Source organism: Camelina sativa, chromosome 9, assembly GCF_030686135.1.
Source record: "Camelina sativa cultivar CO46 ecotype springtype chromosome 9, ASM3068613v1".
Lineage (NCBI taxonomy): Eukaryota > Viridiplantae > Streptophyta > Magnoliopsida > Brassicales > Brassicaceae > Camelina > Camelina sativa.
In genome coordinates this window covers 18,592,329-18,650,222 of record NC_141888.1, presented here as the reverse complement: position 1 = coordinate 18,650,222, position 57,894 = coordinate 18,592,329, and the positions used below count along the sequence as shown (strand labels likewise).

General features: G+C 42.9%; 4 protein-coding genes and 1 long non-coding RNA gene across 5 annotated transcripts; all 5 read left to right on the top strand.

Annotated features, from left to right (window-relative positions):
- The first annotated feature begins 27,523 nt into the window (after positions 1-27,523).
- LOC104715263 (uncharacterized) lies at positions 27,524-30,861 on the top strand. The gene is made up of 8 exons (XM_087465561.1): positions 27,524-27,784; positions 27,827-27,994; positions 28,037-28,466; positions 28,570-28,907; positions 28,962-29,336; positions 29,909-30,100; positions 30,562-30,618; positions 30,724-30,861. Exons 1-8 carry the CDS (start codon positions 27,524-27,526, stop codon positions 30,859-30,861), a joined length of 1,959 nt encoding a protein of 652 aa, XP_087321687.1.
- A 3,673-nt stretch (positions 30,862-34,534) lies between these two features.
- Positions 34,535-35,202, top strand: LOC104710965 (uncharacterized). Its single transcript, XR_755159.2, has 2 exons — positions 34,535-34,656; positions 34,782-35,202. It is a non-coding gene; the product is annotated as an uncharacterized LOC104710965 (long non-coding RNA).
- A 7,865-nt stretch (positions 35,203-43,067) lies between these two features.
- On the top strand, positions 43,068-43,733 carry LOC147938284 (defensin-like protein 206). Its single transcript, XM_087464205.1, has 2 exons — positions 43,068-43,212; positions 43,313-43,733. The coding sequence occupies exons 1-2, from the start codon at positions 43,143-43,145 to the stop codon at positions 43,519-43,521; spliced, it is 279 nt and encodes a 92-aa protein (XP_087320331.1). The 5' UTR covers positions 43,068-43,142; the 3' UTR covers positions 43,522-43,733.
- A 3,601-nt stretch (positions 43,734-47,334) lies between these two features.
- LOC147938283 (defensin-like protein 206) lies at positions 47,335-48,000 on the top strand. Its single transcript, XM_087464204.1, has 2 exons — positions 47,335-47,479; positions 47,580-48,000. The coding sequence occupies exons 1-2, from the start codon at positions 47,410-47,412 to the stop codon at positions 47,786-47,788; spliced, it is 279 nt and encodes a 92-aa protein (XP_087320330.1). The 5' UTR covers positions 47,335-47,409; the 3' UTR covers positions 47,789-48,000.
- A 3,532-nt stretch (positions 48,001-51,532) lies between these two features.
- LOC147938282 (defensin-like protein 206) lies at positions 51,533-52,243 on the top strand. Its single transcript, XM_087467666.1, has 2 exons — positions 51,533-51,722; positions 51,823-52,243. The coding sequence occupies exons 1-2, from the start codon at positions 51,653-51,655 to the stop codon at positions 52,029-52,031; spliced, it is 279 nt and encodes a 92-aa protein (XP_087323792.1). The 5' UTR covers positions 51,533-51,652; the 3' UTR covers positions 52,032-52,243.
- Positions 52,244-57,894: the final 5,651 nt, after the last annotated feature.

Below are 57,894 nucleotides of genomic sequence, written 5' to 3'. Positions count from 1 at the left end.
GGGTGAGACTGCAGCAGAGATTGAGGAGGATATCCGGGCACAGTCAGTGGCGGTTAGTCCAGCAGTTCAGCCTAGTAAGGCTCAGCATCATGGAGGTTCTAGCAGGGGCGGCAAGCTTGCGCAGGGAACCAAGAAGAGGTGGGAGGCTATGCAGACGCCGAGTGGTGCGAGTTGCTTCAAGTGTGGGAGCAAGGATCACAAGATTGCTAGCTGTCCCAAGAGGAGCGCTCCGATGACAGCGGCTTGTGTATGCTACCATTGTAGGGAGCCAGGGGACATCAGGCCCTTGTGTCCCAAGTTGCAGCCGGCAGCAGTGGCAGCGTTGCAGCAAGTGCAGCCGGGAGGGCAGCAGGTGGCAAGGATTGAGCAGGCGCCATGGGTGTACACGACTGCAGAGACTGGTGGAACCTGTGCCGGGGCGATCACAACTATAATTTCTGGTACTTAAACTTTGTGAATTTCAGTAGGTTTCAAATTTTATGTTTTTCCTGTGATAAAGTGTTAGGTTTTCAACACATGAGGTTTGTGTAGGGACCTTGTTGGTGGGCGGGTTTAAGTCCCACGTTATGTTTGATTCTAGAGCTTCTCATAGCTTCATTACTCCGGAGTGTGCAGAGAGCGCGAGAATCAGAGGGGATCCCGAGGAGCGTACAGGAGTTGTCAGAGTTGCGGGAGGCAAGTTCCTGAGAGTTATTGGACGAGCTAGAGGAGTTGATATTCAGATCGTAGGAGAGTCGTGGCCAACAGATTTGCTTATCAGTCTAGTGGAGTTGTATGATGTTATTCTCGGGATGGATTGGTTGCATCGGCATATGGTACATTTGGGTATTAGACAGACTTCGGGGAGTCTTGTGATCTCGGCTATTCAGGCTAGGAAGATGATCGAGAAGGACCGTGAGGCTTATCTGGTTACTATATTTATGCCAGAGTCAGTGGGGAAGTCTATGGTTAGTGGTATTCTAGTTGTTGAGGAGTTTGAGGATGTGTTTCAGTCATTGCAGGGATTACCACCATCTCGGTCGGATCCTTTTACTATTGAACTGGAACCGGGGACGACGCCGTTATCCAAGGCTCCTTACAGAATGGCTCCAGTAGAGATGGCAGAGCTGAAGAAGCAGTTAGAGGATTTGTTGAGTAAGGGATTCATCCGTCCTAGTGTATCACCGTGGGGAGCGCCGATGTTATTTGTGAAGAAAAAGGATGGGAGTTTTCAGTTATGTATTGACTATCGGGGTTTTAACCGGGTCACTGTGAAGAACAAGTACCCTCTTCCCAGGATCGATGAGTTGTTGGATCAGTTGAGGGGTGCTACTTGGTTCTCCAAGGTAGATCTGGTGTCGGGTTATCATCAGATACCGATAGATGAGGCAGATGTGAGGAAGATGGCTTTCAGGACGAGGTATGGGCATTATGAGTTTGTGGTGATGCCTTTCGGGTTGACTAACGCGCCAGCAGCGTTTATGAGATTGATGAACAACGTGTTTCAGGAGTTGCTGGACGTGTCTGTCATCATTTTCATCGACAATATTCTGGTATATTCTAAGAGTCATGAGGAGCATGCAGTGCATTTGAGGGTAGTTCTGGAGAAGCTGCGGGAGTAGAAGTTGTTTGCTAAGCTGAGCAAGTTTAGTTTTTGGAAGCGTGAGATGGGTTTTTTGGGTCACATTGTTTCTGCAGAGGGGGTTTCTGTAGATCCAGAGAAGATTCAGGCTATCAGGGATTGGTCTAGACCGAAGAATACCACAAAGATCAGGAGTTTCCTTGGTTAGGCAGGTTATTACAGGAGGTTTATACAGGGTTTAGCGAGTAGGGTACGCCCTATGACTAAGTTGACAGGGAAGGATGTTCCTTTTGTTTGGTCACAGGAGTATGAGGAGGGCTTTGAAAGCCTTAAAGAGATGTTGACTACTACACCAGTGTTGGCTTTGCCTGAGCAGGGAGAACCCTATGTGGTTTATACTGAGTTGATGCATCATGGGAAGGTGATTGCCTATGCTTCGCGAAAGTTGCGGAAGCATGAGCGCAACTATCCTACTAATGATCTGGAGATGGCTGATGTAGTTTTTGCCCTGAAGATTTGGAGATTTTATCTTTATGGTGCAAAGGTACAGATGTTTACAGATCATAAGAGCCTGAAGTATATATTTACTCAGCTCGAGCTGAATTTGAGGCAGAGGCGGTGGATGGAGCTGGTGGCAGATTATGATTTGGAGATAGCCTATCACCCTGGTAAGGCTAACACGGTGGCAGATGCTCTGAGTCGGAAGAGGGTAGCTTCGGCTCAAGAGCAGGAGATGGAGTCTCTGGTAGGAGAGATCAGTGCTTTGAGGTTATGTGCTGTTTCTCAGGAACCGTTGGGTTTGGAGGTGGTTGATAGAGCAGATCTTTTGAGTAGGGTGCGGTTGGCTCAAGAGAAGGATTTTGGGCTGGTGAATGCCTCAAAGGATGTTGATTCTGAGTATCAGGTCTCAGATAATGGAACTATCTTGGTGCACGGTAGGGTTTGTGTGCCCAAGGATGAGGAGTTGAGGCAGGAGATCCTGAGAGAGGCTCATGCGAGCAAGTTTTCTATTCATCCAGGAGCGACTAAGATGTACCATGATCTCAAGAAGTACTATCACTGGGTCGGGATGAAGAAGGATGTAGCAAGTTGGGTCGCGAGGTGCGATGTGTGTCAGCTAGTGAAGGCTGAGCATCAGGTTCCTGGCAGGTTACTGAAGAGCCTACCCATTCCTGAGTGGAAGTGGGATATGATTACGATGGATTTTGTGGTAGGATTGCCAGTGTCTCGGACTTTTGATGCTATATGGGTCATTGTGGACCGGTTGACTAAGTCAGCACATTTTCTGGCCATTAAGAAGACTGATGGAGCAGCGGTCCTGGCTAAGAAGTATGTGAGGGAGATAGTCAGATTGCACGGCATGCCAGCGAGTATCGTGTCTCATAGGGATTCCAAGTTCAGTGGTCTAGAAGGCATTTCAGGCAGAGATGGGCAGTAAGGTGCATATGAGTACATCTTATCATCCCCAGACAGATGGACAGTCAAAGAGGACGATCCAGACGCTAGAGGATTTGCTGATGATGTGTGTGTTGGATTGGGGGGGCCATTGGGCAGATCACCTGAACCTGGTAGAGTTTGCTTACAACAACAGTTATCAGCGAGTATTAAGATGGCTCCTTATGAGGCTTTGTATGGGAGACCATGCCGTACATTTTTATGCTGGACTCAGGTGGGGGAGAGGAGCATGTTCGGGGCAGATTTTGTTCAGGAGACCTCAGAGAAGATTCGGGTGCTCAAGCTGAACATGAAGGAAGCTTAGGATCAGCAGAGGAGTTATGCCGATAGTGATTGAGTTTCAGGTAGGAGACAAAGTGTACCTCAAGATGGCGATATTGCGGGGACCGAACAGGTCATTGATACAGACTAAGTTGAGTCCGAGGTTTATGGGTCCGTTCATAGTGATTGAGCGGTGGGACCGGTGGCATATAGGCTGGAGTTGCCTGAGGTTATGCGTGCGTTCCACAAGGTGTTTCATATTTCTATGCTGCGGAAGTGTCTCCTTGAGGATGATAAATTGTTGGCTAAGATTCCTGAAGATCTTCATCCTAACATGACTTTGGAGGCGAGACCAGTGAGGGTTCTTGAGAGGAGGATCAAGAAACTTCGGAAGAAGAAGTTTCCTTTGATGTGAGTCCTTTGGGACTGTGATGGTGTGGAGGAGCATACTTGGGAGCCTTAGGCGAGGATGAAGGCAAGGTTTAAGAAGTGGTATGAGAAGCAAGCCGCGACTTGAGCTTGTCTAGCCTGGTCCCATCTGTAATCATTGGCTGGAGCGGGAATGGAGTATTCCAGCCCATCTCTCTTGTTTATTTTGTCGCTTTTGGTGGTTGGTTGTGCGACTAAGTAACAAGATTAGGTGGTTTTTGGGGTACGAAACTTCCGTGAAGCAGGGTTTTAGAGGAAAGTTTCCTGAAAAAGAAGTTTCCAAAAGTGGAAAGTGCTAAAAATGGGAAGTTTTATGTGAGTTAAAATTTGTCCATTTTAGTGGTGGAGAGCCTTGGAGGGGCTTGTGTGGCCTTAGTGGCGGACTTTTGAGTCATTGTGCCCGTGTGTGGCAGTCTTTTGAGACATTGTGTGGCCTTAGTGGCGGGCTGTTTAGCCAGTTGTGTGGCCTTTGTGGCGGGCTGTTTAGCCAGATGTGTGGCCTTTGTGGTGGGCTGTTTAGCCAGATGTGTGGCCTTTGTGGCGGGCTGTTTAGCCAGATGTGTGGCCTTTGTGGCGGGCTGTTTAGCCAGTGTGGTCTTTGTGACGGTCCTTCGGGACAAGTGGTCTTTGTGACGGTCCTTCGGGACGAGTGGCCTTGGTGGTGGTCCAGTTTAGGACATTTGTTTGACCTTGGTGGCGGTCCTGTTTAGGACATTTGTTTGGCCTTAGTGGCGGTCCTGTTTAGGACATTTGTTTGGCCTTCGTGGCGGCCCTTGTGGCATGTATATGATCCTTGTGTGGTCATGAGGTATTCCAGTGAGGGGATCTGTGGTTGGTAGGACATTGTGATGTTTTACACGTGCCACAGGAAGGAAACCTGGATAGAGATAGGACTCAGACGTGTTCAGAATTGTTTGCTCACGACTCTTGGGGAACTTTGGTTCTCCTAGTACTGCCATACTTTGAGACTTTGTGGCTTGGGAGTATGGTTGGTATATCGACTTCGGATGACAATCCGGAGGCGCGCTGTAGGGTGGCAACCCAAGAGACGAATATTGGACTTCCTTATATATAATGGCATGGGGGCTTAGGCCCGATGAGGAGCCAACATTATGGCATGCAGACTTAGGTCTGATGAGAAGCCAGCAAAAACTCAAGGCTTAGACCTATGGGTAAAGGAAAGTCCAAAACTCGAGAGCAAATAATGCCAGGAGCGTGAGTCTATCGCCTAGAGGTGACCATCCGTAGATCAGTCGGAGGAGTGCGGGCCGTGGAGACGGTAGCACGGGAGTCCTTGGCTAATGGTTGTTCGAGATTGGAGGACGAATCTAGGTTGGTGGGGGAGAATTGTAACATCCGCGAACCGAAATCCCGGTTTAGGGATTGCATCGGTCGATGCATTGACGAGTTAAGTTAAACGCTGCATTTTAGGTTAGGAAAAGCCCTTAACTCGAGTTTTTGTCTCATTAGGCGAGTTTAGCCATTTTTGAGAGAAAAGAAGAGAGGAAAAGAGTTCTTGAGCGTTTTGGGAGATTCTTGGATGTTGGAGGCGTTTCCTGTAGAGATTGTAGCTGAGATCGTTGTAGGAGCTTCCTAGGAGCGTGTTCTTTCTTGTTTAAGGTTCAGAAACTTCTTGGCAAAGGTAAGTGCATGACCATGGCTTATCTAAGCTGGAGATATCTCTGATTTGCTTGTTATGTGTTGCTAGGCTTGTTAGATTGTTATTTGGGACGTTAGGAAGCTTTCTTATGGCTTGGGATCAAGTTTTGTGGTTGTAGGAACGAAGATCTGGCGAGAAGCTTTGGGGGAAAACGATGCTCAGCATTGCATCGGTTGATGCACTTTGTGCGTTGGCCGATGCAAATGCGAGGACGGCGCGTAAAATCTAAGGTTTTCATGCTACGTCGAGCATGCGTCGGTCGATGCAACGGGAGCATCGGTCGATGCAGATCTTGCGTCGGTCGACGTAACCCCCAACTGGTGTCAGTCGATGCATACTCGGTGTCGGTCGATGCAGAGTCCTGGTTTGTTATTGTTGATTGTTGATTGTTGGTTGATGGTTAGAGATGTCTCTATTGCTTGTGTGTATAGCCTAGTAGGTGAGAGTATTGCCTTACTGAGTGTTTATAAAATACTCATGCATTGCAATTTGTGTTTGTGAAGTAGGTAAAGGCAAAGTGTGATCGTGGAATCAAGGCAATGAAGAGGAGGATGTTCTAGTGGTTCGCTTGGTTGTCTGGCTTCTGTTAGGTTGCTAGAGTTTAGTCCTAGAATGTTGTTTAGGATTTCTGGTTCTCTGATTTATGTTGATTGGAATTAATACTGGTTATTATTTTATTGGTTATTGGATTATTGGATATTTATTGGTATTTGTTATTCCGCTGTTGGTTGTGATTGTGATTAGGTGGCTAGTGGGTATGAGACCACTAGTTGTAGACAATTTATACTTATTATTTATTATTTTTTTTTTAAATGGGTCGGGTCGTTTCAACTTCCTATTCATACCCTTAATCACTAGATGCTCCACTACTTTGTCTAAGAGTTGATGTGAAACATTGCGGCAATCGATGCACGGACAGATAATTTCATTCACATTACCCATCTTCCTTGCTGAAGCAGTAACAAAATTAGTTGCCCCTTCCACATACTCAAGGCTAGCCCTGTATGTTTAATCAGAAAATTGAAAGTAAATATATCAATAATGTTCAGAATCATATCATATGGAATATACAAAAGTTCGTATATATCAACAGATTCATACCTTGGAAGCCAAACCCATGTCTTGTCCATATATCCCCAATACGATCACCAAAATTCTACCACAGTTCAAACGATAAGACACTCAAATAACTAGAACGAAAGTATAGAAATAGAAAAAGTTTGAAAAGAACAGCTTACAATGAAAATCAATCGGACCCAAAACCGTGATGCTTTTACCTAGTAAAATAACCGATAAGTAAAGATCGAGACAAAACCCAAACAATTCTAAAGTCTGAGCATAAAAACACAAAACAATTCTCAAGTTTACTAATTTCTAATTTTACCTTTATCAGACAAAACACAAAACAATTCTCAAGTTTCACTGACCTGTGAGCATAAAAAAACTGGATTAGTGTAGAAATAAAATGCTCAAAAAATACTATAATTGAAAGCTATGAGATCTAAGAGTGAAAGATCGACACATGCATAAACAGATAGATCTGAGAATGAGATATCGACAAATGGATATACAGACAGATCTTAGAGTGAGAGATTGACACAGATATAAATCATAGAGATTGAGAGTGATAGAGAGGAAGAAGTTATACTCACTTTGTCGCGACCAAATCAGAGTGGTTGCGAGAATTTTGATGAGAGTAGGAGATCGAGACAGAGACAAAAACGAAGAAGAAGGAGGAATGATTAAGCGAGACAAATCTTAAGAGACCGAAGAAGAAGACGTTCAGAGAGTAAAAAAAAATTGAGGAAGAAGAAGAAACGATTTTTAATTTTACAATTCCTAGCTTTCAATATTTTCCCCCAAATCAATTTTCAAGTCGCGGGCACTAAAATTTTTATTTCCCGGTTAATATTATTATAGCGTTTATAACCTGAAAATGCTATTACTAATCGATGCAACTAAGCGCGAGACCAAATTATTTTTGCCACTCAAAATAAGATAGCGTTTATTTAAAAGAAACGCTGTTAAATATTAAGAAAGAAGATAACTATAGCATAAGTGAACAAAACGCTATATCTCAGTGCTGTTAATACCCCAATTTCCTGTAGTGGTGATACAATCCCACTAATATAGGAGAAATAACAAAGCAATACCATAATGGTTATGTAATGACCCTCATCAAGGGGTAAAATTGGAAATAAAAAAACCCCTGATGAGAAGGGCTGAGAAGTGTCTCAGAGTGAAGGCAAGGACGAAGGACCAGGATTTGCCGAAGAAGTGTCCGAGGAATTCCCGAAGGATCATGGAATTCCGGACGATGGCCGAGACGTGTGGTCGAGAGATGACCGAGACGAATGGCCAAGGCGTACCGAGCGAGGGTATCGAGAATTGCCGAGGAATATCGAGAATTGCCGAGGCGTGTCGAGGATCACCGAGGAATATCGAAGATTGCCGAGGAGTATCGAGGATAGTCGAGGCGTATCGAGGATCACCGAGAAATGTCGAGAGTTGCCGAGCGGATTGGAGATTACCGAGATGTATCGAGGATTGCCGAGACCTACCGCAGAGTGGTCCGAGGCATGCCGAGAAAATCCGACGAAGACCGAGCCACAACGGGGACCGTCGACGAACAGCAGTAGCGACGTCCGAGCCGACAAGAATTCTGGATTTTAAGGAGTTTGTCTCTTACACTTGGTCCAATCCAAATGCATGCAAGAATGTAGGAGACAAGAGATTCCCTAGCATTTGTGTGTTGGACCAATGGTGTTTGATGCAAGTTTGAGGAGGAAGCATCATCATTTGGAGATGGCCAATGGTGATTCATGCATGAAGATGGAGGGAGACAAAGAGAATACTTGAGGAAGAAGTAGCTTTGTCTCCAAGCTTCCGCAAAAGGTGAGGAAGAGGATCGAACCAAGTACAAGGCATGCATTGGTTGTCCACACCGCCCAAGCTCTCTATATAAAGAGACCTCTCTTCCCATTTCTCATTCACACAATCAAAGAGAAGAAAAAGAGAAGAGGGAAAAGAGAGAAAGAGTGAGGAAGAGAGGAGGAGCGAAGGGAAGAAGAGAGGAAGAAGAAGAGTTGCAAGACAAGACTACCGACCATTGCCGAGTGTTGGATCGAGAAGGAGCTCGATCGCAACAAGAGGAGCACCGAGTTGCTGCCGAGAGAAGAACGAGATCGAGATCAACCCGCCAGAGTTGCCGGTTATCTGTGAGTTCAGACGCATATTACCAAACTAGAGTGGATCCCGATGAACTCCATCTAGTAGACGGTTTTGCATAGTGTTTAGTTGCATTTACTTGATTTATCTTTGTGATTTTTCTTGTGAAATGCATGTGGTGTGAGGTTACACTCGTTACTAGTTCGAGAGGTTCTAGTAATGGAGTTGGTAACATTGTGGAGCGATTCTCTCAATTTTAGATCAGGAGGATCTAAGTATTGGAGATGGAAGCTAGTTGAGATACTTGTAGAGAAGTTATGAGCTTAAAAACCATAAAACACAAGTATCTAATTGATGAGGTCTTAATGTAGGTAGTCCGTGAGAAAGTCCGGCTAATACATTAAGATTTGGGTATTGCTGTCCTCAACTAATTTCCGTACAGCATACATATGCGACATGTGATCCATGGTCGCGGGTTGTAGGGTCTGTGACGAAGAGCTCGGAGGTGACTGGGCTCGCTACCCTGGCCGATGCTGTCTACATGACGGTGTAGCTTTGTGAAGTCCGGTCGTACGCCTTTGTGGTTGCGATGCGGTTGTTCAAGAGTTGATGAGGAGAGGAAGCATACCGAGCCCTTAAGAATTAAAACGTGATTAAAACTTTTTCTTTAGTTTTATTGCAAGTTTTATTTTGTGTTGCATGTTGCATTTGAGTGTTGCATATGCATGTTGTTGTGTTGATTGATTGTTTAGCTTCCGCTTGCTATCTCTGATAGTTGATAGCTTTGTTGTTGCTTTCATGTGTGATTGCTTGCTTTGTTGTTGCTTGCATGTGTGATTGCTTGCTTTGTTGTTGTTGGGGAATTGGGGGGTTGAATTTATATGCTGGAATCCTGAGCTCACTAAGTAATCTTCGCGATTACTTACGGTTTGTGTTTGCTATTCAGGAAACCCTAGAGGGAACTAGTGGGCGTGGTGAACTAGTGTGTGTCTATTGTGGAATAAAGTATGTTCATGTTTATGTGTATTTATGTTATGTGTATTTATAAGTACCAAATGTGACATTTGTGTGTATTTGTCCGGTCATTAATGTGTATTTATGTTGTGTGTATTTATAAGTACCAAATGTCACATGAGGTCTTAATGTAGGTAGTCGGGGGCGTTACAAGTTCACCTCTAGTTTGTGTATTTATAAGTACCAAATGTGACATTTGTGTGTATTTATGTTATGTTCATGTTTCTTTTGCTTCCAAATACAAAATGGAGGGCAAAGCTAAAATTAAATAATGACTATTATTTTAGAATTAAATGTGAACAGATATAGGACTTGGTAATATATTATTTAATTTGTTTTATATCAGTTATCACTTAAGCTTAATTCGTATAATGCATAATATATTAATTTGTAGATATGTTTTGTTTTTGCTAAATAATATAGACATATTTCGAATTTTATAGTAATTTTATCCTTTCATGTTGTAACATCGGCAAACAAAAAATTGTACTTTTGGATGGGGTGTCGATCGACACCAGTGGTGTATCGATTGACACCAGCAATCCTGGTTTCGACCGGTTTGTTTTCATTGCTGTTTGGTTCGGTTTGGTTCAATTAAAATCTCTAAAACCAACATTTATAATGAAAAAGTTGACTATTGTTTTGGGAAAGAGGGTTTTTGTCACCGCTTAAGTGTTCTTAGAGAGAAAAAAGAGACTTGTGAGTGTTCTTGAGTTTTGGAGAGATTGTTGGTGGTTTTTGGAGAGATCTGTTGATGGGATTGCATCAGAAGCTTGCTAGGAGTTTGTGGTTGCTGGTTTTGATTCAGATTCTCCTGCAAAAGAGGTAAGTGCATGACCATTCTTGAGAATTCTATGTTTTTGTGATTTTGAGATGTTTGATTGATTCCTTGCTTCCTTGTGGTTGTTTTGGTGTTTCTACGTCCTTATGTGGCTTATGGATGAGTTTGGGATGATTGGGAAGCGTTGGGAAGCAGAGATCTGCAAGAGAGCGTCGAGGAAGACGATGCTTGGTAGCAGTGTCGATCGACACCATTAGTGTGTCGGTCGACACTAGTGCGAGGACGGCTCGGGAATCTTTGGGAGTGTCGATCGACACCATTTTGAGGTGTCGGTCGACACAACTAGGAGTTTTGGGAGCTTTCGAGCAGGTGTCGGTCGACACCAGTTGGGGTGTCGGTCGACACCAGGTTGTCAGTGTTGATCGACACTGGTATGGTGTCGGTCGACACCAACCTTTGTTGGTCGACGATTGCTTGTTTCCATGTTTGATTGTTATTGTTTGATGATTTCTTGATATTGGATTCTCAAATGCTTGTGTGTATAGCCCAGTAGATGGGAGGATTGCCTCACTAAGTATTTATGATAATACTTACACATCTCAATTGTTGTTTGTGGTATGCAAGTAAAGGAAAAGTGTGATCGTGGAATTAAGGCGATGAGGAGGAGGATGTTCTAGAGGCTTGATTGATTTGTGGTCTAGCTATTGATAGGTTGCTAGAATTGAGTTGATAGAACATTGTAGGATGTTGGAACTTGATTATTTCATTGCTGGTTTTGGTTATTTGACTTTGTTGGTTATTGGATTATTATTGTTGAGATTCTTATAGGTTTAATGGAACTGTTTCGTTATCCACTGTTGTTGATTGTTGCTAGGTTGTTACTGGGTATGGGACCACTAGAGAATTAATATTATCATTATATATATAAAAAAACAGGAAGGGATGTTTCATTTTGGTATCAGAGCCAAACCCAGACGAGTGTGAAATCGAGTGGGCTCACACTGTCAGGGGTGACGGTCTTGGTGCGCAACGAGGACGTTGCGATCTGTTAGTGGGGGTGAATTGTGATACCCCGGTTTCAGATATTTGCGGAGAGGTTTAAAATAATTGAATTGGCCACCTATATCACCAAAGTGCACTTATCTTTTCGATCAAGGGTCCTGAGATAACTCCACAGTTAAGCGTGCTTGAGCTGGAGTAGTCTCAGGATGGGTGACCTTCCGGGAAGTGACTGTCGGAACTGTGCGAGTGAGGACAAAACACATGGAAAGATCATGTGGTGATTTGTAGGGACAGTAACAAGTCTTTAAATCTCCTAGACGTAGCAAACCGGCCATCGGATTTGGATAGGCTCACGGGCCTAGTGAGAGGACATAAGGCCCATTAAGAAAAGTGGGACCATGGACTGGGAGTGGACATTGGGCCTACTGAGAAGTGGCAGTCTAGAGTTCACTGTTGCTTTTGCTGTTGGTGTTTAGGATTTCATGCTAGAGTTGATTATGTGAGTTAGTCAATTCTGTGTGGCATGAGGTCCTAGAACATCCTTTTCCAGTCTGCTTTGTGATTCCACGGTGAGTTGTGTTCTTGTGTTATTAGAACTATTTGTTTGCTTAGCCTTCCGTTCTTGGTGATACAGATGGTTAGAAGTGAGAATGCTGTTGGTCGCGGTCGTGGTCGTGGTCGTGGTCGTGGACGTGGACGGGGATGGGGTCAGGTTCCCGAGGCCAGTGAGAGTGTGATCCAGAGCATGGCCAGTGAGGAGGTGGCGGAGTCACAGGTTCATCCTAGAGTGTTTGGAGACCAGGCTTTTTTGGGTGTCGGTAGGGCGGATGGGCCCGGTGTTGGTCACGGTGTTGCCCCGGGTGTGGGTGTTGGTGCGGCTTCCAGCAGCAGTGGCGCCAGTGGTTGGTGGGCAGGTTCTGGTGGTGCCGCCAGTGGTTGGTGGGTAGGTTCCAGCGGTGCAGCCTATGGCGGGTTTGTAGGAAGGTGTGCAGCCGGGGGCCGAGGTAGTGGACGCTCAGTATGTGCAGATGATGGTGCAGCTGCAGCGAGTGGGAGCGGGGTCTTTCTCGGGAGGCACGGATCCAAGTGTAGCGGATGAGTGGAGAGAGCAGATGGACGATCTTTTCCAGTCGCTTCGGTGTCCCGACCAGTTTAGGGTGGATTTGGCAGTGCACAACTTGTCAGGAGATGCACGTATGTGGTGGAGGTTGGTAACAGCACTGAGGGTCCAGCGGGAGATGACTTGGGCGGATTTTTTGAGGGAGTTTAACTCCAAGTACTTTCCACAGGAGGCACTTGATCGCATGGAGGAACGGTTATTGGGATTGGCTTAGGGGAACCGTACAGTGCAGGAGCTGGATGCAGAGTTCAGTCGGCTTGTGGTGTATGCAGTCCGGGCTTTGGTGCCAGAGTCGGCGCAGGTGCGGAGGTTCTTGTTAGCTCTGCGGGATGATCTACGTACTCGGTGTAGAGTGAGGACTTATGCTACGAGAGCAGAGCTGGTAGAGGTTGCAGCTGGGATAGAGGATGACTTGAGGTCACAGGTGGTGGTGGTCAATCCTTCGGTGCAGCCGAAGCATTCGCAGCCGCATTCTGTTCCTAGCAAGGGCGGCAAGCCTGCATCAGGGCAGAAGCGGAAGTATGATGCTATGCAGAGATCTGGGTCCGATGGCGCTGGCTGCTTTGACTGTCCGCAGAGAGGTGAGCAGCGGTTAGTGACAGAGCAGCAGGCAGTGATAGAGCAGCGGGCAGTGACGGAGAAGCGGGCAGATACTCGAGTGTGTTACCACTGCAGGGAGACGGGGCATATCAAGCCTCGTTGTCCTAAGTTACAGCAGATGGCGGTAGCAGCGGTGAATGCTGGAGGGCAGCTAGGAGTGCAGCTGGGTGTGCAGTCGGTGGGATGGATCGAGCCGATGTCGCGGGTGTACTCGACTGTGGAGCTCGATGGCACCAGTGCAGGAGCGATCACATGTATAACTTATGAGATTTGAACTTGGCCAATTCAATAGTTCATATCTATGTTTGTTTTGCTTGTGATTGAATGTTAGGTTCTCAACACATTAGGTTTGTGTAGGGATGTCGGTGGGCTGGTTTATGTCCCACGTTCTGTTTGACTCTGGAGCAACTCATTGCTTCATTACTCCGGAGTGCGCGGAGAGCGCTAATATCAGAGGAGATCCCGATGAGAGAACGGGTGTTGTCAAGGTTGCAGGAGGGAAGTTCCTGAGAGTCTTTGGTCGAGTGAGTGATATGGATATTCAGATTGCGGGGGAGTCGAGGCCGACAGATTTGATTATCAGTCTCGTGGAGCTGTATGATGTAATTTTGGAGATGGATTGGTTGCATCATCATAGGGTGCATTTGGATTGCTACATTGGCAGGGTGGTCTTTGAGCGTCCAGAAGGGAAGTTGGTATTTGAGAGAGTGAGACCGACTTCAGGGAGTCTCGTGATCTCGGTTGTGCAGGCTGGGAAGATGATCGAGAAGGGGTGTAAGGCCTATTTGGTTACAATTTCGATGCTGGAGTCAGTGGGGCAGTCTTCTGTTGGAGCTATTCTGTTGGAGCTATTCGAGCTACTCGGTTATTGGATATTTATTGGTATTTGTTATTCCGCTGTTGGTTGTGATTGTGGTAGACTATTTATACTTATGGGACCACTAGTTGTAGACTATTTATACTTATTTCTTATTATTTATTAATTTTTTTTTTAAAAATTTGTCGGGTCGTTTCAGTTTGGTATCAGAGGCCTTACGGTTCTAGGTTTGGGTTCACTAGGCTTTGTGCTGTAGATGTTTGGGATTGCATGCTTCGATTGATTATGTGAGTTAGTCGATTGTGTGTGGTATGGAGTCCTATAACATCCTCTTCGAGCCTACTGTGTGATTCCACGGCGAGTTTATGTTTCTGTGTTATAATAGAAAGTGTTTGCTTCGTCTTCTGTCCATGGTAGTGCAGATGGCTAGAGATGGTGCTGTTGCTGGTCGTGGACGCGGATGTGGTCGTGGATGCGGACGTGGTCGTGGTAGGGGCAGAGGCCCAGCAGTGAGTGAGACTGCGGACCATAGTGTGACAGTTGAGGGTGTTGGCGAGTCGTAGGGTGGCCAGGAAGATTCCATGAGTGTGGCTGGAGGGGGCGGTGTTGATGCTCCAGTGGCCGGTGATTCTAGGGTTCCGGGTGTGGGAGTCCCAGCGGATGGAGTCCCTGGTGCTGACTTTACGGTGGTTCTAGCACAGTTGTTAGAGTGGTTGCCAGCAGTGGTACCGGCTCAGGCTCAGGTGGTGCAACCAGTGGTGGCGGAGGAGCAGCAGCCAGTGGCTGCAGTTGCAAGAGCACATGGACGTTATTTGTTCATGCTCAAGGAGATGAAGGGCATCGAGACTGCGCCGTTTTTGGGTGGTACAGATCCTACTGCTGCAGATGCGTGGAGGACGAGTGTGGAACGTAACTTCCATACTCTGAGATGTCCTGAGGAGTTCTGGGTGGACATAGGGGTCCACCACTTGGTTGGTGATGCTCAGGTGTGGTGGAGATCAGTGGCTGCTAGGAGAGTGCAGAGGGAGATGACTTGGGCTGACTTCGTTTTGGAGTTCAACCGCAAGTACTTTCCGAGAGAGGCATTGGACCAGTTGGAGGTAGAGTTTCTTCAGTTATCTCAGGGGACGCGGTCAGTGCGGGAGCTGGACTTGGAGTTCAGTCGACTTTTATGTTATGGGGGTCGGGCTATGGAGCCTGAGGAGGCCCAGATCAGTAGGTTTATGAGGGCTCTTCGTGATGACTTGAGGGCCCATTGTAGAGGACGTAGTTATGCTACGCGTGCAGAGCTGGGTGAGACTGCAGCAGAGATTGAGGAGGATATCCGGGCACAGTCAGTGGCGGTTAGTCCAGCAGTTCAGCCTAGTAAGGCTCAGCATCATGGAGGTTCTAGCAGGGGCGGCAAGCTTGCGCAGGGAACCAAGAAGAGGTGGGAGGCTATGCAGACGCCGAGTGGTGCGAGTTGCTTCAAGTGTGGGAGCAAGGATCACAAGATTGCTAGCTGTCCCAAGAGGAGCGCTCCGATGACAGCGGCTTGTGTATGCTACCATTGTAGGGAGCCAGGGGACATCAGGCCCTTGTGTCCCAAGTTGCAGCCGGCAGCAGTGGCAGCGTTGCAGCAAGTGCAGCCGGGAGGGCAGCAGGTGGCAAGGATTGAGCAGGCGCCATGGGTGTACACGACTGCAGAGACTGGTGGAACCTGTGCCGGGGCGATCACAACTATAATTTCTGGTACTTAAACTTTGTGAATTTCAGTAGGTTTCAAATTTTATGTTTTTCCTGTGATAAAGTGTTAGGTTTTCAACACATGAGGTTTGTGTAGGGACCTTGTTGGTGGGCGGGTTTAAGTCCCACGTTATGTTTGATTCTAGAGCTTCTCATAGCTTCATTACTCCGGAGTGTGCAGAGAGCGCGAGAATCAGAGGGGATCCCGAGGAGCGTACAGGAGTTGTCAGAGTTGCGGGAGGCAAGTTCCTGAGAGTTATTGGACGAGCTAGAGGAGTTGATATTCAGATCGTAGGAGAGTCGTGGCCAACAGATTTGCTTATCAGTCTAGTGGAGTTGTATGATGTTATTCTCGGGATGGATTGGTTGCATCGGCATATGGTACATTTGGGTATTAGACAGACTTCGGGGAGTCTTGTGATCTCGGCTATTCAGGCTAGGAAGATGATCGAGAAGGACCGTGAGGCTTATCTGGTTACTATATTTATGCCAGAGTCAGTGGGGAAGTCTATGGTTAGTGGTATTCTAGTTGTTGAGGAGTTTGAGGATGTGTTTCAGTCATTGCAGGGATTACCACCATCTCGGTCGGATCCTTTTACTATTGAACTGGAACCGGGGACGACGCCGTTATCCAAGGCTCCTTACAGAATGGCTCCAGTAGAGATGGCAGAGCTGAAGAAGCAGTTAGAGGATTTGTTGAGTAAGGGATTCATCCGTCCTAGTGTATCACCGTGGGGAGCGCCGATGTTATTTGTGAAGAAAAAGGATGGGAGTTTTCAGTTATGTATTGACTATCGGGGTTTTAACCGGGTCACTGTGAAGAACAAGTACCCTCTTCCCAGGATCGATGAGTTGTTGGATCAGTTGAGGGGTGCTACTTGGTTCTCCAAGGTAGATCTGGTGTCGGGTTATCATCAGATACCGATAGATGAGGCAGATGTGAGGAAGATGGCTTTCAGGACGAGGTATGGGCATTATGAGTTTGTGGTGATGCCTTTCGGGTTGACTAACGCGCCAGCAGCGTTTATGAGATTGATGAACAACGTGTTTCAGGAGTTGCTGGACGTGTCTGTCATCATTTTCATCGACAATATTCTGGTATATTCTAAGAGTCATGAGGAGCATGCAGTGCATTTGAGGGTAGTTCTGGAGAAGCTGCGGGAGTAGAAGTTGTTTGCTAAGCTGAGCAAGTTTAGTTTTTGGAAGCGTGAGATGGGTTTTTTGGGTCACATTGTTTCTGCAGAGGGGGTTTCTGTAGATCCAGAGAAGATTCAGGCTATCAGGGATTGGTCTAGACCGAAGAATACCACAAAGATCAGGAGTTTCCTTGGTTAGGCAGGTTATTACAGGAGGTTTATACAGGGTTTAGCGAGTAGGGTACGCCCTATGACTAAGTTGACAGGGAAGGATGTTCCTTTTGTTTGGTCACAGGAGTATGAGGAGGGCTTTGAAAGCCTTAAAGAGATGTTGACTACTACACCAGTGTTGGCTTTGCCTGAGCAGGGAGAACCCTATGTGGTTTATACTGAGTTGATGCATCATGGGAAGGTGATTGCCTATGCTTCGCGAAATTTGCGGAAGCATGAGCGCAACTATCCTACTAATGATCTGGAGATGGCTGATGTAGTTTTTGCCCTGAAGATTTGGAGATTTTATCTTTATGGTGCAAAGGTACAGATGTTTACAGATCATAAGAGCCTGAAGTATATATTTACTCAGCTCGAGCTGAATTTGAGGCAGAGGCGGTGGATGGAGCTGGTGGCAGATTATGATTTGGAGATAGCCTATCACCCTGGTAAGGCTAACACGGTGGCAGATGCTCTGAGTCGGAAGAGGGTAGCTTCGGCTCAAGAGCAGGAGATGGAGTCTCTGGTAGGAGAGATCAGTGCTTTGAGGTTATGTGCTGTTTCTCAGGAACCGTTGGGTTTGGAGGTGGTTGATAGAGCAGATCTTTTGAGTAGGGTGCGGTTGGCTCAAGAGAAGGATTTTGGGCTGGTGAATGCCTCAAAGGATGTTGATTCTGAGTATCAGGTCTCAGATAATGGAACTATCTTGGTGCACGGTAGGGTTTGTGTGCCCAAGGATGAGGAGTTGAGGCAGGAGATCCTGAGAGAGGCTCATGCGAGCAAGTTTTCTATTCATCCAGGAGCGACTAAGATGTACCATGATCTCAAGAAGTACTATCACTGGGTCGGGATGAAGAAGGATGTAGCAAGTTGGGTCGCGAGGTGCGATGTGTGTCAGCTAGTGAAGGCTGAGCATCAGGTTCCTGGCAGGTTACTGAAGAGCCTACCCATTCCTGAGTGGAAGTGGGATATGATTACGATGGATTTTGTGGTAGGATTGCCAGTGTCTCGGACTTTTGATGCTATATGGGTCATTGTGGACCGGTTGACTAAGTCAGCACATTTTCTGGCCATTAAGAAGACTGATGGAGCAGCGGTCCTGGCTAAGAAGTATGTGAGGGAGATAGTCAGATTGCACGGCATGCCAGCGAGTATCGTGTCTCATAGGGATTCCAAGTTCAGTGGTCTAGAAGGCATTTCAGGCAGAGATGGGCAGTAAGGTGCATATGAGTACATCTTATCATCCCCAGACAGATGGACAGTCAAAGAGGACGATCCAGACGCTAGAGGATTTGCTGATGATGTGTGTGTTGGATTGGGGGGGCCATTGGGCAGATCACCTGAACCTGGTAGAGTTTGCTTACAACAACAGTTATCAGCGAGTATTAAGATGGCTCCTTATGAGGCTTTGTATGGGAGACCATGCCGTACATTTTTATGCTGGACTCAGGTGGGGGAGAGGAGCATGTTCGGGGCAGATTTTGTTCAGGAGACCTCAGAGAAGATTCGGGTGCTCAAGCTGAACATGAAGGAAGCTTAGGATCAGCAGAGGAGTTATGCCGATAGTGATTGAGTTTCAGGTAGGAGACAAAGTGTACCTCAAGATGGCGATATTGCGGGGACCGAACAGGTCATTGATACAGACTAAGTTGAGTCCGAGGTTTATGGGTCCGTTCATAGTGATTGAGCGGTGGGACCGGTGGCATATAGGCTGGAGTTGCCTGAGGTTATGCGTGCGTTCCACAAGGTGTTTCATATTTCTATGCTGCGGAAGTGTCTCCTTGAGGATGATAAATTGTTGGCTAAGATTCCTGAAGATCTTCATCCTAACATGACTTTGGAGGCGAGACCAGTGAGGGTTCTTGAGAGGAGGATCAAGAAACTTCGGAAGAAGAAGTTTCCTTTGATGTGAGTCCTTTGGGACTGTGATGGTGTGGAGGAGCATACTTGGGAGCCTTAGGCGAGGATGAAGGCAAGGTTTAAGAAGTGGTATGAGAAGCAAGCCGCGACTTGAGCTTGTCTAGCCTGGTCCCATCTGTAATCATTGGCTGGAGCGGGAATGGAGTATTCCAGCCCATCTCTCTTGTTTATTTTGTCGCTTTTGGTGGTTGGTTGTGCGACTAAGTAACAAGATTAGGTGGTTTTTGGGGTACGAAACTTCCGTGAAGCAGGGTTTTAGAGGAAAGTTTCCTGAAAAAGAAGTTTCCAAAAGTGGAAAGTGCTAAAAATGGGAAGTTTTATGTGAGTTAAAATTTGTCCATTTTAGTGGTGGAGAGCCTTGGAGGGGCTTGTGTGGCCTTAGTGGCGGACTTTTGAGTCATTGTGCCCGTGTGTGGCAGTCTTTTGAGACATTGTGTGGCCTTAGTGGCGGGCTGTTTAGCCAGTTGTGTGGCCTTTGTGGCGGGCTGTTTAGCCAGATGTGTGGCCTTTGTGGTGGGCTGTTTAGCCAGATGTGTGGCCTTTGTGGCGGGCTGTTTAGCCAGATGTGTGGCCTTTGTGGCGGGCTGTTTAGCCAGTGTGGTCTTTGTGACGGTCCTTCGGGACAAGTGGTCTTTGTGACGGTCCTTCGGGACGAGTGGCCTTGGTGGTGGTCCAGTTTAGGACATTTGTTTGACCTTGGTGGCGGTCCTGTTTAGGACATTTGTTTGGCCTTAGTGGCGGTCCTGTTTAGGACATTTGTTTGGCCTTCGTGGCGGCCCTTGTGGCATGTATATGATCCTTGTGTGGTCATGAGGTATTCCAGTGAGGGGATCTGTGGTTGGTAGGACATTGTGATGTTTTACACGTGCCACAGGAAGGAAACCTGGATAGAGATAGGACTCAGACGTGTTCAGAATTGTTTGCTCACGACTCTTGGGGAACTTTGGTTCTCCTAGTACTGCCATACTTTGAGACTTTGTGGCTTGGGAGTATGGTTGGTATATCGACTTCGGATGACAATCCGGAGGCGCGCTGTAGGGTGGCAACCCAAGAGACGAATATTGGACTTCCTTATATATAATGGCATGGGGGCTTAGGCCCGATGAGGAGCCAACATTATGGCATGCAGACTTAGGTCTGATGAGAAGCCAGCAAAAACTCAAGGCTTAGACCTATGGGTAAAGGAAAGTCCAAAACTCGAGAGCAAATAATGCCAGGAGCGTGAGTCTATCGCCTAGAGGTGACCATCCGTAGATCAGTCGGAGGAGTGCGGGCCGTGGAGACGGTAGCACGGGAGTCCTTGGCTAATGGTTGTTCGAGATTTGAGGACGAATCTAGGTTGGTGGGGGAGAATTGTAACATCCGCGAACCGAAATCCCGGTTTAGGGATTGCATCGGTCGATGCATTGACGAGTTAAGTTAAACGCTGCATTTTAGGTTAGGAAAAGCCCTTAACTCGAGTTTTTGTCTCATTAGGCGAGTTTAGCCATTTTTGAGAGAAAAGAAGAGAGGAAAAGAGTTCTTGAGCGTTTTGGGAGATTCTTGGATGTTGGAGGCGTTTCCTGTAGAGATTGTAGCTGAGATCGTTGTAGGAGCTTCCTAGGAGCGTGTTCTTTCTTGTTTAAGGTTCAGAAACTTCTTGGCAAAGGTAAGTGCATGACCATGGCTTATCTAAGCTGGAGATATCTCTGATTTGCTTGTTATGTGTTGCTAGGCTTGTTAGATTGTTATTTGGGACGTTAGGAAGCTTTCTTATGGCTTGGGATCAAGTTTTGTGGTTGTAGGAACGAAGATCTGGCGAGAAGCTTTGGGGGAAAACGATGCTCAGCATTGCATCGGTTGATGCACTTTGTGCGTTGGCCGATGCAAATGCGAGGACGGCGCGTAAAATCTAAGGTTTTCATGCTACGTCGAGCATGCGTCGGTCGATGCAACGGGAGCATCGGTCGATGCAGATCTTGCGTCGGTCGACGTAACCCCCAACTGGTGTCAGTCGATGCATACTCGGTGTCGGTCGATGCAGAGTCCTGGTTTGTTATTGTTGATTGTTGATTGTTGGTTGATGGTTAGAGATGTCTCTATTGCTTGTGTGTATAGCCTAGTAGGTGAGAGTATTGCCTTACTGAGTGTTTATAAAATACTCATGCATTGCAATTTGTGTTTGTGAAGTAGGTAAAGGCAAAGTGTGATCGTGGAATCAAGGCAATGAAGAGGAGGATGTTCTAGTGGTTCGCTTGGTTGTCTGGCTTCTGTTAGGTTGCTAGAGTTTAGTCCTAGAATGTTGTTTAGGATTTCTGGTTCTCTGATTTATGTTGATTGGAATTAATACTGGTTATTATTTTATTGGTTATTGGATTATTGGATATTTATTGGTATTTGTTATTCCGCTGTTGGTTGTGATTGTGATTAGGTGGCTAGTGGGTATGAGACCACTAGTTGTAGACAATTTATACTTATTATTTATTATTTTTTTTTTAAATGGGTCGGGTCGTTTCAACTTCCTATTCATACCCTTAATCACTAGATGCTCCACTACTTTGTCTAAGAGTTGATGTGAAACATTGCGGCAATCGATGCACGGACAGATAATTTCATTCACATTACCCATCTTCCTTGCTGAAGCAGTAACAAAATTAGTTGCCCCTTCCACATACTCAAGGCTAGCCCTGTATGTTTAATCAGAAAATTGAAAGTAAATATATCAATAATGTTCAGAATCATATCATATGGAATATACAAAAGTTCGTATATATCAACAGATTCATACCTTGGAAGCCAAACCCATGTCTTGTCCATATATCCCCAATACGATCACCAAAATTCTACCACAGTTCAAACGATAAGACACTCAAATAACTAGAACGAAAGTATAGAAATAGAAAAAGTTTGAAAAGAACAGCTTACAATGAAAATCAATCGGACCCAAAACCGTGATGCTTTTACCTAGTAAAATAACCGATAAGTAAAGATCGAGACAAAACCCAAACAATTCTAAAGTCTGAGCATAAAAACACAAAACAATTCTCAAGTTTACTAATTTCTAATTTTACCTTTATCAGACAAAACACAAAACAATTCTCAAGTTTCACTGACCTGTGAGCATAAAAAAACTGGATTAGTGTAGAAATAAAATGCTCAAAAAATACTATAATTGAAAGCTATGAGATCTAAGAGTGAAAGATCGACACATGCATAAACAGATAGATCTGAGAATGAGATATCGACAAATGGATATACAGACAGATCTTAGAGTGAGAGATTGACACAGATATAAATCATAGAGATTGAGAGTGATAGAGAGGAAGAAGTTATACTCACTTTGTCGCGACCAAATCAGAGTGGTTGCGAGAATTTTGATGAGAGTAGGAGATCGAGACAGAGACAAAAACGAAGAAGAAGGAGGAATGATTAAGCGAGACAAATCTTAAGAGACCGAAGAAGAAGACGTTCAGAGAGTAAAAAAAAAATTGAGGAAGAAGAAGAAACGATTTTTAATTTTACAATTCCTAGCTTTCAATATTTTCCCCCAAATCAATTTTCAAGTCGCGGGCACTAAAATTTTTATTTCCCGGTTAATATTATTATAGCGTTTATAACCTGAAAATGCTATTACTAATCGATGCAACTAAGCGCGAGACCAAATTATTTTTGCCACTCAAAATAAGATAGCGTTTATTTAAAAGAAACGCTGTTAAATATTAAGAAAGAAGATAACTATAGCATAAGTGAACAAAACGCTATATCTCAGTGCTGTTAATACCCCAATTTCCTGTAGTGGTGATACAATCCCACTAATATAGGAGAAATAACAAAGCAATACCATAATGGTTATGTAATGACCCTCATCAAGGGGTAAAATTGGAAATAAAAAAACCCCTGATGAGAAGGGCTGAGAAGTGTCTCAGAGTGAAGGCAAGGACGAAGGACCAGGATTTGCCGAAGAAGTGTCCGAGGAATTCCCGAAGGATCATGGAATTCCGGACGATGGCCGAGACGTGTGGTCGAGAGATGACCGAGACGAATGGCCAAGGCGTACCGAGCGAGGGTATCGAGAATTGCCGAGGAATATCGAGAATTGCCGAGGCGTGTCGAGGATCACCGAGGAATATCGAAGATTGCCGAGGAGTATCGAGGATAGTCGAGGCGTATCGAGGATCACCGAGAAATGTCGAGAGTTGCCGAGCGGATTGGAGATTACCGAGATGTATCGAGGATTGCCGAGACCTACCGCAGAGTGGTCCGAGGCATGCCGAGAAAATCCGACGAAGACCGAGCCACAACGGGGACCGTCGACGAACAGCAGTAGCGACGTCCGAGCCGACAAGAATTCTGGATTTTAAGGAGTTTGTCTCTTACACTTGGTCCAATCCAAATGCATGCAAGAATGTAGGAGACAAGAGATTCCCTAGCATTTGTGTGTTGGACCAATGGTGTTTGATGCAAGTTTGAGGAGGAAGCATCATCATTTGGAGATGGCCAATGGTGATTCATGCATGAAGATGGAGGGAGACAAAGAGAATACTTGAGGAAGAAGTAGCTTTGTCTCCAAGCTTCCGCAAAAGGTGAGGAAGAGGATCGAACCAAGTACAAGGCATGCATTGGTTGTCCACACCGCCCAAGCTCTCTATATAAAGAGACCTCTCTTCCCATTTCTCATTCACACAATCAAAGAGAAGAAAAAGAGAAGAGGGAAAAGAGAGAAAGAGTGAGGAAGAGAGGAGGAGCGAAGGGAAGAAGAGAGGAAGAAGAAGAGTTGCAAGACAAGACTACCGACCATTGCCGAGTGTTGGATCGAGAAGGAGCTCGATCGCAACAAGAGGAGCACCGAGTTGCTGCCGAGAGAAGAACGAGATCGAGATCAACCCGCCAGAGTTGCCGGTTATCTGTGAGTTCAGACGCATATTACCAAACTAGAGTGGATCCCGATGAACTCCATCTAGTAGACGGTTTTGCATAGTGTTTAGTTGCATTTACTTGATTTATCTTTGTGATTTTTCTTGTGAAATGCATGTGGTGTGAGGTTACACTCGTTACTAGTTCGAGAGGTTCTAGTAATGGAGTTGGTAACATTGTGGAGCGATTCTCTCAATTTTAGATCAGGAGGATCTAAGTATTGGAGATGGAAGCTAGTTGAGATACTTGTAGAGAAGTTATGAGCTTAAAAACCATAAAACACAAGTATCTAATTGATGAGGTCTTAATGTAGGTAGTCCGTGAGAAAGTCCGGCTAATACATTAAGATTTGGGTATTGCTGTCCTCAACTAATTTCCGTACAGCATACATATGCGACATGTGATCCATGGTCGCGGGTTGTAGGGTCTGTGACGAAGAGCTCGGAGGTGACTGGGCTCGCTACCCTGGCCGATGCTGTCTACATGACGGTGTAGCTTTGTGAAGTCCGGTCGTACGCCTTTGTGGTTGCGATGCGGTTGTTCAAGAGTTGATGAGGAGAGGAAGCATACCGAGCCCTTAAGAATTAAAACGTGATTAAAACTTTTTCTTTAGTTTTATTGCAAGTTTTATTTTGTGTTGCATGTTGCATTTGAGTGTTGCATATGCATGTTGTTGTGTTGATTGATTGTTTAGCTTCCGCTTGCTATCTCTGATAGTTGATAGCTTTGTTGTTGCTTTCATGTGTGATTGCTTGCTTTGTTGTTGCTTGCATGTGTGATTGCTTGCTTTGTTGTTGTTGGGGAATTGGGGGGTTGAATTTATATGCTGGAATCCTGAGCTCACTAAGTAATCTTCGCGATTACTTACGGTTTGTGTTTGCTATTCAGGAAACCCTAGAGGGAACTAGTGGGCGTGGTGAACTAGTGTGTGTCTATTGTGGAATAAAGTATGTTCATGTTTATGTGTATTTATGTTATGTGTATTTATAAGTACCAAATGTGACATTTGTGTGTATTTGTCCGGTCATTAATGTGTATTTATGTTGTGTGTATTTATAAGTACCAAATGTCACATGAGGTCTTAATGTAGGTAGTCGGGGGCGTTACAAGTTCACCTCTAGTTTGTGTATTTATAAGTACCAAATGTGACATTTGTGTGTATTTATGTTATGTTCATGTTTCTTTTGCTTCCAAATACAAAATGGAGGGCAAAGCTAAAATTAAATAATGACTATTATTTTAGAATTAAATGTGAACAGATATAGGACTTGGTAATATATTATTTAATTTGTTTTATATCAGTTATCACTTAAGCTTAATTCGTATAATGCATAATATATTAATTTGTAGATATGTTTTGTTTTTGCTAAATAATATAGACATATTTCGAATTTTATAGTAATTTTATCCTTTCATGTTGTAACATCGGCAAACAAAAAATTGTACTTTTGGATGGGGTGTCGATCGACACCAGTGGTGTATCGATTGACACCAGCAATCCTGGTTTCGACCGGTTTGTTTTCATTGCTGTTTGGTTCGGTTTGGTTCAATTAAAATCTCTAAAACCAACATTTATAATGAAAAAGTTGACTATTGTTTTGGGAAAGAGGGTTTTTGTCACCGCTTAAGTGTTCTTAGAGAGAAAAAAGAGACTTGTGAGTGTTCTTGAGTTTTGGAGAGATTGTTGGTGGTTTTTGGAGAGATCTGTTGATGGGATTGCATCAGAAGCTTGCTAGGAGTTTGTGGTTGCTGGTTTTGATTCAGATTCTCCTGCAAAAGAGGTAAGTGCATGACCATTCTTGAGAATTCTATGTTTTTGTGATTTTTGAGATGTTTGATTGATTCCTTGCTTCCTTGTGGTTGTTTTGGTGTTTCTACGTCCTTATGTGGCTTATGGATGAGTTTGGGATGATTGGGAAGCGTTGGGAAGCAGAGATCTGCAAGAGAGCGTCGAGGAAGACGATGCTTGGTAGCAGTGTCGATCGACACCATTAGTGTGTCGGTCGACACTAGTGCGAGGACGGCTCGGGAATCTTTGGGAGTGTCGATCGACACCATTTTGAGGTGTCGGTCGACACAACTAGGAGTTTTGGGAGCTTTCGAGCAGGTGTCGGTCGACACCAGTTGGGGTGTCGGTCGACACCAGGTTGTCAGTGTTGATCGACACTGGTATGGTGTCGGTCGACACCAACCTTTGTTGGTCGACGATTGCTTGTTTCCATGTTTGATTGTTATTGTTTGATGATTTCTTGATATTGGATTCTCAAATGCTTGTGTGTATAGCCCAGTAGATGGGAGGATTGCCTCACTAAGTATTTATGATAATACTTACACATCTCAATTGTTGTTTGTGGTATGCAAGTAAAGGAAAAGTGTGATCGTGGAATTAAGGCGATGAGGAGGAGGATGTTCTAGAGGCTTGATTGATTTGTGGTCTAGCTATTGATAGGTTGCTAGAATTGAGTTGATAGAACATTGTAGGATGTTGGAACTTGATTATTTCATTGCTGGTTTTGGTTATTTGACTTTGTTGGTTATTGGATTATTATTGTTGAGATTCTTATAGGTTTAATGGAACTGTTTCGTTATCCACTGTTGTTGATTGTTGCTAGGTTGTTACTGGGTATGGGACCACTAGAGAATTAATATTATCATTATATATATAAAAAAACAGGAAGGGATGTTTCATTTTGGTATCAGAGCCAAACCCAGACGAGTGTGAAATCGAGTGGGCTCACACTGTCAGGGGTGACGGTCTTGGTGCGCAACGAGGACGTTGCGATCTGTTAGTGGGGGTGAATTGTGATACCCCGGTTTCAGATATTTGCGGAGAGGTTTAAAATAATTGAATTGGCCACCTATATCACCAAAGTGCACTTATCTTTTCGATCAAGGGTCCTGAGATAACTCCACAGTTAAGCGTGCTTGAGCTGGAGTAGTCTCAGGATGGGTGACCTTCCGGGAAGTGACTGTCGGAACTGTGCGAGTGAGGACAAAACACATGGAAAGATCATGTGGTGATTTGTAGGGACAGTAACAAGTCTTTAAATCTCCTAGACGTAGCAAACCGGCCATCGGATTTGGATAGGCTCACGGGCCTAGTGAGAGGACATAAGGCCCATTAAGAAAAGTGGGACCATGGACTGGGAGTGGACATTGGGCCTACTGAGAAGTGGCAGTCTAGAGTTCACTGTTGCTTTTGCTGTTGGTGTTTAGGATTTCATGCTAGAGTTGATTATGTGAGTTAGTCAATTCTGTGTGGCATGAGGTCCTAGAACATCCTTTTCCAGTCTGCTTTGTGATTCCACGGTGAGTTGTGTTCTTGTGTTATTAGAACTATTTGTTTGCTTAGCCTTCCGTTCTTGGTGATACAGATGGTTAGAAGTGAGAATGCTGTTGGTCGCGGTCGTGGTCGTGGTCGTGGTCGTGGACGTGGACGGGGATGGGGTCAGGTTCCCGAGGCCAGTGAGAGTGTGATCCAGAGCATGGCCAGTGAGGAGGTGGCGGAGTCACAGGTTCATCCTAGAGTGTTTGGAGACCAGGCTTTTTTGGGTGTCGGTAGGGCGGATGGGCCCGGTGTTGGTCACGGTGTTGCCCCGGGTGTGGGTGTTGGTGCGGCTTCCAGCAGCAGTGGCGCCAGTGGTTGGTGGGCAGGTTCTGGTGGTGCCGCCAGTGGTTGGTGGGTAGGTTCCAGCGGTGCAGCCTATGGCGGGTTTGTAGGAAGGTGTGCAGCCGGGGGCCGAGGTAGTGGACGCTCAGTATGTGCAGATGATGGTGCAGCTGCAGCGAGTGGGAGCGGGGTCTTTCTCGGGAGGCACGGATCCAAGTGTAGCGGATGAGTGGAGAGAGCAGATGGACGATCTTTTCCAGTCGCTTCGGTGTCCCGACCAGTTTAGGGTGGATTTGGCAGTGCACAACTTGTCAGGAGATGCACGTATGTGGTGGAGGTTGGTAACAGCACTGAGGGTCCAGCGGGAGATGACTTGGGCGGATTTTTTGAGGGAGTTTAACTCCAAGTACTTTCCACAGGAGGCACTTGATCGCATGGAGGAACGGTTATTGGGATTGGCTTAGGGGAACCGTACAGTGCAGGAGCTGGATGCAGAGTTCAGTCGGCTTGTGGTGTATGCAGTCCGGGCTTTGGTGCCAGAGTCGGCGCAGGTGCGGAGGTTCTTGTTAGCTCTGCGGGATGATCTACGTACTCGGTGTAGAGTGAGGACTTATGCTACGAGAGCAGAGCTGGTAGAGGTTGCAGCTGGGATAGAGGATGACTTGAGGTCACAGGTGGTGGTGGTCAATCCTTCGGTGCAGCCGAAGCATTCGCAGCCGCATTCTGTTCCTAGCAAGGGCGGCAAGCCTGCATCAGGGCAGAAGCGGAAGTATGATGCTATGCAGAGATCTGGGTCCGATGGCGCTGGCTGCTTTGACTGTCCGCAGAGAGGTGAGCAGCGGTTAGTGACAGAGCAGCAGGCAGTGATAGAGCAGCGGGCAGTGACGGAGAAGCGGGCAGATACTCGAGTGTGTTACCACTGCAGGGAGACGGGGCATATCAAGCCTCGTTGTCCTAAGTTACAGCAGATGGCGGTAGCAGCGGTGAATGCTGGAGGGCAGCTAGGAGTGCAGCTGGGTGTGCAGTCGGTGGGATGGATCGAGCCGACGTCGCGGGTGTACTCGACTGTGGAGCTCGATGGCACCAGTGCAGGAGCGATCACATGTATAACTTATGAGATTTGAACTTGGCCAATTCAATAGTTCATATCTATGTTTGTTTTGCTTGTGATTGAATGTTAGGTTCTCAACACATTAGGTTTGTGTAGGGATGTCGGTGGGCTGGTTTATGTCCCACGTTCTGTTTGACTCTGGAGCAACTCATTGCTTCATTACTCCGGAGTGCGCGGAGAGCGCTAATATCAGAGGAGATCCCGATGAGAGAACGGGTGTTGTCAAGGTTGCAGGAGGGAAGTTCCTGAGAGTCTTTGGTCGAGTGAGTGATATGGATATTCAGATTGCGGGGGAGTCGAGGCCGACAGATTTGATTATCAGTCTCGTGGAGCTGTATGATGTAATTTTGGAGATGGATTGGTTGCATCATCATAGGGTGCATTTGGATTGCTACATTGGCAGGGTGGTCTTTGAGCGTCCAGAAGGGAAGTTGGTATTTGAGAGAGTGAGACCGACTTCAGGGAGTCTCGTGATCTCGGTTGTGCAGGCTGGGAAGATGATCGAGAAGGGGTGTAAGGCCTATTTGGTTACAATTTCGATGCTGGAGTCAGTGGGGCAGTCTTCTGTTGGAGCTATTCGGGTTGTGAAGGAGTTTGAGGATGTGTTCCAATCATTGCAAGGGTTACCACCATCTCGGTCTGATCCCTTCACGATAGAGTTGGAACCATGGACAACGCCGTTGTCTAAGGCGCCCTACAGGATGGCTCCGGCAGAGATGGCAGTGCTGAAGAAGCAGCTTGACGATTTGTTGAGTAAGGGTTTTATCCATCCTAGTTGTTCACAGTGGGGAGCACCGGTGCTGTTTGTTAAAAAGAAGGACGGGAGTTTTCAGTTGTGTATCGACTATCGGGGTTTGAACCGGGTCACTGTGAAGAATAAGTACCCTCTCCCGAGGATTGATGAATTGTTAGATCAGTTGAAGGGTGCTACTTGGTTCCACAAGATTTACTTGGCATAGGGTTATCATCAGATTCTGATACATGAGGCAGATGTGAGGAAGAGTGCCTTCAGGACGAGATACGGGCATTATGAGTTCGTGGTGATGCCTTTCGGTTTGACGAACGCGCCAGCTGTGTTTATGAGATTGATGAACAGCGTGTTTCAGAAGTTTTTGGACGTGCTGTCATCATTTTCATCGACGACATCCTGGTATATTCCAAGAGTCCTGAGGAGCATGCAGTACATCTGAGAGCGGTTTTGGAGAAGCTGCGGGAGCAGAAGTTGTTTGCTAAGCTGAGTAAGTGTAGTTTCTGGCACCGGGAGATAGGGTTCTTGGGTCACATTGTTTCTGCAGAGGGAGTTTCAGTGGATCCCGAGAAGATTCAGGCCATCAGGGAGTGGCTGAGGCCGCAGAGTGCCACAGAGATCAGGAGTTTTCAGGGGTTAGCGGTTTACTACAGGAGGTTTGTGTAGGGATGTGCGAGTATGGCACAGCCGATGACTAAGCTCACAGGGAAGGAGGTTCCATTCGTGTGGTCACCGGAGTGTGAGGCGAGTTTTGCAAGCTTCAAGCAGATATTGACTACCACGCCGGTGTTAGCACTGCCTCAGCAGAACGAGCCTTATGTTGTGTATACAGATGCTTCTGGAGGTTGGTTGGGTTGTGTGCTTATGCAGCAGGGGAAGGTTATAGCCTATGCTTCGCGGCAGTTGAGGAAGCATGAGGCTAATTATCCTACTCATGATTTGGAGATGGCAGCAGTAGTATTTGCTCTGAAGATTTGGAAGTCTTATCTATATGGCGGGAAGGTACATGTATTTACAGATCATAAGAGTTTGAAGTACATTTTTACTCAGCGTGAGCTGAATTTGAGACAGAGGCGTTGGATGGAGTTAGTAGCGGATTATGATCTGGACATAGCTTACATCCTGGTAAAGCTAACCTGGTTGCAGATGTCTTGAGTCGGAAGCGGGCGGCTTCGGCTCATGAGCAGGATATGGAGGTGGTGGTAGGTGAGATTAGTGCATTGAGGTTGTGTGCTATCTGACAGGAACCTTTGGGTTTGGAGACAGCTGTTTGAGCGGATTTGTTGAGTAGAGTGCAGTTAGCTCAGGAGAGTGATGAGGGGCTGGTGAATGCCTCTAAGGCTGCGGGTTTGGAGTATCAGGTCTATGGTAATGGGACTATCCTTGTGCATGGTCGGGTCTGTGGGCCCAAGGGTGAGGATCTCAGGCAGGAGATATTGAGAGAGGCTCATTCGAGCAAGTTCTCTATTCATCATTTGACCAAGATGTACCGTGACCTCAAGCGGTATTATCACTGGGTCGGTATGAAGAAAGACGTAGCTGACTGGGTTTCGAAGTGCGACACTTGCCAGCTAATGAAGGCTGAGCATCAGGTTCCAGGTGGTTTATTGCAGAGTTTATCCATTCCGGAGTGGATGTAGGATATGATCACGATGGACTTCGTGGTAGGATTACCTATGTCACAGACGTTTGATGCGATTTGGGTCATTGTGGACCGTTTAACTAAGTCTGCACATTTTCTGGCCATCAAGAAAACTGATGGAGCAACGGTTTTGGCTAGGAAGTATGTGAGGGAGATAGTCAGATTGCATGGGTACCTGCTATTATTGTGTCAGACATAGATTCCAAGTTCACCTCGGTATTCTGGAAGGCGTTTCAGGCGAAGATGGGCACGAAGGTGCATATGAGTACAACCTATCATCCTCAGACGGACGGTCAGTCGGAGAGGACTATCCAAACTTTGGAGGATTTACTGAGGATGTGCGTGCTGGATTGGGGTGGTCATTGGGCAGATCATTTGAGCTTGGTGGAGTTTGTTTATAACAACAGCTACCAGGCGAGTATTGGGATGGCTCCTTATGAGGCATTGTATGGGAGTCCGTGTCGTACACCGTTATGCTAGACTCAGGTGGGGGAGAGGAGCATTTATGGTGCGGATTTTGTTCAGGAGACCTCGGAGAAGATTCGGGTTCTGAGGCTGAACATGAAGGAGGCTCGGGATCGGCAGAAGAGCTATGCTGATAAGAGGAGGAAGGATCTTGAGTTTCACGTTGGTGGTAGAGTGTACCTCAAGAAGTCCATGTTGCGGGGTCCGAACAGGTCATTGACAGAGACTAAGTTGAGTCCAATGTACATGGGACCGTTCAGAGTGATTGAGCGGGTGGGGCTAATGGCATAAAGGTTGGAGTTTCCTGAGGTTATGCGTACGTTCCACAAGATGTTTCATGTGTCGATGCTGAGGAAGTTTCTTCACGAGGGGATCGGTTGTTGCCTAAGATTCTTGAGGATCTACAGCCTAACATGATCTTGGAGGCGAGAGCGTTGAGGGTGCTCCAGAGGAGAGTCAAGGAAGTTCGTAGGAAGAAGATTCCTTTGATGAGACTCCTATGGGACTGTGATGGTGTGGAGGAGCATACTTGGGAGCCGGAGGCGAGGATGAAGGCAAGGTTCAAGAAGTGGTTTGAGAAGCAGGCCATGACTGAGCTTGTCTAGCCTGGTTCCATTCGTAGTCCGTGGTTGGAGCAGAAATGGAGTATTCCAGCCCATCTCTCTTGTTACTTGGTCGCTTAGGGGTGGTTGGTTGTGCGACTAAGTACCAAGATGAGGTGGTGTTCGGGATATGAGTTTCCGTGAAGGCGCACTGCTAAAAGAGGAAAGTTTCTAAAAATAGAAGTTCCAGAAATGGAAAGTGTTAAGGTAGATCTAGTCAGGAGATACTCGTTGACATCAGACTTGTTTGCTCAAGGCCGTGTTTGCCCAACTCATGTGATACCAATAGCTCGATGGACTTTGTGGCCAGAGAGTGGGAGTGGTATGTTTGCTTCAGATGACGATCCGAGAGCGCGCTTTAGGGTGACGACCCAAGAGCAGCATTTTGAGACTCCCTGGATACCGTAGCTGTGAGCCGCGGCTCGGATGTGAGCCGGTATGTCTCGAGGGTTGCGACCTGAGAGCGGGGGGAGTGAGTGTGAGTGACTTCCTAGATCCCGTAGCTTAAGGTGGTTAGCCTGATAGCGAGCCGGCATGATTCGTTGGTTGCAACCACGGACAGGGGGAGCACTAAGTTGTGAGCAAAAAATGTCTAGGATGTGAGTATATTGACTAGATGAAGACCTCGAGGTGTGCGGCCTTTTGCGACAGTGGCACGGGAAACCTCGGCTGACGGTGTTCAGTCCGGCCGGAGGACGTGCGGGCCATGTTGACGGTGGCACGGAGGTCCTTGGCAGATTGACAGTGCTGCGGGATTTGAGGATAAATCCTTGTTGGTGGGTTGTAACATCCGCGAACCAAAAATTATACTTTTGGAGGGGGTGTCGATCGACACCAGTGGTGTATCGATCGACACCAGCAATCCTGGTTTTGACCGGTTTGTTTTAATTGCTGTTTGGTTCGGTTTGGTTCAATTAAAATCACTAAAACCAACATTTATAAGGAAAAAGTCGACTATTGTTTTGGGAAAGAGGGTTTTTGTCGCCGCTTAAGTGTTATAGAGAGAATAAGGAGACTTGTGAGTGTTCTTGAGTTTTGGAGAGATTGTTGGTGGTTTTTAGAGAGATTTGTTGCTGGGATTGCATCAGAAGCTTGCTAGGAGTGTGTGGTTGCTGGTTTTGATTCAGATTCTCCTGCAAAAGAGGTGAGTGCATGACCATGGCTTATCTAAGCTTGAGAATTCTATATTTTGTGATTTTTGAGTTTTTTGATTGATTCCTTGCTTGCTTGTGGTTGTTTTGGTGTTTCTACGTTCTTATGTGGCTTATGGATGAGTTTGGGATGATTGGGAAGCGTTGGGAAGCGGAGATCTGCATGAGAGCGTCGAGGAAGACGATAGTGTGTCGGTCGACACTAGTGCGAGGACGGCTCGGGAATCATTGGGAGTGTCGATCGACACCATGTGGAGGTGTCGGTCGACACAACTAGAGTTTTTGGGAGGTGTCGAGGAGGTGTCGGTCGACACCAGTTGGGGTGTCGGTTGACACCAGGTTGTTAGTGTCGATCGACACTGGTATGGTGTCGGTCGGCACCAACCTTTGTTGGTCGACGATTGCTTGTTTCCTGGTTTGATTGTTATTGTTTGATGATTGCTTGACATTGAATTATCAAATGCTTGTGTGTATAGCCCAGTAGATGGGAGGATTGCCTCATTAAATATTTATGATAATACTTACGTATCTCAATTGTTGTTTGTGGTGTGCAGGTAAAGGCAAAGTGTGATTATGAAATCAAGGAGGTGAGGAGGAGGATGTTCTAGAGGCTTGATTGATTGTGGTCGAGCTATTGGTAGGTTGCTAGAATTGAGTTGATAGAACATTATAGGATGTTGGAACTTGATTATTTCATTGCTGGTTTTGGTTATTTGACTTTGTTGCTTATTGGATTATTATTGTTGAGATTCTTATTGGTTTAATGGAACTGCTTCGCTATCCGCTGTTGTTGATTGTTGCTAGATTGTTAGTGGGTATGGGACCACTAAAGAATTAATATTATTATTATTTATAAAAAAAAAACAGAAAAAATTGTTTTAGATGTATATACAAATTAATTAAGAATTTGACCTTTTAGAATTAATTATTGTATTTACAACGTTATTATGTTAGATTTAAAAGAAGATAAATACCACAAAAATAAGTTTCTTTTCGGAAATTCTACGTCTAGTTTTATTTTCGAAACATACCACTAAAATTTATTAAAATTATAATTTTGGCGAGTTAGGAGTGTCACCTCGAAAGTTGCCTTGTAGCTGAAACCCTAAAGTTGTTTAATGAACTGATGAGGGAAAATCGTTATCATTGTTGGATTAAAGAATTGCCAAGATTCCTGCTTACTCACAACGATATCAATTTTAAACAATAGTTATTTCAAACTAAAGAAAAATGAACATAAAAAACAATTTATACAGAGATGACCTACTTTTAAGTTGATTTTTTAAAGACAAGTGCATGATTAAAAAAAAGAGGATAACAAAGACGGCCGTGCATAATTGTGGCGACATTATGAACTTGGGAAAATCAGAAAGAAGAGAGAAGTGATTAAATAAATATAACAAAGTTTCTAAATTTTGACTATAAATAGTTGACCACACCTACGAATTTAAACCATCAAAGTTTGAAGTTAATCCAAAAGAAAAACAAAAAGAACAAGTTTCAGCGAAGGCAAAGCAAAGAAGAAAAGAAATGGCAAAGAACCTCATCAACTCCGTCAGCTTTACTGTTCTCTTGGTTGTTCTCCTGATGGCTTCAACTTGTATAATATTAGTTTTACAAAGTTGATCTCATCTATATATTGTACTTTGCAGTTGCCTCTTAAGTATCTTCTGCTGACGAATTAATATGTCAACATCTAGGAATCCTTAATACTGAGGCTCAAACCTGTGGTGCTGGTGGATGTCTTACGGCCGCTTCACGTGTGTTCCTTGGCGAGTGCCCGTCGGCCCACGGCACAACAAATGCTCAATGTTGTACGTGTTGCGTAGCCACATACGGTAGTCCTCCAGTCTGCTGGGCGGTTGTTGAGGGAACTGACAGTCACTGCCACTGCTACAAAAAGGCTTAAAAATAACCTCATCATGTAATTACCAAGTGTGACTTTTGTTCCCTTTCGGTGTGAGGACATGCCATTTGCGTGTGTTTATGTTCAAGTTTCTTTTGCTTCCAAATAAAAAACATTAAGGGGAAAGCTTACCATTGCTTGCCCCCCTCTCAAATGTAATCTTATCTTCTGTGCACTTTTATTTTAATCATCATATATAATATAATCGTTTTGTATTTGTTTTCGTCAATCCATTCCCGCCTAACATTCTAAAACCGATTCCTAGAGATCAGAGAAAGAGAGTGAGAGAATATATTTAAGCTGAGAGCCTAGGAGAATTGCTCATAAGAACAAAACAAGAACAAAAGTTTCTTAACAATATTTTCTTCATATTCCCTTGGTTCTGAAGAAAAGAAACTAACTACTAAATTTACCACTAAGAAACGTACATGGATAGAGGTGGGTGATACAATCCCACTAATATAGGAGAAATAACAAAGCGATACCATAACCACATCTATTTTTTTTAACTTTACCCTAGTTGACACCGATTTACTTCGGTTATGAGCTCATCATAACTGTGGACGACTTTTCATTTAGGGGATGACTGGTTTCAAGCATGATAAAAAATTTTAAATGATTGATTTACTGGTTGAAGACGAATGTATTTGTGAAATATTTATAATTTTTTAATTAACAGGTATGTCGTAAGTGATTTATAGAAAAAAAAATGGTTCACCTCGAGTTTACGATAAGGTTATTGAATGACCGGTCAAACACTGCCACTGCAAGAAAAATGCTTGAAATAACCTTGTTATATAAGTACCAAGTGTGGCATTTGTGTGTATTTATGTTATGCCTCTCTCCCCCCCGCCCTCTCAAATGTAATATAATATCTCATGTTCTCTGAACTTTTATTCCAATTATGGAAAAAATAAACTCGCTTTGTATTTGTGTTCGTCAACCCATTCTCGCCTCACATTCAAAAACCGTTTATTAGATATATCGAATTTGTTAGTTAGGATATTCTCATATCTCATTGTATAATCATATATGTAAAGTTAGGATCCTCTAGATATCCTCCGATACGATACGATACACTACTCATGTATATATATGTTCGGTTGATCAATGGTAAAGGGCATCGAACCCTAATACACTTACATGGTATCAGCAGCCACACGATCTAGGGCTTCTCTCACCTAATCGTGCTTTCTCATCTTCTCTTCTTCTCTCGCTTTGTTCTTCTTGTCTTCTTCCTCTCTTTCTTCACAAGCTCTCTCTCTTCATCTCTCTCCTCCTCCCATGGCTGCCTCGACAAACTCTTCCAGATCTTCTGACAAACCTTTTGGTATCAGTCAGATCCGTGCGTACATTCCGATTGTCCTTGATATGGACAAGATGAACTACGACGTATGGAGAGAGCTATTCGAAACCCACTGCCTCACGTTTGGTGTTCTCGGTCATCTCAACGGCACCTCTGCTCCCACCACCGAACCAACTTGGAAAGAACGTGACGGCCTCGTTAAGATGTAGATCTATGGTACTATCACCGACTCTCTCGTGGAGACAATCCTGAAGCCCAAAGCCACTGCCTGCAAACTCTCGACGTCCTTGGAGAACCAGTTCCGTGATAACAAGGAGAACCGTGCACTGCAACTAGAGAACGACTTGCGTACTCTCACCATTGGCGACCTCTCTGTGCATGAGTATTGTCGTAAGTTGAAATCTTTGTCTGATCTTCTCGCTAACGTTGACGCTCCCATCTCCGATCGGGCTCTTGTCATGCATTGTCTCAATGGCCTTAATGACAAGTTTGACGGCATCCACAATGTCATCCGTCATCGTAACCCGTTCCCCACCTTTGCCATCACTCGTTCCATGCTTCAAGCGGAAGAAGATCGTCTCAAACAGCAGCTTCGTACTACCGTGACTCAAACCTCCACCGCCTCCTCCCCAACTGTTCTATACGCCGGTAACACCTCCACCACGACTTCTTCTCCTCATCAGCATCATCACACCAACAACACCCGCGGACACAACAACAAGCATCGGGGTGGTCGTAATGGTGGTCGTGGCAACCGTGGTGGTCGTGGTGGTGGTCGCTTCTTCAACTCGGGTCCTCCTTCTGGTTCCTATCATAACCCCGGTTATGGCTATCCTCCGTGGCATTACGGACCTCCGCAGTGGCCGCATCCGTACTACAATGGTGGCTATCCTCCGGTCACACCACCGCCTTCCCATGCTGTCTCTGCTCCCCATAGCAACAGCATTCTTGGTCCTTACTCTCCACGCCCTCAACACGAAGCTCACATGGTTCATGCTCCCGTCGCTCCAACCGTTCCCTCCACCATGATACCAACTGCTCTTGCTCAAGCATTCAACACCATGTCGCTTCAAGACCCGGCTGACGCGTCATGGTACATGGATAGCGCCGCTACTGAGCATATCACCGGACAACCAGGTACCCTTAATTCTGTTTTTAATTCGAGCATAACTCCCTCTGTGTTGGTCGGTAATGGTTCCTCTGTTCCTGTTACACAACTTGGCCATGGCACCTTATTTTCTCCCTCTCGTCCTCTTCATCTTAAAAACGTTCTTATTTGTCCCAACATTATTAAAAACCTTGTTTCTGTTCGACGGTTTGTCACTGATAATCAATGTACTGTAGAATTTGATCCTCTTGGTTTTTCTGTTAAGGATCTTCCAACCAGGATCCCAATACTCCAATGTGACAGTACCGGTCCCCTCTACTCGGTGACACCGTCGACTTCCTCACCTCCTCCGCTTGCTCTCACCACCAGTAGCTCACTTTGGCATCGTCGTTTTGGTCATCCGGGTAGCTCTGTTCAACGCTCTTTAAACTCTTTGGGTAGTTCTTTTAGTAATAAGGCCGACATGACGTCTTTGTGTCATGCGTGCCGTTTGGGTAAACACGTTCGTCTCCCTTTTCTCTCTTCTTCTACTATTGTTACTGAACCATTTCAAATTATTCACTCTGATATTTGGACCTCTCCTGTTCTAAGCCATAGTGGTTTCAAATATTATCTTTTATTTATGGATCATTATTCACATTTTATTTGGGTTTATCCATTACAAAAGAAAAGTGATACGTTTGGGAAGTTTCTTCATTTCTCAGCTTATGTTCGAACTCAGTTTCAAAAACCTATCCGGGCACTTCAGTGTGACAACGGTGGGGAGTACACCAGTCGCGCTTTTCTTGACTATTTGGCTACCACCGGCACTGAACTCCGCCTCTCTTGTCCACACACCTCCCAACAAAATGGCCGCTCCGAACGGATGCTTCGCACCATCAACAACTTGGTGCGCACACTTCTCATCCAAGCTCATATGCCTCCCTCTTTTTGGGCTGAAGCCCTCAACACAGCGGTTTACACTCTTAACCTTCTCCCCTCTTCTTCAATTAACAATTACATTCCCTTCACTCGTCTCTTTCATCTTCCTATAACTTACTCTCATCTTCGTGTTTTTGGTTGTCTATGTTATCCCAACACCACCTCTACCTCTTCTCACAAGCTTGCTCCAAGATCGACAGCTTGTATCTTTTTGGGCTACCCTTCCAACCATCGCGGCTACCGGTGTCTTGATCTTTCCACACGCAAAATTATTATCTCCCGTCATGTCACTTTCCTTGAAAATGTCTTCCCATTCTACACTCTACCAACCACTAAAAGCCTCCCGCCTTCTCCGTCCTTGCTTCCTCCACCATTAGCACCACCGTCATCGCTTCCCCCTCCTCTTGTCGTTCCTCCTCCACCTCCAGTGACAAATGCTGCCCCTACAACCTTAAATTCTTATCCGATGACAACACGGAGTAAGAACGGGATCACTAAACCCCGTACTCCGCTTTGTCTACATACAGACACCATCTCGCCTTTCCCTTTGTCTCACGTGCAAGCTGCAAAGGATCCTTACTGGAATCCAGCAATGGGGGAGGAATACCATGCTCTTATTAAACGCAGAACGTGGGACTTGGTCCCGCGTCCTAAGAACACTAACATTGTGCGTTCCATGTGGCTTTTTTGTCATAAGTTTAATGCAGATGGGAAGCTTTCTCGGTACAAAGCAAGACTGGTGGCTAACGGGAAATCACAACAACTTGGCATTGACTGCGAGGACACCTTCAGCCCGGTTGTTAAGCCAGCCACAATCCGTGCCGTCTTACATGTTGCTTTGGCGCGTAATTGGCCTCTTGGACAACTTGACGTCAAGAACGCGCTTCTCCATGGCGATCTGAAGGAGACTGTCTACATGCACCAACCACCCGGCTTCGTTGATCCAGCTAAGCCCAACCACGTCTGTTTACTCCGCCGCTCCCTGTATGGTCTTAAGCAAGCTCCACGTGCATGGTACACTCGGTTCGCTACGCTTGCCAAACGCATTGGTTTCACCCAAAGCCGCTCTGATTCCTCTTTGTTTGTTCTTCGACGTGGTACTCAAATGGCTTACCTCCTTCTCTACGTTGATGATATTGTCCTCACCTCTTCCACCATTGAGCTTCAACGCAACATTAGCAACGCCCTCGGCCGCGACTTGGAGCTCACAGATCTTGGTAAGCTTCATCACTTTCTTGGGATTGCAGTCACTTATAACGATGCAGGTCTCTTCCTTAGCCAACGCAACTATGCTGCGGATATCCTCCATCGCGCCTCCATGACAGCATGCAACCCAGCTCTAACTCCTGTCGACACCAATGCTAAGCTCGATACAGACACTAGCCCACCTTTTGTCGATCCATCTCTCTACCGAAGCTTAGCCGGTGCTCTCCAATACCTCACGTTTACTCGCCCTGATATCTCTTTCGCCGTTCAGCAAGTTTTCTTGTTCATGCATGATCCCCGTGAACACCACTTCACCGCACCGAAACGGAGACTTCGCTACGTCAAAGGCACGATCTCCCACAGGTTGCAGCTTCACAAGTCCAATATCACCGATCTTGTTGCGTATTCGGATGCAGACTGGGCTGGTTGCCCTTCCACTCGGCGTCCGACGTCCGGTTATTGTGTGTTTCTCGGTGATAGCCTCATTTCCTGGTCCTCCAAACGTCAACACACCGTTTCTCGCTCTAGTGCTGAAGCTGAATATCGCGGCGTGGCCAATGCGGTTGCTGAAACTAGCTGGCTCCGCAATCTGTTTCTTGAGCTAGGCAGTCCGCTAACCAAGGCAACGATAGTCTACTGCGACAACATCTCTGCAATCTATCTCTCCTCTAATCTTGTTCAACATCAGCGGACCAAACATGTTGAAATTGACCTCCATTTTGTCCAGGAACGGGTCTCCCTTGGTCAGGTCCGTATTCTCCATGTTCCCTCGGCAATGCAATACGTGGATATCTTCACCAAGGGACTGCCATCTCCATTGTTCACCGACTTTCGCTCCAGCCTGAACGTTCGGGAACCTCCGCTCAGACTGCGGGGGAGTGTTAGTTAGGATATTCTCATATCTCATTGTATAATCATATATGTAAAGTTAGGATCCTCTAGATATCCTCCGATACGATACGATACGCTACTCATATATATATATATGTTCGGTTGATCAATGGTAAAGGGCATCAAACCCTAATACACTTACAGAATTTTCTTATATAAAAGGCCATGCATTGCTTTTTTCAAACACAATTTTAAATAAAAATTACTTAAAGAGTGAAACGACCGCACCCGGATTTCCAATCCTCACACAAGATCCACGGGAAACAATCTCATCGGAACCCCATAATTCCGACGAGACAACCGGCGTAGAAATCGCTCCGTACAAAAGCTTCCCCAAATACACCAAACAACACCTCATCTAGTTACTGAGTCGCATAACTAACCACCCCCATCGACCAAGTAACAAGAGAGTTTGGCTGGAATATTTGATTCCGTCCAGCCACGGACAACACTTCCCCACAATTATTCCAACTCACTATCAACTCCTCTAGTGTCGAACGACACCTCCACCTGGTGTCGAACGTCACCCATCGCACCGCTTACGAACCAACACACACCGACGCTCACGGTATAACTTTCGTCAATATCTCCTCATCCAAACCTAACTCCAGCTGTCCTCCTAGGACCCAAACACACAACAACATGCTGGTGTCGACAGACACCACCTTGGTGTCGCTCGACACTCCTACTTTACCACAAAACCGTCTATACCAGACCACAATACAAACATTTGATTAAATCACAAACCAACCGTTCATTTCACAAACCCACCGTTGGATATGAAGCCTATAGCACCGCGAAGCTCTCTACCAAATTTCAGCCAAATCAGACTTTGTTTCATTCTCCAAACGTTGCCCCAAGTATGCCTCTCGGACCAGTTCGCGCTGTTCATCCGCAAGTGTTGGTGTCGGTCGACACCTTGATCTAGGCTTCTCCTTCAGCCCCTTTTGGCCGCAAATCCCCAACTCCCCATAAAACTCTTTTCCCATACGAATAATCACAAACAAAATAGCCTCACAAGATAACAACCAAGGAAAACAACCCATGGATTCTTCTCAATCCATCTTACCCATCAAAAATCTATCACAATCATTCCAAAACCCTATATAAGCCTAACATCAACCACTTACCTTGGTTTAGAGACAAAATCTGAGGAAGGAGCAACAGCTCACCACCAGTGCTCCCCTGTCCACCTCCACGCCACATCATCGCCACTCTCCTTCATTCCCATCCCCAAAACCATCTCCTCATCTCCCTAACCTCCCTAACCTCCAAGTATACCCAAAAACCTCTTCTCTTCTTTTAGACAAGAAAACGGCTTGGAAGGGAACCCCTCACATGAAGAGAGCGTTTTCCTTTTATAGGGAAAATTTAGGGTTTTTCTAAAACTGCTAAACCACATTAGACCAAAGATTAACCAGAACAGCAACCTTTAAACCATATGGTGTCGAGCGACACCTCCTATGTTTCGGTCGTCACCAACCTCTAAAACCGGAACTCGGTTCATGGGCGTTACAAAGAGAATTTAGTTCTTACCTTGTACTAAATCTCTTGAGAGTTTTCATAACAAGAAGCAGCTTTTTTGTAGTTCTTCTCGAACTACCCAGTTGATCTAGGTTTCGCATCGACACGCTTCACTAAGAGGTTTTGGTTTTAAAACTTTAAGAAAAATTCAAAACTAATGAAAAAATGCTCAGAACAATGTACTTCAATAACACCTAAACGAGTAAAAGAATATACTCACCCAAAATTACCAAAATACATGTAATATATTTAAAAATGTATACTTTGAACATTATTAATACTGTAAAATCATAAATAATATTAAAGAAATATAAGTTATAGTAAATAAAAAATATATATTTATAGTGAGAAATTAAAGTTAAATAATGATTATTATTTTAGAACTAAATGTGAATAGATTTAGGACTTGGTAATATATTATTTAAATTGTTTTATATTATTTATCACTTAAACTTAATTTGTATAATGCATAATATATTAATTTGTAGATATGTTTTGTTTTTGCTAAATAATATAGACATATTCAAAATTTTATAGTAATTTTATCCTTTGATGTATATACAAATTAATTAAAAATTTGATCTTTTAGAATTAATTATTGTATTTACAACGTTATTATGTTAGATTTAAAAGAAGATAAATACTACGAAAATAAGTTTCTTTTCGTAAATTCCATGTCTAATTTTATTTTCGAAACATAGCACTCAAATTTATTAAAATTATAATCTCGGCGAGTTAGGAGTGTCGCCATGAGTGTTGCCTTGTAGCTGAAACCCTAAAGTTATTTAATGAACTGATGAGGGAAAATCGTTATCATTGTTGGATTAAAGAATTGCCAAGATTCCTGCTTACTCACAACGATATCAATTTTAAACAATAGTTATTTCAAACTAAAGAAAAATGTACATAAAAAACAATTTATACAGAGATGACCTTCTTTTAAGTTGATTTTTTAAAGACAAGTGCATGATTAAAAAAAGAGGATAACAAAGACGGCCGTGCATAATTGTGGCGACATTATGAACTTGGGAAAATCAGAAAGAAGAGAGAAGTGATTAAACAAATATAAAAAAGTTGCAAAATTTTGACTATAAATAGATGACCACACCTACGAATTTAAACCATCGAAGTTTGCAGTTAATCCAAAAGAAAAACAAAAAGAACAAGTTTCAGCGAAGGCAAAGCAAAGAAGAAAAGAAATGGCAAAGAACCTCATCAACTCCGTCAGCTTTACTGTTCTCTTGGTTGTTCTCCTGATGGCTTCAACTGGTATAATATTAGTTTTACAAAGTTGATCTCATCTATATATTGTACTTTGCAGTTTCCTCTTAAGTATCTGCTGCTGAGGAATTAATATGTCAACATCTAGGAATCCTTAATACTGAGGCTCAAACCTGTGGTGCTGGTGGATGTCTTACGGCCGCTTCACGTGTGTTCCTTGGCGAGTGCCCGTCGGCCCACGGAACAACAAATGCTCAATGTTGTACGTGTTGCGTAGCCACATACGGTAGTCCTCCAGTCTGCTGGGCCGTTGTTGAGGGAACTGACAGTCACTGCCACTGCTACAAAAAGGCTTAAAAATAACCTCATCATGTAATTACCAAGTGTGACTTTTGTTCCCTTTCGGTGTGAGGACATGCCATTTGCGTGTGTTTATGTTCAAGTTTCTTTTGCTTCGAAATAAAAAACATTAAGGGGAAAGCTTACCATTGCATGCCCCCCTCTCAAATGTAATCTTATCTTCTGTGCACTTTTATTTTAATCATCATATATAATATAATCGTTTTGTATTTGTTTTCGTCAATCCATTCCCGCCTAACATTCTAAAAACGATTCCTAGAGATCAGAGAAAGAGAGTGAGAGAATATATTTAAGCTGAGAGCCAAGGAGAATTGCTCATAAGAACAAAACAAGAACAAAAGTTTCTTAACAATATTTTCTTCATATTCCCTTGGTTCTGAAGAAAAGAAACTAACTACTAAATTTAACACTAAGAAACATACATGGAGATGTGGGTGATACAATCCCACTAATATAGGAGAAATAACAAAGCAATACCATAACCACATCTATTTTTTTTAACTTTACCCTAGTTGATACCGGTTTACTTCGGTTATGAGCTCATCATGACTGTGGACGACTTTTCATTTAGGGGATGACTGGTTTCAAGCATGATAAAAAATTTTAAATGATTGATTTACTGGTTGAAGACGAATGTATTTGTGAAATATTTATAGTTTTTTAATTAACGGGTATGTCATAAGTGTTTTATAGAAAAAAAAAATGGTTCACCTCCAGTTTACGATAAGGTTAGTGAATGACCGGTCAAACACTGCCACTGCAAGAAAAATGCTTGAAATAACCTTGTTATATAAGTACCAAGTGTGGCATTTGTGTGTATTTATGTTATGTTCATGTTTCTTTTGCTTCCAAATAAAAGATGGAGGGCAAAAATTTTAAATGATTGATTTACTGGTTGAAGACGAATGTATTTGTGAAATATTTATAGTTTTTTAATTAACGGGTATGTCATAAGTGTTTTATAGAAAAAAAAAATGGTTCACCTCCAGTTTACGATAAGGTTAGTGAATGACCGGTCAAACACTGCCACTGCAAGAAAAATGCTTGAAATAACCTTGTTATATAAGTACCAAGTCTGGCATTTGTGTGTATTTATATTATGTTCATGTTTCTTTTGCTTCCAAATAAAAGATGGAGGGCAAAGCTAATCATTGCTTGCCTCTCCCCCCCCCTCTCAAATGTAATATAATATCTCATGTTCTCTGAACTTTTATTCCAATCATGGAAAAAATAAACTCGCTTTGTATTTGTGTTCGTCAACCCATTCTCGCCTCACATTCAAAAACCGTTTATTAGATATATCGAATTTTCTTATATAAAAGGCCGCATTGCTTTTTTCAAACACAATTTTAAATAAAAATTACTTAAAGAGTGAAACGACTGCACCCGGATTTCCAATCCTCACACAAGATTCACGGGAAACAATCTCATCGGAACCCCATAATTCCGACGAGACAACCGGCGTAGAAATCGCTCCGTAAAAAAGCTTCCCCAAATACACCAAACAACACCTCATCTAGTTACTGAGTCGCACAACTAACCACCCCTAGTGACCAAGTAACAAGAGAGTTTGGCTGGAATATTTGATTCCGTCCAGCCACGGACAACACTTCCCCACAATTATTCCAACTCACTATCAACTCCTCTAGTGTCGAACGACACCTCCACCTGGTGTCGAATGTCACCCATCGCACCGCTTACGAACCAACACACACCGACGCTCACGGTATAACTTCCGTCAATATCTCCTCTTCCAAACCTAACTCCAGCTGTCCTCCTAGGACCCAAACACACAACAACATGCTGGTGTCGACAGACACCACCTTGGTGTCGCTCGACACTCCTACTTTACCACAAAACCGTCTATACCAGACCACAATACAAACATTTGATTAAATCACAAACCAACCGTTCATTTGACAAACCCACCGTTGGATATGAAGCCTATAGCACCGCGAAGCTCTTTACCAAATTTCAGCCAAATCAGAATTTGTTTCATTCTCCAAACGTTGCCCCAGGTATGCCTCTCGGACCAGTTCGCGCTATTCATCCGCAAGTGTTGGTGTCGGTCGACACCATGATCTAGGCTTCTCCTTCAGCCCCTTTTGGCCGCAAATCCCCAACTCCCCATAAAACTCTTTTCCCATACGAATAATCACAAACAAAATAGCCTCACAAGATAACAACCAAGGAAAACAACCCATGGATTCTTCTCAATCCATCTTACCCATCAAAAATCTATCACAATCATTCCAAAACCCTATATAAGCCTAACATCAACCACTTACCTTGGTTTAGAGACGAAATCTGAGGAAGGAGCAACAGCTCACCACCACCAGTGCTCCCCTGTCCTCCTCCACGCCACATCATCGCCACTCTCCTTCATTCCTATCCCCAAAACCATCTCCTCATCTCCCTAACCTCCCTAACCTCCAAGTATACCCAAAAGCCTCTTCTCTTCTTTTAGACAGGAAAACGGCTGGGAAGGGAACCCCTCACATGAAGAGAGCGTTTTCCTTTTATAGGGAAAATTTAGGGTTTTTCTAAAACTGCTAAACCACATTAGACCAAAGATTAACCAGAACAGCAACCTTTAAACCATATGGTGTCGAGCGACACCCCCTATGTTTCGGTCGTCACCAACCTCTAAAACCGGAACTCGGTTCATGGGCGTTACAAAGAGAATTTAGTTCTTACCTTGTACTAAATCTCTTGAGAGTTATTATAACAAGAAGCAGCTTTTTTGTAGTTCTTCTCGAACTACCCAGTTGATCTAGGTTTCGCATCGACACGCTTCACTAAGAGGTTTTGGTTTTAAAACTTTAAGAAAAATTCAAAACTAATGAAAAAATGCTCAGAACAATGTACTTCAATAACACCTAAACGAGTAAGAGAATATACTCAACCCAAATTACCAAAATACATGTAATATATTTAAAAATGTATACTTTGAACATTATTAATACTGTAAAATCATAAATAAATATTAAAGAAATATAAGTTATAGTAAATAAAAAATATATATTTATAGTGAGAAATTAAAGTTAAATAATGATTGTTATTTTAGAACTAAATGTGAATAGATTTAGGACTTGGTAATATATTATTTAAATTGTTTTATATTATTTATCACTTAAACTTAATTTGTATAATGCATAATATATTAATTTGTAGATATGTTTTGTTTTTGCTAAATAATATAGACATATTCAAAATTTTATAGTAATTTTATCCTTTGATGTATATACAAATTAATTAAAAATTTGACCTTTTAGAATTAATTATTGTATTTACAACGTTATTATGTTAGATTTAAAAGAAGATAAATACCATGAAAATAAGTTTTTTTTCGTAAATTCCATGTCTAATTTTATTTTCGAAACATAACACTCAAATTTATTAAAATTATAATCTCGGCGAGTTAGGAGTGTCGCCATGAGTGTTGCCTTGTAGCTGAAACCCTAAAGTTATTTAATGAACTGATGAGGGAAAATCGTTATCATTGTTGGATTAAAGAATTGCCAAGATTCCTGCTTACTCACAACGATATCAATTTTAAACAATAGTTATTTCAAACTAAAGAAAAATGTACATAAAAAACAATTTATACAGAGATGACCTTCTTTTAAGTTGATTTTTTAAAGACAAGTGCATGATTAAAAAAAGAGGATAACAAAGACGGCCGTGCATAATTGTGGCGACATTATGAACTTGGGAAAATCAGAAAGAAGAGAGAAGTGATTAAACAAATATAAAAAAGTTGCAAAATTTTGACTATAAATAGATGACCACACCTACGAATTTAAACCATCGAAGTTTGAAGTTAATCCAAAAGAAAAACAAAAAGAACAAGTTTCAGCGAAGGCAAAGCAAAGAAGAAAAGAAATGGCAAAGAACCTCATCAACTCCGTCAGCTTTACTGTTCTCTTGGTTGTTCTCCTGATGGCTTCAACTGGTATAATATTAGTTTTACAAAGTTGATCTCATCTATATATTGTACTTTGCAGTTGCCTCTTAAGTATCTGCTGCTGAGGAATTAATATGTCAACATCTAGGAATCCTTAATACTGAGGCTCAAACCTGTGGTGCTGGTGGATGTCTTACGGCCGCTTCACGTGTCTTCCTTGGCGAGTGCCCGTCGGCCCACGGAACAACAAATGCTCAATGTTGTACGTGTTGCGTAGCCACATACGGTAGTCCTCCAGTCTGCTGGGCGGTTGTTGAGGGAACTGACAGTCACTGCCACTGCTACAAAAAGGCTTAAAAATAACCTCATCATGTAATTACCAAGTGTGACTTTTGTTCCCTTTCGGTGTGAGGACATGCCATTTGCGTGTGTTTATGTTCAAGTTTCTTTTGCTTCGAAATAAAAAACATTAAGGGGAAAGCTTACCATTGCATGCCCCCCTCTCAAATGTAATCTTATCTTCTGTGCACTTTTATTTTAATCATCATATATAATATAATCGTTTTGTATTTGTTTTCGTCAATCCATTCCCGCCTAACATTCTAAAAACGATTCCTAGAGATCAGAGAAGAGAGTGAGAGAATATATTTAAGCTGAGAGCCAAGGAGAATTGCTTATAAGAACAAAACAAGAACAAAAGTTTCTTAACAATATTTTCTTCATATTCCCTTGGTTCTGAAGAAAAGAAACTAACTACTAAATTTAACACTAAGAAACGTACATGGAGATGTGGGTGATACAATCCCACTAATATAGGAGAAATAACAAAGCAATACCATAACCACATCTATTTTTTTTAACTTTACCCTAGTTGATACCGGTTTACTTCGGTTATGAGCTCATCATGACTGTGGACGACTTTTCATTTAGGGGATGACTGGTTTCAAGCATGATAAAAAATTTTAAATGATTGATTTACTGGTTGAAGACGAATGTATTTGTGAAATATTTATAGTTTTTTAATTAACGGGTATGTCATAAGTGTTTTATAGAAAAAAAAAATGGTTCACCTCCAGTTTACGATAAGGTTAGTGAATGACCGGTCAAACACTGCCACTGCAAGAAAAATGCTTGAAATAACCTTGTTATATAAGTACCAAGTGTGGCATTTGTGTGTATTTATGTTATGTTCATGTTTCTTTTGCTTCCAAATAAAAGATGGAGGGCAAAAATTTTAAATGATTGATTTACTGGTTGAAGACGAATGTATTTGTGAAATATTTATAGTTTTTTAATTAACGGGTATGTCATAAGTGTTTTATAGAAAAAAAAATGGTTCACCTCCAGTTTACGATAAGGTTAGTGAATGACCGGTCAAACACTGCCACTGCAAGAAAAATGCTTGAAATAACCTTGTTATATAAGTACTAAGTGTGGCATTTGTGTGTATTTATATTATGTTCATGTTTCTTTTGCTTCCAAATAAAAGATGGAGGGCAAAGCTAATCATTGCTTGCCTCTCCCCCCCCTCTCAAATGTAATATAATATCTCATGTTCTCTGAACTTTTATTCCAATCATGGAAAAAATAAACTCGCTTTGTATTTGTGTTCGTCAACCCATTCTCGCCTCACATTCAAAAACCGTTTATTAGATATATCGAATTTTCTTATATAAAAGGCCGCATTGCTTTTTTCAAACACAATTTTAAATAAAAATTACTTAAAGAGTGAAACGACTGCACCCGGATTTCCAATCCTCACACAAGATCCACGGGAAACAATCTCATCGGAACCCCATAATTCCGACGAGACAACCGGCGTAGAAATCGCTCCGTAGAAAAGCTTCCCCAAATACACCAAACAACACCTCATCTAGTTACTGAGTCGCACAACTAATCACCCCTAGCGACCAAGTAACAAGAGAGTTTGGCTGGAATATTTGATTCCGTCCAGCCACGGACAACACTTACCCACAATTATTCCAACTCACTATCAACTCCTCTAGTGTCGAACGACACCTCCACCTGGTGTCGAACGTCACCCATCGCACCGCTTACGAACCAACACACACCGACGCTCACGGTATAACTTCCGTCAATATCTCCTCTTCCAAACCTAACTCCAGCTGTCCTCCTAGGACCCAAACACACAACAACATGCTGGTGTCGCTCAACACTCCTACTTTACCACAAAACCGTCTATACCAGACCACAATACAAACATTTGATTAAATCACAAACCAACCGTTCATTTGACAAACCCACCGTTGGATATGAAGCCTATAGCACCGCGAAGCTCTTTACCAAATTTCAGCCAAATCAGAATTTGTTTCATTCTCCAAACGTTGCCCCAGGTATGCCTCTCGGACCAGTTCGCGCTGTTCATCCACAAGTGTTGGTGTCGGTCGACACCATGATCTAGGCTTCTCCTTCAGCCCCTTTTGGCCGCAAATCCCCAACTCCCCATAAAACTCTTTTCCCATACGAATAATCACAAACAAAATAGCCTCACAAGATAACAACCAAGGAAAACAACCCATGGATTCTTCTCAATCCATCTTACCCATCAAAAATCTATCACAATCATTCCAAAACCCTATATAAGCCTAACATCAACCACTTACCTTGGTTTAGAGACGAAATCTGAGGAAGGAGCAACAGCTCACCACCACCAGTGCTCCCCTGTCCTCCTCCACGCCACATCATCGCCACTCTCCTTCATTCCTATCCCCAAAACCATCTCCTCATCTCCCTAACCTCCCTAACCTCCAAGTATACCCAAAAGCCTCTTCTCTTCTTTTAGACAGGAAAACGGCTGGGAAGGGAACCCCTCACATGAAGAGAGCGTTTTCCTTTTATAGGGAAAATTTAGGGTTTTTCTAAAACTGCTAAACCACATTAGACCAAAGATTAACCAGAACAGCAACCTTTAAACCATATGGTGTCGAGCGACACCCCCTATGTTTCGGTCGTCACCAACCTCTAAAACCGGAACTCGGTTCATGGGCGTTACAAAGAGAATTTAGTTCTTACCTTGTACTAAATCTCTTGAGAGTTATTATAACAAGAAGCAGCTTTTTTGTAGTTCTTCTCGAACTACCCAGTTGATCTAGGTTTCGCATCGACACGCTTCACTAAGAGGTTTTGGTTTTAAAACTTTAAGAAAAATTCAAAACTAATGAAAAAATGCTCAGAACAATGTACTTCAATAACACCTAAACGAGTAAGAGAATATACTCAACCCAAATTACCAAAATACATGTAATATATTTAAAAATGTATACTTTGAACATTATTAATACTGTAAAATCATAAATAAATATTAAAGAAATATAAGTTATAGTAAATAAAAAATATATATTTATAGTGAGAAATTAAAGTTAAATAATGATTGTTATTTTAGAACTAAATGTGAATAGATTTAGGACTTGGTAATATATTATTTAAATTGTTTTATATTATTTATCACTTAAGCTTAATTTGTATAATGCATAATTTATTAATTTGTAGATATGTTTTGTTTTTGCTAAATAATATAGACATATTCCAAATTTTAAAGTAATTTTATCCTTTGATGTATATACAAATTAATTAAAAATTTGACCTTTTAGAATTAATTATTGTATTTACAATGTTATTATGTTAGATTTAAAAGAAGATAAATACCACAAAAATAAGTTTCTTTTCGTAAATTTCATGTCTAGTTTTATTTTTGAAACATACCACTAAAATTTATTAAAATTATAATCTCGGAGAGTTAGGAGTGTCGCCATGAGTGTTGCCTTCTAGCTGAAACCCTAAAGTTATTTAATGAACTGATGAGGGAAAATCGTTATCATTGTGTGATTAAAGAATTGCCAAGATTCCTGCTTACTCACAACGATATCAATTTTAAACAATAGTTATTTCAAACTAAAGAAAAATGAACATAAAAAACAATTTATACAGAGATGACCTTCTTTTAAGTTGATTTTTTAAAGACAAGTGCATTATTAAAAAAAGAGGATAACAAAGACGGCCGTGCATAATTGTGGCGACATTATGAACTTGGGAAAATCAGAAAGAAGAGAGAAGTGAGTAAACAAATATAACAAAGTTGCAAAATTTTGACTATAAATAGATGACCACACCTACGAATTTAAACCATCAAAGTTTGAAGTTAATCCAAAAGAAAAACAAAAAGACCAAGTTTCAGCGAAGGCAAAGCAAAGAAGAAAAGAAATGGCAAAGAACCTCATCAACTCCGTCAGCTTTACTGTTCTCTTGGTTGTTCTCCTGATGGCTTCAACTGGTATACTATTAGTTTTACAAAGTTGATCTCATCTATATATTGTACTTTGCAGTTGCCTCTTAAGTATCTTCTGCTGATGAATTAATATGTCAACATCTAGGAATCCTTAATACTGAGGCTCAAACCTGTGGTGCTGGTGGATGTCTTACGGCCGCTTCACGGGTGTTCCTTGGCGAGTGCCCGTCGGCCCACGGAACAACAAATGCTCAATGTTGTACGTGTTGCGTAGCCACATACGGTAGTCCTCCAGTCTGCTGGGCGGTTGTTGAGGGAACTGACAGTCACTGCCACTGCTACAAAAAGGCTTAAAAATAACCTCATCATGTAATTACCAAGTGTGACTTTTGTTCCCTTTCGGTGTGAGGACATGCCATTTGCGTGTGTTTATGTTCATGTTTCTTTTGCTTCCAAATAAAAAACACTAAGGGCAAAGCTTACCATTGCTTGCCCCCCTCTCAAATGTAATTTTATCTTCTGTGCACTTTTATTTTAATCATCATATATAAGATAATCGTTTTGTATTTGTGTTCGTCAATCCATTCCCGCCTAACATTCTAAAACCGATTCCTAGAGATCAGAGAAAGAGAGTGAGAGAATATATATAAGCTGAGAGCCAAGGAGAATTGCTCATAAGACCAAAACAAGAACAAAAGTTTCTTAACAATACTTTCTTCATATTCTCTTGGTTCTGAAGAAAAGAAACTAACTACTAAATTTACCACTAAGAAACGTACATGGAGATGTGGGTGATACAATCCCACTAATATAGGAGAAATAACAAAGCAATACCATAACCACATCTATTTTTTTAACTTTACCCTAGTTGACACCGGTTTACTTCGGTTATGAGCTCATCATGACTGTGGACGACTTTTCATTTAGGGGATGACTAGTTTCAAGCATGATAAAAAATTTAAATAATTGATTTACTGGTTGAAGACGAATGTATTTTTGAAATATTTATAATTTTTTAATTAACAGGTATGTCGTAAGTGTTTTACAGAAAACAAATGGCACACCTCAAGTTTGTGATAAGGTTATTGAATGACCGGACAAACACTGCCACTGCAAAAATGGTTCACCTCCAGTTTGCGATAAGTTTATAGAAAAAAATGGTTCACCTCCATTTGAGAATGTATTTATGTTATGTTCATGTTTCTTTTGCTTCCAAATAAAAGATGGAGGGCAAAGCTAATCATTGCTTGCTTCCAAATATCTCATGTTCTCTGAAGTTTTATTCCAATCATGGAAAAAATAAACTCGCTTTGTATTTGTGTTCGTCACCCCATTCTCGCCTCACATTCGAAAACCGTTTATTAGATATATAGAATTTTCTTATATAAAAGGCCATGCATTGCTTCTTTCAAACACAGATTCAAATAAGAATTACTTAAAGAGCATTTTGTTCTTTCCTTATACTAAATCTCTTGAGAGTTTTTATAACAAGAAGCAGCTTTTTTGTAGTTCTTCTCGAACTACCCAGTTGATCTAGGTTTCACATCGACACGCTTCACTAAGAGGATTTGGTTTTTAAAATTTAAGAAAAATTCAAAACTAATGAAAAAATACTCAGAACAATCTTCTTCAATAACACCTACACGAGTAAAAGAGTATTTTACTCACCCAAAATTACCAAAATACATGTAATATATTTAAAAAGGTATACTTTGAATATTATAAATACTGTAAAATCATAAATAAATATTAAAGAAATATAAGTTATAGTGAATAAAAAAATATATTTATAGTGAGAAATTAAAGTTAAATAATGATTATTATTTTAGAAATAAATGTGAATAGATATAGGACTTGGTAATATATTATTTAATTTGTTTTATATTAGTTAGCACTTAAGCTTAATTCGTATAATGCATAATATATTAATTTGTAGATATGTTTTGTTTTTGCTAAATAACATAGACATATTACAAATTTAATAGTAATTTTATCCTTTGATGTATATACAAATTAATTAAGAATTTGTCCTTTTAGAATTAATTATTTTGTTTACAACGTTATTATGTTAGATTTAAAAGAAGATAAATACCACAAAGATAAGTTTCTTTTCGTAAATTTCATGTCTAGTTTTATTTTTGAAACATACCACTAAAATTTATTAAATTTATAATCTCGGAGAGTTAGGAGTGTCGTCATGAGTGTTGCCTTGTAGCTGAAACCCTAAAGTTATTTAATGAACTGATGAGGGAAAATCGTTATCATTGTGTGATTAAAGAATTGCCAAGATTCCTGCTTACTCACAACGATATCAATTTTAAACAATAGTTATTTCAAACTAAAGAAAAATGAACATAAAAAACAATTAGGAGAGTTACCCGCATGCTGGTGCGAACAAGAATTAAATATAAAAAAATTATCATACTAATATCCTATTTTAAATTAGATCTTTGTTCTTTTAAAAATGTTCAAAATTGTAATTATTTTAGTGTTTAAACTTTTAATCTCACATTTTGAAATGGACATTGAAAAAGAGTATTTAATAAAAGGTTCGTTAAAGTCTTCTATATATGTTAATTTCTTTAAAAAAATTTGGAGCCTATTTGCAAATTTTCAAGTATTTAATGAACCCAATACATATTATGTGGTTAATTTAAATTAGGTAGAATTTAGATCAAAATAATTTATAATTTCGATTAGACCATTAATAAAATTTAGAAAGCAACCCACAAAAGGGTTTCTAGTACTTGATCATACAAACTTTCAAAATTATTATAAAGTTAGCATATACTAAAAGTTTGTTAACTAATGTGCCTTCAGCTTAAACTCCTTCCGTTTACCTATCATGCTGCATTATGTGCTTTATGTAATAACTTCCAGCAAATTCCGAGCTAAAAAATTAGAAAACACATTCATAAGTTAGATCCTAACATGATACACCACTTGATATTTATGAACATTAAAAACTTACATAGCCTTGTGATTCTTAAGTCCTTCAAACTCCGGTTTTATAAAGATCTTGGAGGAGGCCAATGTGTTTACAATACACGGTTCACCTAGGGATGTTTAAAGTGTTAAAAGTTTGCTAAATGAGTATACAACCTAGTCTTAAGCATTTGTTCGATCTAGCAAGTTCTATTAATAATACATACCCTCATACTCTCCAACCCTCCAGAAACACAGTACACAAAACACCAGTTCAGTTTGATATGTGAGATGGCATCCAGATGACTCCCATGAAGACATGAAAACATTAGCATAGTCATTCATTGCACGACACTTTACAGTTTCATTCCTACAGATGAAAATACTTGTTACATTCTATAATAAAGACAAACTTATAAATCTTAAAATCAGTAAAGATGGAATAAATGTATCTTACCTGCCATTTAATAGTGTCAAAACAACTTCACTACCACCATTTCCATTTCCATGATTTCTTCTGTCCACTACAGCTACTACACATCCGCAAACATCTATTTTTGAAAAAAGTCAGGAATTTTGTTTACAATGTATGTCTCCAAAGCTTTTTAACATTCACATGAAACTATTTTGGTAAAAGTTCAATTTGTACTTTTCTATTGGAGGGACCAATACACAAAGTTCCAAAATTCTTTTAAAGTTTCTAGATAACTCAACACAAAGATAGTAAACAATTCAATCCAATTTACTTATCCTATGATAATCTAAATAAATTACAAATAAACTTTGAAAAACATACCGAAAGATATGTGATGATTGATGCTTCCACGAAATATATCATCCAAATCTCCGAATCAGAAGTAATTTTTGGAGTTGATTGATTCGAGCAGGAACATGGTTGAATCATCCGTAAACTTGATCTAAAAAGGATGATGAGTATTCCTCTCCCTAAGGGTTGGATTGATGATTTGGAAATTCTGAATTTCATACCATTCGCCCTCGTAAATATACTTTCGGAGCTTTTTAAGCATAGTTGGGACAAAGGCAACCTCAATCGTGTCACCCTTCAAAGTTTGTTAAAAATCGTGTAAGTAATCTAGTATATAAACACTACTAAAATAAAGATTTATGTAAAATTGAATTTCGATTAACTTCTCTAACTTTCGTATCCACAAGAAGAAGAACACGTTTTGTGAAGATGTAACATCCGCGAACCAAAAATTGGTTTTTGGGGATGGGTGTCGATGGACACCAAGGTGGTGTCCGTCGACACCACTTATTTCCGGTTCGACCAGATTGGATTTTTGATCGATTTGGTTCGGTTTGGTTTAAGGAAACCATTGGACCGAGGTTTAAAAGAAAGAAAACGACCTAGGGTCGTGTTTTTGGTTGTCTTGCGCCGTTTGAGAGAAAAAGAAAGGAGAAAAACAGTTCCTAAGGTTCTTGAGAGAGTTTGTGAGATTTCAAGGCGTTTTTGGTGAGATCTTGCTGTGGGATAAAAGATCCAAGGCTAGGAACGTGTTGGAAGCTTGCTAGGAGTGAGGGAATTTGTTCTTGTTGGTCAGAATCTTCTTGCAAGAGGTGAGTGCATGACCATGGCTAATCTATGCCTTTGATTCCCTTGTTCTTGCTTGTTGTTGCTTGTTTGTGTGTTTTTTTCTTGCTGGGATTGGTTGATACAGGTTCCTACGGAGGTATAAGGCTTGGGTTTTGAGTATTGGACGATTTGGAGGAGATTGGGAGCGAGATTTGACTCTCGACTTCGCGCGGATCGCAGTTGCAGAGGGAGTGTCGATCGACACCACTTAGTGTCGGTCGACACCAGCAAGTTAGGCATCGATCGACACTGTGGGTTAGTGTCGGTCGACACCATTGAGCCAGTGTCGATCGACACTAGGCTGGTGTCGGTCGACACTAGGCTGGTGTCGGTCGACACTAGGCTGGTGTCGGTCGACACCTCCCTTCCAGCGAGACGATGTTTGATTTCCTGGTTTGTGTGTTTGTTTGTTGCGTGTTTTGGAACTTTGAAATCACTGTTGCTTGTGTGTATAGCCCAGTAGATGGGAGGATTGCCTCACTAAGTATTTGTGATAATACTTACGCATCTCAATTGTTGTTTGTGGTGTGCAGGTAAAGGCAAAGTGTGATCGTGGAATCAAGGCAATGAAGAGGAGGATGTTCTAGGGACTCGATTGGATGTTGTCTGGCATTGCTAGGTTGCTAGAGTTGAGTCATTAGAAACATTGCTAGGTTGCCGGTTTCATGTTTCTTGTTGTTTGGTATTTGGATATTGCTTATGCTATGATATTGGAATGTTATTGGATATTATTGGATATTGTTATTGGTATTGTTATTCCGCTGTTGATTGTGATTGTGGTTAGGTGGCTAGTGGGTATGGGACCACTAGTTGTAGTTTATTTATATATATTGTTATTTATTATTTATTATTAAAAAAAAAGGTCGGTCGTTTCATTTTGGTATCAGAGCCCTTACGGTTCTAGGTTTGGGTTCACTAGGTTTCTGTTGTAGATGTTTGGGATTGCATGTCTTGATTGATTATGTGAGTTAGTCAATTGTGTGTGGCATGGAGTCCTAGAACATCCTCTTCGAGCTGATTGTGTGATTCCACGGTGAGTTTATGTTTCCTGTGTTATATTAGAAATTGTTTGCTTAGCCTTCTGTTCATGGTAGTGCAGATGGTTAGAGAGGAGGCTGTGGCTGGTCGAGGTCGTGGACGCGGACGTGGTCGTGGACGCAGACGTGGTCGGGGTAGGGGCAGAGTCCCAGTGGTTAGTGAGACCGAGGACCAGAGTGTGACAGTTGAGGGTGTTGGTGAGTCGCAGGGTGTTCCGGGGGATTCCGTGAGTGTGGCAGGAGGGGGCGGTGTTGATGCTCCAGTGGCCAGTGATGCTCGGGTTCCGGGTGTGGGAGTCCCAGCGGGTGGGGTCCCTGGTACTGACTTTGCGGCTATGCTAGCACAGGTGTTAGAGCGATTACCACCAGTGGTACCGGCTCAGGCTCAGGTAGTGCCACCAGTGGTGGCGGAGGAGCGGCAGCCAGTGGTTGCGGATGTGGGAGAGCATGGACGTTATTTGGCTATGCTTAAGGAGATGAAGGGTCTGTTCACTGAGAGGTTTTTGGGTGGTACAGATCCTACTACTGCGGATGCATGGAGGAGGAGTGTGGAACGTAACTTCCATACTCTGAGATGTCCTGAGGAGTTTTGGGTGGACATAGGGGTCTACTATTTGGGTGGTGATGCTGAGTTGTGGTGGAGATCAGTGGTTGCTAGGAG

What these genes read in the sequence shown, in the direction of transcription:
- LOC104715263 (XM_087465561.1), top strand. Translation starts at nt 27,524, where the DNA reads ATGGTGCAGCTGCAGCGAGTGGGAGCGGGGTCTTTCTCGGGAGGCACG. An exon ending in CCAAGTACTTTCCACAGGAG is followed by an intron (nt 27,785 to 27,826) that starts GCACTTGATCGC and finishes GGATTGGCTTAG; the next exon opens with GGGAACCGTACAGTGCAGGA. An exon ending in ATGCTACGAGAGCAGAGCTG is followed by an intron (nt 27,995 to 28,036) that starts GTAGAGGTTGCA and finishes TTGAGGTCACAG; the next exon opens with GTGGTGGTGGTCAATCCTTC.
- LOC147938284 (XM_087464205.1), top strand. Translation starts at nt 43,143, where the DNA reads ATGGCAAAGAACCTCATCAACTCCGTCAGCTTTACTGTTCTCTTGGTT. An exon ending in TCTCCTGATGGCTTCAACTG is followed by an intron (nt 43,213 to 43,312) that starts GTATAATATTAG and finishes GTCAACATCTAG; the next exon opens with GAATCCTTAATACTGAGGCT.
- LOC147938283 (XM_087464204.1), top strand. Translation starts at nt 47,410, where the DNA reads ATGGCAAAGAACCTCATCAACTCCGTCAGCTTTACTGTTCTCTTGGTT. An exon ending in TCTCCTGATGGCTTCAACTG is followed by an intron (nt 47,480 to 47,579) that starts GTATAATATTAG and finishes GTCAACATCTAG; the next exon opens with GAATCCTTAATACTGAGGCT.
- LOC147938282 (XM_087467666.1), top strand. Translation starts at nt 51,653, where the DNA reads ATGGCAAAGAACCTCATCAACTCCGTCAGCTTTACTGTTCTCTTGGTT. An exon ending in TCTCCTGATGGCTTCAACTG is followed by an intron (nt 51,723 to 51,822) that starts GTATACTATTAG and finishes GTCAACATCTAG; the next exon opens with GAATCCTTAATACTGAGGCT.